The following is a 62,395-nucleotide window of genomic DNA, read 5'->3' as shown; positions in this document are numbered from 1 at the left end:
TATTAAGAATGGCAGCACGGAAGCCAAGGCGGGAGGTATTAGCATCCCCATTCCCTCCGCCACTGCTGCCCCCCCTCCCCCTCCTGAGATAGAGGAGATTTGTCTGGATTAAACCCCCATCTTCCAGGAGAATCTGAATACATGCTATATATTATATTTTCATGATCATGATATAAACTGTTATATTTACATGCTATGGCAAACTGGCATACTTTCATGATACAAACTGTCATATTTACATGCTGTGGCAAACTGGCATATTTTCATCATACAAACTGGCATAATATGTCAAAAAATGTTATATTCATGTGAGGCAGTCAGCGGTGATAGCACGTTGAGGTTACCAGTTCCCCATGGACCACTGAAGTTGAGCAACGTTGCGCGTGGTTCGTATCCGGATGGGTGACCATCTGGGTAATCGTGTACTGCTGGATTTTCCCATCCCCCCTCGGGCTGGGTGAGGTTAATGTGAGTAGGCAGGTCTGTTATTAAGAATGGCAGCACGGAAGCCAAGGCGGGAGGTATTAGCATCCCCATTCCCTCCGCCACTGCTGCCCCCCCTCCCCCTCCCGAGATAGAGGAGATTTGTCTGGATTAAACCCCCATCTTCCAGGAGAATCTGAATACATGCTGTATATATTTTCATGATATAAACTGTCATATTTACATGCTATGGCAAACTGGCATATTTTCATGATACAAACTGTCATATTTACATGCTGTGGCAAACTGGCATATTTTCATCATACATACTGGCATAATATGTCAAAAAATGTTATTTTCATGTGAGGCGGTCAGCGGCGATAGCACGTTGAGGTCACCAGTTCCCCATGGATCACTGAAGATCAGCAACGTTACGCGTGGTTCGTAACCGGATGGGTGACCATCTGGGTAATCGTGTACTGCTGGATTTTCCCATCCCCCCTCGCCCCTCAGGCTGGGTGAGGTTAATGTGAGTAGGCAGGTAGCTTAACGCTGAATGCTGGGTAAAACCCACGTCACTAAAGACTTTTGGAGTTAGTATATTAAACACTTAAAAATAAAAAAACGCCAGCCTAGTTAGCTTAGTTGGTAGTGCTTCTGCATTGTAAGCGCTAGGCCGCGGGTTCGATTCCCGCCCGGGGCGGATTTTATCCTGATGGGATAATGTTCGTTCTCGGAACGGCTGGCTTTCTCCTATTCTATCTTCCTTCTCTCTTCCATTTCGGGACGATAAGACCATAGCAGTTACAGTTCCCTCTGTCAAACCTCTTAAAATACCTAATAATAAAAAAAACTACAAACCCCGAAATACTCGTAGCCACCTGCACTTGTCACCCGTCCAGATACCAACCACGCTCATCTTTGAACTTGGGTGATCTGTTTAGAATTAGAAGATTCAACGTGCTATAACTGCTGACTGTAATATCATTCTTGATATGTTGTTTTATTTGAAGTGTTATTTTATTTACCTCAAAAGTTAAATCAAAGATTTAATTAAATTATTACCTGGGCCTTTTTCATCCTTACTTGTTATTCAAAAAACGAGGGTGCACCATACCTATAGAAGATTGTTGAACTGAAGGGTTTTACAAAAACTCGAGTATTTTGATACATAATGGAGAAATGATTCTTTTTGGAACTGATTCTTAACAACATTCCATAAAATCCTTCAATTAAGAATTATTTGTCATTGCTGTTCAATAGAACAATTTAATAATGAAGTTATTTTAAAAGAAACATTTTCGTTTAAAAAGTTTTCCCCAGGCTTAAAAAGCGTTTACGAAATTTAAGCTTACTCTGAACCAGAGATCCAAAGGTAAAACCACCACAAAGAAAAGAAAATTATTGATAGACAAAAAAAATAATAAATATTAACAAAAATAAATTAATATGTAATTTAAATGAAAACCTATCTTGTACCTAGGAAAAGATCTTCTTCCTTTCTGCCTTGAAGAATGTGTTTTGTCTGAATCTGTTTTGTAAAATAAAATATTCTTCTTTTTGTACTAATTAAATGTGGCTCCTCGTTTTCCCTTTCAACCCAATCAGATGTGGATTTTATCCAAAGTCTTGGAGAACCTCAATCGCATGATGCTTAAGCTGATTGTTCCTGTGGATAACAGAGGAAATTTTCTGTAACCCTTTTTTCATGAAATCCAGATTTCTTTTTTTTTCTTTCTCTCATTAACTTTCCCGGTTCGCCCATGTAGGTACATTCCTGTGTATAGCTCCTACTAACGAGTAAATATCTATTCAAAATGGACAAAGTTTACTCTTGGGGACAGGTGAGATCCTTTCTGCCTTGAAGAATGTGTTTTGTCTGAATCTGTTTTGTAAAATAAAATATTCTTCTTTTTGTACTAATTAAATGTGGCTCCTTGTTTTCCCTTTCAACCCAATCAGATGTGGATTTTATCCGAAGTCTTGGAGAACCTCAATCGCATGATGCTTAAGCTGATTGTTCCTGTGGATAACAGAGGAAATTTTCTGTAACCCTTTTTTCAAGAAATCCAGATTTCTTTTTTTTTTTTCTCTCTCTCATTAAATTTCCCGGTTCGCCCATGTAGGTACATTCCTGTGTATAGCTCCTACTAACGAGTAAATATCCCTTCAAAATGGGCAAAGTTTACCCTTGGGGACAGGTGAGACAAGATGATAAGACAAAAGACTTTTTGGTGTTAAGTAATTTTCATATATTTTTTGTTAGAAAAATGGTTAAACTCATTTAAAAAACAATTGTAAAAAATAAACGCAAAAATTCACTGTAAGCAGTAATAATAAACATTGATCATCAAATCCGATTACCACAAATCTTTCCCAGCAGAATTGTGGTTGAGTTACTCGACTTCTAAGCAGGAGATTGCCGGTTCAATCTCAGTTGTGGCTTTATCCTTAAAAAAATAGAACATAGACGCTTTAAGAACCCTACACGCTTTTTCAATGAAGTTGTAGTGGGACCAAGTTTACATTATTTCAGTGCACAATGCACAGATCTATATTGCCTATCCGGGGAAAAATCTCACGCCCTGGCTGAGATTCGAACCCAGTACCTTCGGGCCAAGTCAGTGCTCTTAACCACTGAGCTACAGTTGCCGACAAGAGAATAAAAGTTGTTTCAAGTAGGTATAAGAAATGTTTTTCAAGCTCTAACTTGACAGAAAACTAGTTTAGCTTCGCTATAACTGTAGTAATAGAAAGTAAAAACTTGTTTCAAACATAACAAAATTCTTGAAGATACGAGTATAACTTGATAGAAAAACGCTAAGTAGATACTTCAAGTACCAAGAAATAACTCGATAGACAGAACAATTGCAATGATGATAAGACGTTGGTGAGGGTGGGTGTGGTGTGAAAATTGAATACAGACAGGAGAGAAGAACTTAATTCAGAGTGTTCACCTGAAAACAGATAATCAAAATCATGGATTAGTTTTGTTCTGGCTAAGAGCCTTTCCATTGTGCTAAATCTATCAAACGAAACAAAATTGTGGCCCACATCGGAGTTTTGGGCTCCAACAGCCCAAAACTTTGATGCTCACTAGAAAATTAGTTTCCGTATGTTCAAAGTTAGACTGCTAGTCCAAATATAACCTTTCTAACTAGGGCCTCACTAGAACTAGAAACTCTAGAAAGGTTGGGCTAGAATTGGAGTCCAGACTGATATTCAAAACTTCAGCTTTTTATCTAAACCGGACAGCATCAGAAAAGAACCATCCATAAGGCAATTCCCTTTTTGACTAGTGCTAGACCTTCTGCTTGGTGCTGTCCAATTATCTAAAGTTATTAAAAATGTATCCTGGACCCTTTCCTTAACTCTGTATGAAAGTATAGTAGGTATGAAGGTACTTACAATGTCATCAATCTTGAGAATACTGCGAACTGTTTCCGTGGATAGCGTGATAGCACTGGTAGATACTAGGAGGGGTTGAACCACATTCTCTTCTAGGATATTGGTGATAGCTCCCTGGAAATGAAATAAGTACAACAGAATGACATTGTATATCATGGCAAAATCTCATGAGTTGACTAGCCGATGATTGGCTCATTCCAAAAAGGAAATCAGCTAACAAAATAAGTACAGTTATTCTTACCTTGCGTACATTGATCCCGGTAGTAGTTTCACCCTGGGCATGTCGATTCCTCAGTTCGGTCACTGTAGAGATCGGATTCAGACCAGCATTCTCAGCCAGAGTCAGTGGGATCACTTCTAGAGCCTGGGCGAATGCTCTGTACAACACAACAAATAGGTTAAGATTCAGTTAAAGTTGAGATGAATAGGAAACAGTACCTACAGCCTAGATTCGGAGTCGATAATAATACCTTGATAAATAAGTTTCGACACAGACAGACACACACACGGACCAATGGCTGAAACCCCAGAGTCAGTGGGATCACTTCTAGAGCCTGGGCGAATGCTCTGTACAACACAACAAATAGGTTAAGATTCAGTTAAAGTTGAGATGATATTGTAACTTTTGATTGTAATATGTAATGTAAAGAATAACGTCGCCAAACTATTGTAACTTTTAATTGTAATTATTGTACTATGTAATAATGTAATGTAAGGATTGAATACAGGGATAGGATTTGGAATAGGAAGATGTACGAGTATGTTTTATTCTAAGCAGAGAACAGACTATAGAATGAAGAAATTGAACTGGAGAGTATTTTCCCAATTGTTGATCTGGTTGCTAAGCAACATTGTTACTGGGTGGTGGTTGTTGTTTTCAATACTGTGTGTATAAAAAGACACCACAGATGAATAGGAAACAGTACCTACAGCCTAGATTCGGAGTCGATAATAATACCTTGGTAAATAAGTTTCGACACAGACAGACACACACACGGACCAATGGCTGAAACTTTGGATTTAGGCTCTAGGGACCTCAAAACGTGTTTGGTACTAAAATCTGACCATCGAAAATTTGACCCGATTACATTACTTTCCTTCCTAAAGGATAAGGAAAGTAAAAATATATCTAAACAGTAGGAGAGGGTATTCATGGTAAATTTTAGGTGTTGGTTGCATTTACCTGAAGCAGTAGGCATCAATTCCGGACACAGTATCAGCGTATTTGGTCAACTTCAAGCTAAGTTCTATCTCAGGAGCACCACCTCCAGCGATCAAAGCTCTGAAAATACATGAGAGAAGAAGATACAATTCCAGCCTACATGGCTGCGTTGGTAGCGCGCCTGCCTTGTAAGCGCTAGGTCATTTTAGGTGTTGGTTGCATTTACCTGAAGCAGTAGGCATCAATTCCGGACACAGTATCAGCGTATTTGGTCAACTTCAAGCTAAGTTCAATCTCAGGAGCACCGCCTCCAGCAATCAAAGCTCTGAAAATACATGAGATAAGAAGATACAATTCCAGCCTACATGGCTGCGTTGGTAGCGCGCCTGCCTTGTAAGCGCTAGGTCGCGGGTTCGATTCACGCCCGGGCGGATTTTATCCTAACCAGATAAGGTTCGTTCTCGGAACGCCTGGCTTTCTCCTATCCTGTCTTCCTTCTCTCTTCGAATTCGGGACGATAAGACCTTGCAGTTACACTTCCTTCTTCCTTCTAAAACTCTTGGGGGGGATGTTTGTTCAAACCAAAGCTGAATTATTCAGACAAAAAAAAGTTCCAATCTTACCTCTGTTTGACAAGACAGCGCACCACACACAGTGCATCATGGAGGGAGCGTGCGGCTTCATCCAGCACCAGTTTGTTGCTTCCCCTCACCACAACAGTGAGAGTTCGGCCCGGATTCTGTATGCCAGAGATCTTGACAAATCGGGAATTGCCCGCGGGAATTTCTTCAACCAGATCAGCGCTAGACAGATGTTCAGGCAGGAAATGATCGAGCGATGCGATGGGACGAGTGTTGAGTGTCTGAGAGGGGGGGGGGAATAAAATAAAAATTTCGTGTTATTAATGACTTAACACCTGGTTAGCGCGTGGACTAATGGACTTCAGATCTGAAAGTTAGTGGTTCGAGTCAAATCATAAAAGATACATTAGGTTTAGGTATGTGGTACATTAAGTAAAAATTTTAGATCGCTAATCTTACCAACTTACTCAAAGTTACAAAAAATGAATGCTTACAGGAACTTGGCCTATCGCACTGCCGTGTGCGCTCAAATTATTATCAAAGTATATATTTGTATCTAATACATTTTGCAAGAGCAGTACTCGTACAATAAGTACATTATTTAGTTCATCAAGTACACTTTTTTGTACATTTCGTAAGTAGGATATTTCGCTCTTCAAATGTAACAAACCTTTTTTTGTAGAGCTTTTTTGAAAGGCTTTAATGACAGGATTCTCACATAGTAAGCTCTAGCTCTTCCACCTAATCAGATATTGCTGACTTTGAAGCCGACATTGAGGTAGTAGTCGATATCAAAAGGGAATAGAAAAACCATCTTTCCTTGTACACATTGGGACATATGACATCAAAAGAAAAATTTGTAAAAATGGCTTGATGGTCAATCATCTTGACGTTTGCAACATACATACATACCTTGCACACAAACTCAATATCTTCCCGTTCAATATCCTTGACCACAAGGACTTTGATCTTGTCCAAGAAGTGGATGGCCAGGTCTGAAATAGCATCTCTCAGAATAGACTTCTGTACCAGAAGAACGTTGCAGCCGGCTTTCTTGATCTGTTTCACGATGTTCAGAATGTATGCTCTCTCTTCCTTGAGGACACGGTCCATAGCAGAGTAGTCTGACACAACCACTTTGTGATCCATCTGAGAAAGAAGATAGCGTTACTTAATGTCTACAAGTAAAGGGAAGTTACAGTCCTATGGGCCACTTAAAGGCTGCTAGGGCCTTTAAGTGAGTAGCAACCAGTGGCGGCATCACATGGTATTCTGCATTGTTTTAAAACAATGCAAGATTTTTTTTTTAAGCAAATACTCTCATAATATTTAAGATGATTTTAATTGTCACCATAAATGGAATAAAATGTTAAGGGTTGGGTAATTTGGAACAAGTGCAATTCTGAGACAAGCTAAATGACAACTGAGGTAGTCAGATTTCAATAGAACCTAGAGAAGAGTCTTAACTTTTATTAGAATGCTTAGGTATAGGTACTTTGTTAACATGTCATTTGAGACCATTGAAGTTGGTGTTTCAAAATTGCCCCAACCCATCCTATGATAATATATGTTCTTCTTTGTAATTACATTGCTTATTTCGTACTATTAATAGCAGTCAGAAGTGATCCATTTCATACTCACGTCAGTCTTGGGCGGTGAAATACAGAACTGAATGAGTCCAATCTTTGCCTTCTCCACTCGCTTGGGTCCATTGACATTGGCTGACTTCTGTGTAAACACAAGTCCATCAACAAGCTCGGTATCTTCTACAGTACCACCTAGCTTTCTAATCACTTTGATGTCCTGGAAGCAGATGAACAGCAAAATGAAATATTGACTGTTATTGACCTACCTCTCTCCATTACTTAAACACAGGTAGAATATTTAGAATTTTAGAATTGATCATGTTAGTAAAAAATTTCATATTTATCTGAAATATTTTTCCCAAGAGATACTGGCCTATCTTCTTCTTTTTTTCATGGGTTTCTTTTGAGTGAAAGGGTTCTGAAGGGCTCTTGAGGGGGGTCATTACTTAAACACAGGTAGAATATTTAGAATTTTAGAATTGATCATGTTAGTAAAAAATTTCATATTTATCTGAAATATTTTTCCCATGATAATGGGACTACATGTCCTAATTCGACAGTCTAAATAAATAAAGCACTTCTTTTTTTCATGGGTTTCTTTTGAGTGAAAGGGTTCTGAAGGGCTCTTGAGGAGGGAAGGGACTTGAGAAATTACAGAATATCTTTTATCTTCTGTCCTACATTTTGTAGGACCTATCCTACATTTCCTCTTGTTGTGGTTGAAAACCCATTTTTTTTTTTTTTTTTAAATTACAATTCTGTATTTTCTGACTGTCCTTCTTACCAGGAAGTAATATTCTTACCTTCAAATCAACATTGGTATCTCTCTGGGGATTAACAACTTTGAGCACAGCGTCCACAGCAATCGGAGCCAACAGAGAAGCCTGCTGTGACACAACCTTGGAGTTCAGTGATGTTGCTGCACTCTTGATCAGGTTCTCCCGATCAGCTAGAGTAATTGGAGTGGACATTTCAGTCAGGATTTCCACACACTTGGCAGCTGCCTTTTGGAAGGCATCTGAGATGGTGGTTGGGTGGATGCCCTTGTGGAGTAACTTCTCTGCAGCTTCCAGCAAACTCCCGGCAACAATTACAACACTGGTGGTACCATCTCCTGCCTCAATGTCTTGGGCCTTTGAGAGTTCTACCAACTGAAATTAAGACTTGGCTATCAAGGTGAACCAGAGAGCTGTCCAACTGCCTAATCCTATCCCTAGCCGCGTACAGAACAAGGAACCAATCAGACCTTCTCGGTAAGTAAACACGTCTCTCTTGTTGGAGTCCTGGGTTCGAATCCCGAGAACGACTCTTACCATTTGTGAAACGCGTTTTTTTGTGTGAAGGGTTCCATTTACTCCATTAATTAACTAATTTATACAACTAATGGAAAAATATTACGAAAAATATATTTTAATATTAAATATTATAAAACAACTAATGAAAAAATATTACGAATTTGGGAAAGAATTATAGATGGCATTTTTGGACATTAAAAAAGCATTTGATGTGGTGAGAAGAGAGAAAGTTTGGCAGAGTTTAAGAAACATAGGAATCAACGAAACAATAGTTGACAGAATAGCAAGATTGTATGCAAGAACAAAGAGTAAGATTAAAACAAAACTGGGAATGACAGAGAGCTTCATCATCGAGTCAGGTTTACGCCAAGGAGGAGTGCTATCGCCGTTGCTATTCATAACAGTCATGAATGAAATTCAGAAGAGAGTAGAACATCAACACTGGGAAAGGAAAATATGAAACTCATGCTGTTTGCAGACGATATCTTCATTTGGGGTAAAAACAAACGAGAAGTACAGGATCAAATAAACGAGTGGGCAAAAGTAGCAAAAGAGTACAGATTAAACTTCAGTGCAGAGAAAAGAGAGATGGAAAGAAATAACAGTGAGAGCAGTGTAACAATGGACGGTCAACATCTAAAGAAGGTAGATCAATTCAAATATTTGGGTAGGATGATATCGAAGGATGGAGCGATGGACAAAGACATCAATAAAAGGATAGAGTTGAGCAGTGGATTTTACAATACGGTAAAAGACCTCATATGGAACACCCATGTCCCCCTAAAATGCAAGAAAACAATATATCAGACCTATTTTGTTCCCACACTTACGTATGGGTGATAACAGGTGAGAGACAAGATGATAAGACAAAAGGCTTTTTGGTGTTAAGTAATTTTCATATATTTTTTGTTAGAAAAATGGTTAAACTCAGTTAAAAAACAATTGTAAAAAATAAACGCAAAAATTCACTGTAAGCAGTAATAATAAAACATTGATCATCAAATCCAATTACCACAAATCCTTCCCAGCAAAATTGTGGTTGAGTTACTCGACTTCTAAGCAGGAGATTGCCGGTTCAATCTCAGTTGTGGGGTGGAACTTTATCCTTAAATAAATAGAACATAAATAACCCTACACGCTTTTTTCGATGAAGTTGTAGTGGGACCACGTTTACATTACTTCAGTGCACAATGCACATCTATGCCCATATTGCCTATCCGGGGAAAAATCTCACGCCCTGGCTGAGATTCGAACCCAGTACCTTCGGGCCAAGTCATTGCTCTTAACCACTCAGCTACAGTTACCGACAGGAGAATAAAAGTTGTTTCAAGTAGGTATAAGAAATGTTTTTTAAGCTCTAACTTGACAGAAAACCAGTATAGCTTCGCTATAACTGTAAGTAGTAATGGAAAGTAAAAACTTGTTTCAAACATAACAATATTCTTGAAGATACGAGTATAACTTGATAGAAAAAAGCTGGTTCAAGTAGATACTTCAAGTACCAAGAAATAACTCGATAGGCAGAACAATTGCATTGATGATAAGACGTTGGTGAGGGTGGGTGTGGTGTGAAAATTGAATACAGACAGGAGAGAAGAACTTAATTCAGAGTGTTCACCTGAAAACAGATAATCAAAATCATGGATTAGTTTTGTTCAGGCTAAGAGCCTTTCCATTGTGCTAAATCTATCAAACGAAACAAAATTGTGGCCCACCTCGGAGTTTTGGGCTCCAACAGCCCAAAACTTTGATGCTCACTAGAAAATTAGTTTCCGTATGTTCAAAGTTAGACTGCTAGTCCAAATATAACCTTTCTAACTAGGGCCTCACTAGAACTAGAAACTCTAGAAAGGTTGGGCTAGAATTGGAGTCCAGACTGATATTCAAAACTTCAGCTTTTTATCTAAACCGGACAGCATCAGAAAAGAACCATCCATAAGGTAATTCCCCTTTTGACTAGTGCTAGACCTTCTGCTTAGTGCTGTCCAATTATCTAAAGTTATTCAAAATGTATCCTGGATCTTTTCCTTAACTCTGTGTATGATAGTAGGTATGAAGGTACTTACAATGTCATCAATCTTGAGAATACTGCGAACTGTTTCAGTAGATAGCGTAATCGCACTGGTAGATACTAGGAGGGGTTGAACCACATTCTCTTCTAGGATATTGGTGATAGCTCCCTGGAAATGAAACAAGTACAATAGAATGACATTGTATAATATGTCATGACAAAAATAATGGCAAAATCTCATGGCAAAATGGCATAAGTTGACTCCCCCCCCCCCCCAAGAGGTTGGATAAAGGGAGCTGTAACTGCTTAGACATTTATTTATACAAATAAAGGAGTTTTAACAGTAAAGTCCTACCTCAGAAAATCCTCCCCCTCTAAAAGCGCTTTAACTCTACGGACAGTAGGTTGTTCGCGCTACAGAGAAAGGGAAGAATAGTGGTTGGCTGGAAGAGCTCCTTTAGGAGCACGCTGGCACTCAAAACACTGACCCAAACTTCTAACTTTGGCACAATATGATTGGCTCATTCCAAAAAGGAAATCAGCTAACAAGAAAATAAGTACAGTAGTTATTCTTACCTTGCGTACATTGATCCCCAAAAAGGAAATCAGCTAAAAAGAAAATAAGTACAGTTCTTCTTACCTTGCGTACATTGATCCCCAAAAAGGAAATCAGCTAAAAAATAAGTACAGTTATTCTTACCTTGCGTACATTGATACCAGTAGTAGTTTCACCCTGGGCATGTCGATTCCTCAGTTCGGTCACTGTAGAGATCGGATTCAGACCAGCATTCTCAGCCAGAGTCAGTGGGATCACTTCTAGAGCCTGGGCGAATGCTCTGTACAACACAACAAATAGGTTAAGATTCAGTTAAAGTTGAGATGAATAGGAAACAGTACCTACAGCCTAGATTCGGAGTCGATAATAATACCTTGGTAAATAAGTTTCGACACAGACAGACACACACACGGACCAATGGCTGAAACCTTGGATTTAGGCTCTAGGGACCTCAAAACGTGTTTTGGTACTAAAATCTGACCATCGAAAATTTGACCCGATTACATTACTTTCCTTCCTAAAGGATAAGGAAAGTAAAAATATATCTAAACAGTAGGAGAGGGTATTCATGGTAAATTTTAGGTGTTGGTTGCATTTACCTGAAGCAGTAGGCATCAATTCCGGACACAGTATCAGCGTATTTGGTCAACTTCAAGCTAAGTTCAATCTCAGGAGCACCGCCTCCAGCAATCAAAGCTCTGAAAATACATGAGATAAGAAGATACAATTCCAGCCTACATGGCTGCGTTGGTAGCGCGCCTGCCTTGTAAGCGCTAGGGCGCGGGTTCGATTCACGCCCGGGCGGATTTTATCCTAACCAGATAAGGTTCGTTCTCGGAACGCCTGGCTTTCTCCTATCCTGTCTTCCTTCTCTCTTCGAATTCGGGACGATAAGACCTTGCAGTTACACTTCCTTCTTCCTTCTAAAACTCTTGGGGGGGATGTTTGTTCAAACCAAAGCTGAATTATTCAGACAAAAAAAAGTTCCAATCTTACCTCTGTTTGACAAGACAGCGCACCACACACAGTGCATCATGGAGGGAGCGTGCGGCTTCATCCAGCACCAGTTTGTTGCTTCCCCTCACCACAACAGTGAGAGTTCGGCCCGGATTCTGTATGCCAGAGATCTTGACAAATCGGGAATTGCCCGCGGGAATTTCTTCAACCAGATCAGCGCTAGACAGATGTTCAGGCAGGAAATGATCGAGCGATGCGATGGGACGAGTGTTGAGTGTCTGAGAGGGGGGGGGGAATAAAATAAAAATTTCGTGTTATTAATGACTTAACACCTGGTTAGCGCGTGGACTAATGGACTTCAGATCTGAAAGTTAGTGGTTCGAGTCAAATCATAAAAGATACATTAGGTATGTGGTACATTAAGTAAAAATTTTAGATCGCTAATCTTACCAACTTACTCAAAGTTACAAAAAATGAAAGCTTACAGGAACTTGGCCTATCGCACTGCCGTGTGCGCTCAGGTTATTATCAAAGTACACATATGTATCTAATACATTTTGCAAGAGCAGTACCTGTACAATAAGTACATTATTTAGTTCATCAAGTACACTTTTTTGTACATTTCGTAAGTAGGTATATTTCGCTCTTCAAATGTAACAAACCTTTTTTTGTAGAGCTATTTTGAAAGGCTTTAATGACAGGATTTTCATATAGTAAGCTCTAGCTCTTCCACCTAATCAGATATCAGATATTGCTGACTTTGAAGCCGACATGGAGGTATTAGTCGATATCAAAAGGGAATAGAAAAACCCATCTTTCCTTGTACACATTGGGACATATGACATCAAAAGAAAAATTTGTAAAAATGGCTTGATGGTCAATCATCTTGACGTTTGCAACATACATACATACCTTGCACACAAACTCTATATCTTCCCGTTCAATATCCTTGACCACGAGGACTTTGATCTTGTCCAAGAAGTGGATGGCCAGGTCTGAAATAGCATCTCTCAGAATAGACTTCTGTACCAGAAGAACGTTGCAGCCGGCTTTCTTGATCTGTTTCACGATGTTCAGAATGTATGCTCTCTCTTCCTTGAGGACACGGTCCATAGCAGAGTAGTCTGACACAACCACTTTGTGATCCATCTGAGAAAGAAGATAGCGTTAATTTCTACAAGTAAAGGGAAGTTACAGTCCTATGGGCCACTTAAAGGCTGCTAGGGCCTTTAAGTGAGTAGCGACCAGTGGCGGCATCACATGGTATTCTGCATTGTTTGAAAACAATGCAAGATGATTTTAATTGCCACCATAAATGGAATAAAATGTTAAGGGTTGGGTAATTTGGAACAAGTGCAATTCTGAGACAAGCTAAATGACAACTGAGGTAGTCAGATTTCAATAGAACCTAGAGAAGAGTCTTAACTTTTATTAGAATGCTTAGGTATAGGTACTTTGTTAACATGTCATTTGAGACCATTGAAGTTGGTGTTTCAAAATTGCCCCAACCCATCCTATGATATGTTCTTCTTTGTAATTACATTGTTTATTTTGTCCTATTAATAGCAGTCAGAAGTGATCCATTTCATACTCAGTAATAGAAAGTAAAAAATCTGGTGTGAACATCACACGACTTTCTATTACATTAAGTCGGACAGTTCTAAAAGTTTCACCATTCGATTCCGCGTGAAAAATCACATGGGATTAACTATTCACTTGCTTATTTGGTAACGGTTCACGAATAAAAGGGAAATTTGTCGACACAGGGAAGTATCGAACCCGCAACTTCTCAACCGTAAGTCAGACAGTACTGAAAGTAGCACCATTCGATTCCGCGTGAAAAATCACATTGGGATTACCTATTCACTTGCTTATTTGGTAACGGTTCACGAATAAAAGGGAAATTTGTCGACACATGGAAGTATCGAACCCGCAACTTCTCAACCGTAAGTCAGACAGTACTGAAAGTAGCACCATTCGATTCCGCGTGAAAAATCACATTGGGATTACCTATTCACTTGCTTATTTGGTAACGGTTCACGAATAAAAGGGAAATTTGTCGACACATGGAAGTATCGAACCCGCAACTTCTCAACCGTAAGTCAGACAGTACTACAAGTAGCACCATTCGATTCGGCGTGAAAAATCACATTGATTAGAATATTCACATCCGAATGACCAAAGGTTTTCTATGTCTCTTACCGTTTTTACGAAATAAGGGTTAAGCAACAGTGACTTTGGTTAATATCAGGATGGGTGACTATCTGATTTTTACCAAATTGTTACAGTCGCGTCCTTGTACCATACCGGGATAGCATACCAAATTTCATTGCTTTACGACAAACTGTTCTTGAGATATTTTGTTCACAACCTTTTCAACATTTTCCACGAAATGAGGGTTAAGTAACAATTACTTTGGTTAATATCTGGATGGGTGACTGTCCGATTTTTACCAAATTGTTACAGTCGCGTCCTTGGACCATGCCGGGATAGCATACCAAATTTCATTTCTCTACGATAAACCGTTCTTGAGATATTTTGTTCACAACTATTTACTTTTTCCCATTTAAACCTGTAGTACGTACGTACGTACGTTCGTACGTACGTACGTTACGTACGTACGTACGTTACGTACAGACCATGGGCTAAAAACCACTTTTTTGGAATCAGGGGACCCCAAAACGGATATTTCCACCCATTTCCCGATTTTGAAAATTTGGACCGATTGCAATACTTTCATTACTAGTATAGCTCCGCTATACTGTAGTAATAGAAAGTAAAAAATCTGGTGTGAACATCACACGACTTTCTATTACATTTGCGGAATACGTATTTGGAAAAAAAAAATGAAAATTTTTCCCGAGCCTGAGCCGCCGACGGCGGCCAATTTTCGACCAAAAATTTCCTATCTTAAAATAGTACGTACGTTACGTACGTACGTACGTTACGTACGTACGTACGTTACGTACGTACGTACGTTACGTACGTACGTACGTTACGTACGTACGTACGTTACGTACGTACGTACGTTACGTACGTACGTACGTTACGTACGTACGTACGTTACGTACAGACCATGGGCTAAAAATCACTTTTTTGACATCAGGGGATCCCAAAACGGATATTTCCAACCATTTCCCGATTTTGAAAATTTGGACCGATTGCAATACTTTCATTACTAGTATAGCTCCGCTATACTGTAGTAATAGAAAGTAAAAATAGCTATATTGACATAAAGTAAATAAGGCTGTGTGTATTGCTAACACATACTTATTAGAACACTGACTTTTTGTATACAGTCAATAGTAAAATGTGTGGGGATTAGGTTTGCTTGCCTGGTACACAAGAGATCATTCCAGCTAAGGTATGACATAGTATAAGTACAATTAGATTTTGACCGCCTAGCGGTCTAGTAAAGGTTAGTTCAATAGTAAAATGTGTGGGGATTAGGTTTGCTTGCCTGGTACACAAGAGATCATTCCAGCTAAGGTATGACATAGTATAAGTACAATAATTAGATTTTGACCACCTAGCGGTCTAGTAAAGGTTAGTTACTACTAAAGTTTTAGGCAATAAATTATTATTACTATTTTTTACCATTTTAGCAGCTGGGTGAATGACATTCATCTGTTTTAGAATTGTGGCTCCATCATTTGTGATTGTAACTTCTCCATTGCTGGCTTGAATCTGTAAGAAGGGAGAATTAAATTAATTATTTAAAAATTATTAAATAATCATGTGTATTTGAGACACAAGAACTAACTCAAGTAAGAAGAACTAAATTCTATGTGAAATACCCAATTCATTATTGAGAGCTTGTTATGTGAACTAGTAAAGGGTTAATTTTTGGACTGATTTTACCAAACAATAAGACTAGACCACTACGAGTCAATAATTTCTTACCATTTTGTCCATGCCCCTAGGTCCCAAACTGGTTCTGATTGCATCAGCTACAGCTGGAAAGAAAAGGAAAATACATTTTATTATTACTAACAAAAGAAGATTTTGACAACAATTTCAATCTGAAATTGGTGTCAAAATTCAATTTATTATTACTAACAAAAGAAGATTTTGACACCAATTTCATTCTTGAAAGGTATAGTCACAAAATGTACCCAACAAAATGAGCTAAAAGGAATATCAGTACCCCTTTCAGGAATGACCAAAAGGGAACTCCTCCTGAATCATGAATCTCACACATTGATGTCTTGCATCTGTACTTTTCGATCCAAATTTAACAAAATCTGTGGAAGCCTGGGCTGTTTAGGCACTTTGTTTCGACGCTCAATACTGAAAATCTCTGGTATGAAATAGGATTTGGTACTTTCTATGACTCAATCCAGGGAAAAAACAAATTTCGGGATCTTACCTTTGGCAGCACCGATGTTACTGTTTCTGATATCAGTGGCTTTACTCTTATCTTTGAAAGCTGAGGATTTTGAGTTTTTGGAATCACCCGACGCGTTGACAGTCATTTTGGCAAGATAAACTCCTTACAAGTTGCACAATAAGACAGGGATATGGGGAAAACTGAAGAATTTTCAGACGAAAAGTAGCCGAAATCACGAGGTAGAGCGGGCGTACAAAAGATTTTTTGAATGGATTTGTTGACATGTGAGAAGTCAGCCCTTGTTCTGTGCTCATGTGTGTGAACGCGGTCATGCTTTCTATCGATATTGTTTTTTCGATTAATCGTTTACTGAAAAAATGGAAAACGAGTTCGATTAATCGGTTCTCAATTTTAAATTTTATAATTTTATTTTATTTTTTATTACCTATTATTATTTTTTTTTTTAAGATTGCAGTATTGCAGTATTGCAGATCTGCAGATTGCAATATTGCATTGCATGATTGCAGGCAAATTGGCCAAGTTTAGATTGATCTGTTGCAGTTATCTCAACTTTCCCCTGTTATCTGTGTCTTGTAGCTTGTTATTTGAACAACAGATGCACTTGGATTGGGAATTCCAGACCTCTGATTTGGCAGAATAGAAACCACAGTTTCACGTAAGTTGAAATAGTTTTGAACCAAGTGACAAAAGGGAAAGGAGAGTGCAATTACTATGTCAGCTGCTACATTGTCAATGTGAACTCTAAATAATGCACTTGTCATGAAATGAAAGGTTTCAACACTTTGTCTAGTGACTCATGCATACAATATCTAATACACGAGGAGATAGCAAATAGTGAACGCTGAAATTCTGTTTCGTGTTAATATAGGCCGGGCGGTGCTGCGAACTCTTGACGTTCGCGCGCCTCCCGGCGCGCTTGATTTATTCAATGAAAAATACCTACTAGAATAAAAGAAGCCCTTTGAAACCAGTCTATAGTTAGCTTGGACTTGGACGGTAATGCACTTGCCTTGTAAGAGCAACCTTCATCCCAATAAGATACACACTCGGGGCGTCCGGCTTTCTTTTATCCTGTCCTCCTTCTCTCGATTTCGGGATCTTCTTTGTTAGTCCTCTCTGTCAAACCTCTTGAAAATGCAAAGCTCTTAGTACAAAGCCCTTTGCTTGGCCTCATTGTCCGACAAAGCACAGAGCGTCAGTAATAATATTGATAGTGATAATGATGAGTTGATAACCAAGAAGATAATCCTATTTGAAAAAGCTGACTCAGTACTACTATCAGTACTGAGTCATTAAAGGCAACCGAAAAACAAATTCTGTCTGCCAAAGCATTTTTTTCCATCTCTCACCTATACGTAGGTATATTACTCACCTATACTTACATTAGTTGGGAGGAAGAGCTCACCGTGTGAGAATCCTACCATAAATCCTAAAAAATTACTTGATCACATACCTAATTACTAATTACTTATGCTATTAATGTCATACAATATCCAAGTGGCATGACTTGTTTGCCATGCAGAAGGAGTCTTTTTTTATCCATTCACACTTTGGGGTGGCCATTCTTTGACACAGACCAACAAACTTAATTTTGGTAAGTGCAATACCTATACAATGTAGGTACTTGCTTTTTCTCTTGGGTACCAACCTACCATCTAGCAGGTGGCAACTACATACCTACTGAGGTAAGCAGGTTGGTAGCTTACTTATTTATCAATCTTTGACATTCTTTGAATGAACAGTTTATTTTGGACTGATAAGGGATTCCCAATCAAAAATCAACTGTAGTTACTTATATAGGTACCTACTAATTACTTTGGTAAGATAGGTAAGGTTCCTAGAAAAACACAAGCACAAAACTAGGAAGGTACCTAAGTACTTAATCTACTCAACAGGGTAAATAGCTACTTGCTTGTAGATAGCTTGTTAACTGGTCAGTAGGTACTGGGTATCTCCTCGCATCTAGTACTATAGGTACCTATCTTGCCAATAAGTACTTGCTTGGGTATCTCCTCAGATCTGGTACTGGACATTGCATAAGAGCCATTGGCAGTGGCCAACAGACGTCTTGGTCCTGCATACAGCATGATCTGTTAGTTACATAGGAGTCTGCCACTAGGAAAAACTTGAAATATAATTTATTTATGACGTAGGTAGGTACTTAGTTTGAATTATTTATTAAATAAAAACTTTGGTGTGCTTTTTTTTTCAACCGACAAAACTGGTGAGTTTCAGAGCTTTTTTTTCGCTTCTATGAACACGTAGATATAATAGGTTAATACCTATGTATGTATCTACAGAGAGTCATCTGAATGATTAATGCAATAAAATTGTAGGTAGGTACCTACCTATCTATTCTTTTGGCGAAATAAATAGCTAAATAAAAATGTATTATCACTTTTGAATGAATGAAATAAATATTCTAAAATAACAAACCTATCACCCTAATAATGAAGTGAGCTACATAGGTATTCTACCAAGCTCCTTCTCAAATGAGGAAGCACAGGAATCGTAATACTAAGTTCACTGGAAACTTTAGACCGTGCTTATTTTTTAGTCCGTCCTTCCTTTATCATTACAATAGTAATAAAAAGGTATAAGGGACGGACTATTGTATTCGCTTCGGTGTCGTCTGTCACTGAAATATACAAGATATTCCGGAGGTTGTAGTCACAGTCACAGCACACTAGGCCAACACTCAGGAGGAAAAAAACCGCTTTTGCATTAGGCGCATTCTAAATATCCGGGAACGCAAAAGTTTAGTCAGAAAATTTTCGTCCTGACCGATATTCGAACCCAGCACCTCCTTAAAAGTCAGTAATCTCGACCACAGAGATATTACATCACTTTCCTTTTTATAGGATAACGAGAGTAAAACAGGCACTTTCTCGGAACCTTGAATACCTTGATAGTAGAAAAGTAAATAAGCAATTTGATAGTAAATAAACATGCAGTAGCAGTTGTAGCGAGAACTTTAGTAGAAAACCTCTCACATGTCTATGACATATCCCCAATGTGAATGCAAAGTAATACTTGTTATAAATAAAGTGTGACGCAAGGGTATGTCTATTTGCCTAGATGAAAACTGGCCAGGTAGGGGGTTTTTTGATATCGAGTTTTCATGGTTTTTCTACCTACACATTCTAATAGGTACATAACTACTAACTACACATTCTAATACATAACTACACATTCTAATACATAAGTACTTATTCAATTAGAGAGTTGATTGACGCCGCGCCGATAAAGTGGTACTTATCCACACAAAAATAGTACTTACGTATTTTTAGTTTTTACATATTTAATATTGTATGTTTTTGTCGATGCAGATAAAATTGCATTTATGGACGTAGATAAAATCGTTCTTATAGACACAGATAAAATCGCACACGCTTATTGATACAGATAAAATCGTTCTCACTCTCGCAGATAAAATCGTACTCATCGACGTAGATAAAATCGTACTTATCGACGTTTAAATCATACTTATCGACGCAGATAATATCGCATTTATGGACTCGGATAAAATCGTACTTATCGTCGCAGATAAAATCGTACCACGTATCGACGCATATAAAATTGTACATTTATTAAGGCAGATAAAATCCTACTCGTTGGTGCAGATAAAATTGTCGCTTATTGACGCCGATAAAATCGTTCTTATTATCGCTTATCGCAGATAAAATCGTACTTATTGGTGCAGATAAAATCACTGAAGTTGAGCCCGGGGCGGATTTTATTCTGAACAGATAAGGCTCGTTCTCGGAACTGCTGGCTTTCTCCTATCCTGTCTTCCCTCTTTGATTTCGGGACGACGAGTTTAAATAGTTTCACTTTAAGTTAAATATTGAACATCAACGTGTTTCGCTCATAAAAGACAGATTATTCACAAGTAAATATTTGTTGCGTTGAATCCACTAGTTCCCAGTGGATCACTGAAGTTAAGCAACGTTTGGCGTGGTTTGTATCCAGGTGGGTGAAGTTTCACTTTTAATTGTATACCAACGTGTTTTGATAATAAAAGACAGATTATTCACAAGTTGTTTGTCTTTCTCCACAGAAGAGATATCGTGCAATGCATTGGACTGTTCATTTGACGGGCGGCCCCCGTAGGGTTAACCATGCCGCCGTTCTCAATGACAACAAGATCTTCACGTTTGGCGGCTATTGTTCTGGTGAAGATTATGTGAAGCGGCGGCCCATGGATGTGTATATTCTCAATACAGGTAAGATGTCTTAGGACAGCGATTTCCTAGAGGCCCGCGGGTCACATTTGGCCCGCGAAACTTTTAGGGTGGCCCCCCTCGGGCTTGATTTTTGCTCTTTTACTATGGACTGGACTCCGAAAATGGAGCTTCTACCCCCCATCCCCTCAAAATCCTGGATGCGGGCCTGCTCCCCTGTGTATGTGACCCGCGAAGTACCTGCCAATGTAGCATGTGGCCCGCGTACACATGGAAGTTGGAAATCCCTGTCTTTGGAGATAGTTATGTTTTATGGTGGAAAAATACAATGGGAATGACACAAATTAAAAAAAAAAATAAAATTATGAGTCGTGAAAACCGTGTGGGTTTTACCCTGGGGATCAATGATTGGTCTTGGGTTTTACCATGCACTGTATAATTAGTTGGGTTTTATCGTAGCTTTTATCATTGGAATAATCGTGGAAAAATTTCTTCTAGCAAATAAGCTCAAGTTTTCTAGAAGCTAAAGTTTGTATTGAATTTTGCAGATCCGTGATCCTTGCCTTAAAAAAAGAGTTCACACGCTATTTCGTATTCATCACGTGCCACGAACATATTTTTTAAGGCACTGCTAAAACTATTTCATACCTCATATCTTACTACCACAACAAAGTAGCCCGTAGTATGCCGAGTTCTTCTCGTTACTCCGGCATCAGAAAACTATTTCGCCAGTAAACGCTAGGTCGCGAGTTACTCTAAATCTAAACAGAAAGATTCATTCTCTTAACAGCTGGCTTTCTCGTATTCTGTCCTCCTTCTCTCCCATTTCGGACCTTAGTTGTTACAGTTTCCTCTATCAATATTGAGAAGAAGAATAACCTATTGATTTATTTCATAATATGATAATATTGATGAATAAAAGTAAGATTGGAAATGGAAGGTACAAGACCCAAGGGAAGACCAAGATATCGTTATGAAGACACTATCAAGTTTGATGTTGGGAAGAAACAAGGAAACTGGGAAGATATAAAGGCTAACCCAAGGTATAGCAATAGAGTCTGGTGGAGGGGCTTTGTTCATCGACCTATCCTATAGGATAGAACGATAATGGTTATGTATGTAAAAGTAAGATTATTACCATTACCATTATCTCCTAATGTTTTCAGAATCTCTACGCTGGTCTGCAGTGCCCGTAGCATCCAAGGGCCACCCTTCGGTACTTGTGCAGAAGTCACGTCCGTGGAATATTGCTACCAAAGGAACTGGCACAAACAAGCAGTGACCAGTGTTATTGTAGGGTTAGGTTAAATGCAAGAAGGAGTTTTCACAATTAGAGCAGTGATTATTGTTCTTATAGGGTTAGATTAAATACAAAAAGGAGCTTTTCTTTTTCATGGACGTGACTTCGTAATTACCATAGTGTTCTACTATTAAGATAAAGAGTATTAAAATAAACTGTAACTGTACTATTGTTCTAACATTGATTAGTCTGCCAGCATTAGACTAGAAAGTGTATCTACAATTCTACTTTAAAATCTACAAGTTTTTATCTAGCCTATAGAATGCAGATTTTAATTCAGGGTACATTTTAACAAAAGCAATTTTTTTACAGGAGTGTAGTTGTTTATGTGGTAACACACTTATTGATTTAGAAGGTATGTACCTATATGTAACAAAGTGATATGCAACTTTGGTACCAGTTCAAAATCTATGACAATGAAAGATTGCCCCAAAAAGGAGCTGTCACAAATGGGCAATGACCAGTTTTACTATAGGGTTCAGTTAAACACATAAATTAGCTTTTTTTTCTGATGGGTGTTCCACCGCCGTTTTTATTATATTAGTTGCATGTGTCTGTGTCGTAGCATGCTCATCCCGTAGTAGGTATGCCTCTCATTGTAGTGGTTTCATAGTTTTGATGGTATTTTTGTCATACAGAAGTTCCATCTTTATCAATCATTCAGCATGTTTGTCCTAATTTTCTTCACAACTTAAGCAATTCATCATGACAGTAGAGTTTGTGTGAGGTGTTCTCTTTAAATTTCATCCTCTGGGTTTATCAATTGTATTTATGTTGAAATTCACAATTTAATTTTTGGGCTAAAGCTAAGTGCACTCCAAAGAGTTCAAGTCAGGTCATAAAATTTAGTGTTGTCTGTGTTGTATTGTGATCAAGAAAAGACATTTGTGATATGCTTAACATAATTAAAATTCTCCCACATGTTGAAAACATAGGCACCTATTAGAGTAGGTATAGGTAGGTAGGTAATATTTCTCTCCAACTAAAAGGTTAAAAAATCCATGCTACACATGGCTCACAGAACATGTGTTTTAGAATGGGAAAATACATCCTATTTACTCTAAACTGTATTATTATTATTATTATTATTATTATTTTATTATCATCAAAGTAATTTTTGTTGATTCTGATATTATCATGTAAGTTTATCTACAACCCATGCTCTGGGAGCATGCAAGGATATTTGCATCTGGCAAAGGAAATAAAATCTAAGAGAATTTTTCCATAGAAGAGAAAATTCAGATTACAAATTACCATAGAGGAAAAAATTCTCTTCTATGACAGTTTGTAATCTGTTTTATTACAATTTTTCAAAGACATTTTGTGGCAATGAAAAAGAAGAAAAAATAATAGAAAGTAAAAAAAAAAAATAAAATACTTATTTACCTATCCACCTTAATTAACTTTCCATCTTCAACATCATCCATATTTTTGTCAGAGTGGCAGGTTCCCAAGATGCTGGCTACTGGGAGCATCTGTATAGCCCTTTTCTAGTTCTAAGTTCTCCATTTCTGGAACAATGATTGGCAATCGCCCTGACGCCCCTGACTGATTGAAAATTCCCCAAGTCCCTGTTGGAATTAAGATCCTTATAATTGAACCAAACCCCACATGACTATGGGTACCTAACCCAAATAGTTGGGCGGTTTGTCAATTGAATGTTTTTCCCTCTACATTGTCCTCAGTGCCTCAACATATTGTAATGCTTAATTTGTATTGCCTGGTATGAGTTTTTATTGAGGGATGAGTGCAAGGCCCTCCACACACGTTACGGTCACTAAGAGATTTCCTTGGAAAGAATTAGACTACATAGACCCGCCCTCTTCGTGACGTGTGGCAGATAGGTATTTGTCTCACTAACCCTCTGTTGACCATAACGTGTGTGGCGGGCCTAAGTATAACTAACTCGTATTGACTCAATGAGTCACATGTTAGCTGGTGTGCTTCTATTATTAGTGTTATTGCTATTCACTGATAATATTGATTGTTAGTGTGATTGCTATTCATTGATAATATTGATAATGATGATTGTTGATGAAAATTGATTTTTATTGATGAACCTGGTCATGCTTCCAAAGCGTGATGATTGATACAGGCTGGTATGCACATAGATGAAGTCACATGCTTTTTCTAACCTATCCTCTAGCTACTCTAGTAGTTGCGATTTCCATGCATAAAACTCGGAAAAAAATAACAATATGAAATATACAAGATATTCCGGAGGTTGTAGTCACAGTCACAGCACACTAGGCCAACACTCAGGAGGAAAAAAACCGCTTTTGCATTAAGCACTTCATCTTTTCATTTCTCTTCCACCAGGGTGAGCCACCATCGTATCGTGACTTCCACACGGCCAACATTATTGACGGTAGAATGTACATCTGGGGTGGAAGAGGCGATGAGAGTTCCCTATACCATAGCGGTAGTGAAGTGTACTGTCCTGATCTGGTGTATTTGGATCTCAAGTATTTCACCTGGATACGACCTAATACAACAGGTGAGTTCTCACAATTAACCTTTTTATAGACAAGATAACTAAGCTATACGTATTTTGTAGCAAAAAAAAAAAAAAAAAGAAAACAGCAAATAGCCCCGTAAAGGTGTGTCCACACATAGTCAACCGGCCATCCATCAGTGTTGACTGAACCGTCCACACTGCCTCGATAACATAGATTGACTTCGTCGATCAACGGCCGGTCGACTATGTTTGGACATAGCTTAAAAGTGACACGCAATATTGGTGCCTAATTTTACCTCATCAACTCATCACTTATGACTTAGGCAGTCTATAGAAGGCATAGACCCATCTAAAATCTGTAACAGGTTCTAGGAAAACGATAAAAAAAAATCAGTGGTTGGTATTTAAGAAGTGTTTGGTATTTGGATGGAAGAGCTCCTTTAGGAGAACCCTGCCACTATAAATGAAGCCTTAAAAAAAAAAAAAAATAATAAAATAAATTGTTTCCATTTCACCACATCAGTCTCTCAATCTGATGTCCGCAGGTTCGGTTCCGGTGGGCCGCCGATCACACTCAGCATTCGTCTACGGGGACGGCCTGTACATATTTGGCGGCTATAACGGCTTGGTGGAAGAGCACTACAATGATATCTACCGGTATTGTACGCGGCGGCAAGAATGGGCGCGCGTTATTCCGCATGGGGCCCCTCCTACCAAGCGGCGCCGCCAGTCATGTATTATCAAGGGAGATACGCTTATTATGTTTGGCGGCAGCAGGTGAGTAGATTTGAAATACTTGATTTAACCTACATATTTGGAATGCACAGCCCATTTTATATTGAAAAAATAAAGAAGGTTATTAAAATTAAGAATATTATTATTATTTTACCATACTCGTACATACTTGCATTACATACCCAAGGTATCCTTCCTATTTATTGGGGAATGTCAGTTGTAACAAGCATTCAAGCATGCTTTCTTTTTCAAAAACTATCGTGTCCTAAATTATTAGTATGTCATATTCTTCCCTTAGAAAAACGGAAAATTCAGTACAATAAATTTCATTTTGAAAAACTTAAACTACACAGAGATTTAATATAAATATACGTACAGTAATGCAATGAGCTATAGTAAAACTTACATGGTATAAATACATATAGGGTGTACTCTAAATTTCGGCACTCCGTCTCGTTCTGACTGATCATAAATCACCCAGGATAGTTGTATTTTTGAAATTTTTAAATATTAAGCAATAATTCATCCTGGAACAGGTTTCTATATTGAAGGCATTGTCTCAGTTTTCTTTGTCAACTGTCTCTAAATATTGGGAAAAAAATGTGCTAAAAGAAGTAGAAAATGGGCCTTTAAAAGATTTCTCAGTATTATTTGAGCTGTAGAAACTGAGTTACGGAGTGCCCAAATTGGAAGTACTTTATGCGTAAGTAGTAGAGTAGGGAGGTGTTTTTGCAATACAACTGACAATTTAGAAGTTGTAACTAAATAATCTTGTCACCTATTTCCCAAACAAAACTGCCTATCAACCATTTTATAAATTTTATAGAGAGACAAGTTTTAAAATGTGGCGTTCTCTCTTAAGCGTTTTTATAAACATGTCATTTTGTGGCATTATCATTAGAAGTAAGCGAGTTGTAGCTACATCATGGTCTGAAACTTGGAGGAAGAAATCAGGAATTCAAATCAAACACTGAAAATGTTTACGTTGTATTACAAAAGCCGTCCTCTTTCATTCACGATACAGCAATATTATTATTCTAAAATGAAAAATAAATCAAGTCTATGATGAAAAAACAATAAAAACAAATCATAAAATAGATACAAAAACAATTTATCTAAAAACAATGTAACAAAAACAAAATTACATACAAAATTAAGTCTGAACAACCAAGGAATAGGTAATGTGCTTTTCTTGGGCCTAGTTTTTTTTTTTTTTTTTAGAAAGTACACTAGAAATACATACTAGAATGTATCAACTGAGATATTGAGTAACTCGGGTTTGTGCGTTTTCACAATATTTTGGTGACTTCACCAAATGCTTTTTTTCATAAGGCCCATTTCATCCCAGATTTTTTTTTCTCTCATATCTATGTTTTAGCTTCATCTATTTTCATTACCTAGATATTATCGTGAAAGAGGGGGAGGAAAAAAAAAAAAAAAAAAAAAAAAAAAAAAAAATGTCCACCAAGATTGCAGAGGATAATTAGGATTACTGGATTGAGATTGAAAAAGATTCGAGAAAAAGTTGTCAGCGATAAATAAAAGGTTGTATTGAGTGATAATAAATTGTCTGTAAAGATTTGAGATAAAAGTGTATAGATTTTAGAGAACATTTCTACAGAGATTTCAGAGGAAAATTGTGTACTTGGAGAGATAAAAGAAGGGTTGCATTGTGTTTATAGGGGAAGGTTGTATTGAGACTTGAGAGATAAAATTAGTTATAAAGTTTCGAGATTGTATAAAGATTTGAGAGAAGTGTAGAGAAAGTTCTACTTATCTGAGGGATACATATTTTCTAAGAGATTTGAGAGAACATTTGTGTAGAGATAAGAAAAGTTGTCAATGTCAACAAAGATTTGAAAGTTTGTAATGGAGCACGAATGAAGACAGCTTACAAACCCGTTCGCAGGTAAATTGAAAATAATCCTTTATAACTCTATAGCCTAGTGAACTATTTTTAAGTCTTGGATATCCCATTATCCCACTTATGGCGGGGTTCACAAAGTTTAAACTCCGTTTAATTTAATCTCTTGGATCTAGCAATTTGATTGACTGAAATTTTTTGAATCAACTAATGAGATTGCTTAATGCAAAAGTCAAACTGAGTTTAAACTGACATTGTGACCCCGGCTATTACTCCCACTAGCCTAAAATATAGTGGATAGATAAAATATTATTAGATATCCCACTAGAGGAAAAAAGTGGGTATTAGTTTACACTAATTTACTTTATACTTTACACTAGTATCTATGAAGCCTGGGTTCAAGTACCGATGACGACTGAAAAATCACTTTGCCTGGATGCCTTTTACTCGGGGAGCAATGAACCTTATAAAAACAAGAATCTCGATGTTAACTTCTAGAACCAAATTGCCAAAATTATTGCTCTAAAAATCTAAACTAAAGAGTTTTTGCAAATTATGTACATGAAAATTTAATCATAGACCATCATCCCGATGTATGGCTGATAAAAAAAAGACTCTTCCCCTTAATCCTGCCATCAGCATTTGGCTAAAGCTAAAGCCGCTACAACAACAACAACAACAACAACAACTCTTTAACACTTGGAATACATTCTGTCTAACATATGGAATACAAAAAGAAGAAGATAAAGATAACATATGTTACAAAACAGACACAAGACACACTTGAGATCAGATGCTCTCACTTGCGTTATTTGATAACATTTGGCGTTGACTAGGAGAATTCGTTGGAAATGAGCTGCACCACGTGGCTAACATGTGACTAACACGCGACGCCAAACACATGGTGTAAAAACATATGTTTCGTACATGTTGTAAAACACATATTTCGTACTCTTTTTAAATGCATGTTTTGCAATAGGTAATGTTTCTTACATGTTATAAAAAAATATGTTAAGATATAGGTATTTGTTTCTTATAATTTTTGCGAACACACATGTTTCATATGTGTTATAAAACATTTGTTATAATCTCTTTGTTTCTTACATATTGTGAGACATGTTTCTAACATGTTGTAAATAAACATATATTCCTTGCGCTTTGTAAAACATACATGTTGCTTACGTGTCACAACACATGTGTTTCTGACATGGTTACGAAACATATGTTTTCACCATGTGGTGTTTCATACTGTTTTACACGTACTCGTTGGTACCTGGACTGTTGAGCGGCTCGTGCGTCTGTAACATACGAAAACATAAATTGATATGGAATAAATTAAATAAAACAGGTGTTACGACTTGAGATTGCACCCCTGGTTTTTCAAGCCAAAATTCAGCAGTTTTTTACCTACGAAAATTTTCATTTGTATAATTCCCCATTGCCCATTTTTACTGTACAAATTCGATATCGTTAAAAATAAAATAATAATAATAATAATAATAAAAATCAATTCCCCATAATATTGTTTCCAGGCTTTAAATTCCAGCCTGAATAGCTTGGAAGGTTAGGACCTTAATGAGATTGGTTGAATTTCGCCGAAACAACAGGGTTTTGATGTGTATATGTATACTTACGTAAGGACTGATCAACATGTCGTTCAAAAACTGTCCAATGCAAGCGGGCAAGAAAAAACGAAGAGGGATAAGCTACAAGTTGAGCAGAATGTTTTTAAAAATGGGAATTTTCTTTTAAATTGATTATGCAGTCCTGAATTCGATTCTTAAAGCACCTACAGGTCATACACCTACTAAAAAATTGGTTCTTATCTCAATCGACTTCTTTTTTCATACCCCTGTAAAGTGCACCTAGATCCCTCTTAAAGAAATGTGAAATCAGAGAAAAAGAAATGAGACACGTCCACTAATTTTTCTGATGGATATGGACCTAGTCACAAGTCACAATTCGTTAATATAAATATGTAATACAAATTGTTCACTACTGTCCCACGTGTGTTGCACACGAGTCCCTAAACACTAAGGTTAACAAACGTTGACCGTGGTACATATTTGGATAATCATTTTTTTAATAGTCGAGGAAGAAGATTTTTTTTTTTTTTTTAGTATCAATCTATCTTGAAAGAATAAGCACAATCCCTCACTATGCGATGGTTTTCTGCGGTTCAGGACGAGCCAATAAATTACATACACATGACTACTGACTAGTTGCTAGAGACCATCATCCCGATGTATGACTGATAAAAAAAGACTTTTCCCCTTAATCCTGCCATCAGCAATTGGCTAAAGCTAAAGCCGCTACAACAACTCTTTAACACTTGGAATACATTCTGACTAACATATGGAATACAAAAAGAAGAAGATAAATAAAAACTTGAAATATAATTTATTTATGACGTAGGTAGGTACTTAGTTTGAATTATTTATTAAATAAAAACTTTGGTGTGCTTTTTTTTCAACCGACAAAACTGGTGAGTTTCAGAGCTTTTTTTTCGCTTCTATAAACACGTAGATATAATAGGTTAATACCTATGTATATACCTACAGAGAGTCATCTGAATGATTAATGCAATAAAATTGTAGGTGGGTACCTACGTAGGTACTTATCTATTCTTTTGGCGAAATAAATCAACAAACCTATCACCATAATAATGAAGTGAGCTACATAGGTATCCTACCAAGCTCCTCCTCAAATGAGGAACCACAGGAATCGTAATACTAAGTTCACTGGAAACTTTAGACCGTGCTTATTTTTTATTCATGTGAAAGAAAAGAAGTAGAACAGCACAAACTCGTGAACTTTCCACTTGACGTTAAATGCATGTTTTGCAATAGGTAATGTTTCTTACATGTTATAAAAAAATATGTTAAGATATAGGTATTTGTTTCTTATAATTTTTGTGAACACACATGTTTCATATGTGTTATAAAAGTATAAAACATTATTTGTTATAATCTCTTTGTTTCTTACATATTGTGAAACATGTTTCTAACATCTTGTAAATAAACATATATTCCTTGCGCTTTACAAAACGTGTGTTTCTCACGTGTTGTAAAACATACATGTTGCTTACGTGTTGAATATTAAATAAAATAGGTAGGTACATAGATACTGATTTTCTTTAACCAAGATCAAAAAATTCCCGGAGGGACGGGCCCCGCTTGTTATTCATGTGAAAGAAAAGAAGTAGAACAGCACAAACTCGTGAACTTTCTACTTGACGACTGTAAATGTTACGTGAGATGGAACTAAAAGCTCGGGTGACATTGTACAGGAAGAATTGTTGTGTAAGGTACTTGGGTTAATACCTGTGAAAGGACAAATTAAGGTTCGTTCCCACCTGTCGTGAGTTTCATCCGACTTTTTCCCGAATGTCCTGTAAGGAATGTACTTTTAACGAGAGTGTTAACACTTCATACGACACGATTTTTTTCCCGGACACAAAATGGCCTTGTAGGCAATGTAATTTAAACAAGAGTGTTCCCACTACACACGACACGATTATTTCCCGGACGACAAGTGAATGTCCTGTAAGGAATGTACTTTTAACGAGAGTGTTAACACTTCATACGACACGATTTTTTTCCCGGACACAAAATGGCCTTGTAGGTAATGTAATTTAAACGAGAGTGTTCCCACTACAGACGACACGATTATTTCCCGGACAAGTAGGAACGGGCCGAGTTATCCTCCCCTAATTCCAGTCATGTCAAAAGCCTTACCTGATGAACTCCAGTGATAGCGGTCAAGTTGTCCCCAGTGAACTTGTTCGCCTTATAGATCGCCTTCTGTTGCCAGTCGGACCAGTACAGCCAATCCTCAAACGTACTGATTGAGAACGGATGAGACAGGGTTTGCGGTGAGTACAGGACCAGCCGCCTATTGCCGCCGTTGTAATCACACGAGGAGATTTCGTTCAACTTGGCGTCCACCCAATAGAGACGCCGCTGGACGAGGTCCAGGGTCAGACCGTTCGGCCACTTGATGTCACTGACGATGACCATGTTCCGATGAGAACCGTCCATGCCTGCCCGCTCTATCTTGGCGTTCTGACCCCAGTCTGACCAGTACATCCACCTGAGCGGAAATTAAAAGTAATTTCAATTGTTTTCAGCGTAAATTCTTGTCACAAATGTCGTTTCCTAAATCCCTACTTAATGCACTACTCTAAATTTCATGACTTGTCTTGGACTTGAACCACCAACCTCCAGAATTCCACCGTGCTAACCACTCACCACTGAGATTGGTTGAGAGACTTCTTGGAGGAGCCTTACTACTTCAGAACCTTCGGACATTGCGGGGAGATCCCCACAGAAACTTCAATTTCATACGTCTTTTCAAACTATTGAATTGAGTTTATTAATTTGGCGCTTTTCAACAGGAAAGGTTGTTAACAATATTCTCATTGGTTGACTTTGGCCCGATCTTTTTCTTCTTCCTAGTCTTTTCTTACATAATAGGGTCGGCGTACTTTGACCCGATTTTGTTTTATTTATTTATTTATTTTAATAGCACAAATATTGCACAAGGGTTGTTTTGTGTACTACAATATAATTATATTATTATGTAGATATACATATAAACATAAAGAACATGAGGGGAAAACCAAACAACACCAGTACATCAATAGAACCCCCTCGGTGAAGCTAAAACACCAACAACAACCCAACTGAAGCATCCACCAAATTTTCTTTCCTTGCATATTGCATATACAAATAGTTACAAGGCGTTCATATAAATTTTATGTGATAAGCTAGAGGAAATAGCACATTGCCACGTTGAAGGCACAAGTTCCTATCAAATCACACAAATTAAGCAACCTTGTGTATGGTTGGTTTCTGGACGGGTGACCGGGTGAGACAACCACGTACTAAGGTCGGTCAGACATTAGAGGATCTTTTTTTCTCTCTAAATATTGTCAAAGAGACTTCTATTTGTTAATACAATCTAATTTAGGTATCTTACAAACTAATAAGCTTTTTTTTATTTTAATCTTACACCTATAAGTAGGACTGAAGCATCAATTCCAAACATATGATTGGCCCAAACCCAAATTAACCTTAGTCTGACTTAAGAGCAACAATTTTTGTTAATAAACGGGTAGGTATTAGGTAGAAAATAGCTACTTACCAGACCTGACAGAAGGAGTATGATGGTACAGACTAGGATGACCACAAACGCCACCATACCTCCTTCCTCTGGTTCCACAGTAGGTATAATGTGGTTGTTCATGGATTGATCATCTGCCGAAATCAAACCAAAACATAACAGTGTCAATTTTATCTAGCTTTTAAATCGAGTCAGAGTAAAGAAACGAAGAATAAGAAGAAGGGAAGCACAACGAAAAGTAGGAGGAGGAGAAAAGAAGAAAGAAGAGGAAAAGTCAAGAAAAAAATTCTGCATTAGGTGTGGTTTCCCTTCGGGAAATGGTTATATCCGAAAAAGGTTCCGTTTTGGAAACGACTCTTTAGTTCTTAGAATTTTTCCATGAAACAAATAGCAAAATTTTATTTTACACAGAGGCACCTCTTTCAGATAATTATTTAAAACGGTTCCGTTTTGAAAACGACTCTTTAGTTCTTGAAATTTTTCCATGAAATAAATAGCAAAATTTCACTCAGAGCTCAGAGGCACCCCTTTCAGATAACCATTTAAAATACAGGACAGCCAATGTGGTCGCTCTATCACCCCAAAAGAGGGGAAATAGGGAAGGAAAAATACGGCTACTCTTGAGAATGTTGAGATCGGTGTTTCTGATGACCAACAACCACAACCTATAGAACTTACCCATCTATCGGGTTGAGGGCAAGGGACCGCGGTTCATCCAAATAGGACCGCACCAGGACCTTCCTCATGGTACCCTCAAAGTTAGCCAGCTCTATCGTGTTCTTGTGTGCGTCTGTCCAGTAGATATGCGAGTAGATCCAGTCTACTGCCAGACCGTCTGCTATCGTCTTGTCTTCTTCAATAACCACGGTGCGTTCCGAGCCTTCGTCTATAGGCGCCCTGGAAATGAGATATATTAAGTTTTTTCGGTTAGGCGCTTTAGCTAGTTAAAACATGTGGTTTGCTCCGAGATATTTATTATTAAGTTAATTCAGTGAAAAGTTGTGTTTTCCTTTCGACATTCCCCGTTTCTAAAGCTCGTTCCCCTCTTTTGGTGTGATAGCGCCTAAATTATAGGAAAGCCAATATGTCGTGCCAAGATTGCTATCGTCTTGTCTTCTTCAATAACCACGGTGCGTTCCGAGCCTTCGTCTATAGGCGCCCTGGAAATGAGATATATTAAGTTTTTTTCGGTTAGGCGCTTTAACTAGTTAAAACATGTGGTTTGCTCCGAGATATATTACGTTAATTCAGTGAAAAGTTGTGTTTTCCGTTCGACATTCCCCGTTTTTAAAGCTCGTTCCCCTCTTTTGGTGTGATAGCGCCTAAATTATAGGAAAGCCAATATGGCGTTCCAAGATCGGAATTGGTTCCGTCTTCGAAAGGATAATACAACTAAAGTAATTTCTTAAATATCCACAAACCGATCAGTGAAAGTCGAATATTACTAATGTTCTTAGGACGGTTGCCACGGAACCTTCTGGGAGGAGCCATCCGATTCTGAAACTTTGAAGGAGGAGTACCAAGAACATTCCATGTAAGACCGTCTGACAGGCCCATTTCTGAAGCTTTTCCGGCCACACATTAGGTCTGAGCGTGAGTGGGTCGCATTAGGTATCCACAAGGGCTACCCATTTGTTTATCACCAATCAACCCTACACACTCAATAAAGAGATGCTCTATTAATCTGTTAGTATTAATAATAGAACAACTTGTTCTAAGCTGACAGTCTAAATAGAGCACTACTTATACTTGTACTTATACTTATACTTGTACTTATACTTATACTCACTTGTAAATCTTCTTCTCCGATATGTCACTCCAGAATATCATGCCCGTTCGGAACACAAAGTCAATGGCAGTCGCTGACTTGGTGCTGTTCACTATGACGAGTACAAATTTTTGTCGATGGTGGGATTCGAACCCGGGACCTTCTGCATGGCAAGCAAGCGCGTTACCACTGGACTAACCGTGCCATTTCTGAAGCTTTTCCTGCCACACATTAGGTCTGAGCGTGAGTGGGTCACATTAGGTATCCATAAGGGCTACCCATTTGTTTATCACCAATCAACCCTACACACTCAATAAAGGGGTGAGCTATTAAACTGTTAGTATAAATAATAGAACAACTTCTAATCTGACAGTCTAAATAAAGCACTAGGTACTTATACTTATACTTATACTCACTTGTAAATCTTCTTCTCCGAAATGTCACTCCAGAATATCATGCCCGTTCGGAACACAAAGTCAATGGCAGTCGCTGACTTGGTGCTGTTCACTATAGCCGTCATTTCGTGATGGTCCAGCGAGATCTTCCTGATGTCATGCTTCCTGGCAAACAGGAGTGAGGCGTGACCCTCAGCAGCTTTGCATTGGGTAGGATGATGTGGGTCCTTGATATAACCAGCCACACATTCACACTTGAAGCCGCCCTTCTCGTTCAGACAGATCTGAGAGCAGGACCCGGGCGTTTCACACTCGTCAATGTCTGGAATAGAATGGAATATGAATATAATAGATTAGAATATGAATAGAATACATTATAAATAGAATGGTATAGAATACAAACATAAGAATAGAATGAAATGGAATAGAATATAATTCTAACCTTAGTCTGATATGGTTCCCTCTTTGTCGTTACAATCTCAATTCATTTGGATGTAATATGTATTGAGGTTCAGACAAGGGGTAATTCATCCTTATTTCTTTGATAGCAAAATCATTATACACCTCTAAAATATTAAATTTAACTCTCACGATCAGTTATTTTACCCATAGACATTTACTCGTTGTACCTACCCATAGACATTTACTCGTTATACCCATCCATAGACATTTATTTACCCATTAGACATTTTACCACTTTGTTCTTTTTTGTGAACATTGGACATACCCATCGTTTGATCCAGAAATGTTACTTACCAATACACGTATGTCTATTGGATGACAACTTGTATCCTTCGTTACACTCGCACATATATCCGACAGGGAGGTCTACACATTTGTGCAGACACCCTCCATTGTCCTTGGCACACTCATCCACTCCGCACTTGGTAGGGTCTTCATCTTGCATGAGAGGGCAGTCGGGATGTTTGTCACACACTTTGGACAGGGGGAGACAAATGTTGTTCAGACCTCCGCAGTCGAAATGTGTACGCAGGTCACATATGAGCAGTAAAATGTAAACACACGCGTTGACTCCACATTACGAAAATGGTGTTTTCGGTTTGAAAAAATCACTAGTCGGTTTAAAAAAATCTTTAACTAGGTATGACCAATACTTGGTACTCAGGTAGTAAAAATAAGGTCCCTGATTTAACAAGACAGAAAAACAAAACTTACCTTCTTTGAAATACCCAAGGTAAGTAAATAGGTACCTAGAGTATTCTTTCACCTTAATTAGGTTTTAAGAAGGGACCTGCCTACTTTATGGACCATTTCTAAAATGTAGGTTTTCTTTCTTTTTTTTTTTTTTTTCAAAATAAAACACTTGAAATCCATGCACAGTGATGCACGACGCACACTTGCACAATCCACAGACCCACAAACAATTAGAAAAAAATACCTATGACGTAAACCTTTAAAAAACTTGCATAACCATACCTAGTAAAAATAATATTAATAATAATAAAATTTCGTAAAGTAAAATGTAGTAAATTTGGTCTCCGGAATGCAACAACCCATGTCACCTCAAAATGCAGAAGGATAAAAAGTGCAGCAAAATACATACCTACTTATTTTATTGGTGTTGTCTAACATTAATGACAGCATGTAGTCATGTAGCTCTCAATGTCCTTTATAAAAGACAATATCCTAGTTAGCTTGGAAGGTAGCACGTCTGCCTTGTAAGCGCTAGGTCGCGGGTTCGATTCCCACTCAGAGTGAACTTTATCCTAAAGTCCTAAACAGATAAGATTCGTTCTTCCTGAACACAGCAGGAATCCAGGAATACATTCACCGTTCTTACATTGGAACTGATCTGCCCGACATGTCTTGTTCTTGCAGCTCCTCTCGTCACTGGAAACAAAGGAAACGATTTAGCAGACCATCATTTGACTATTAATAGTTGCGGTTATGTCATTTCGACGTTCAAATATTTATCAAATGCGAAGTGTTTTCAATCGCCAGTCCAATTAGATAACACGATCACCAGCCTGCTTAGCTTGGAAGGTAGTGTGCCTGCTAGGTCGCGGGTTCGATTACCGCTCCGGCCGGATTTTATCCTGAACGGATTGTTCTCAAAACGGCTAACTCTCTCCTATCCTGTTACAATACTATCTTCGATTTCGGGACGATAACACACCCGTTGTTCCCTCTTTTTGTTCATGTAACTATTTCCGCTACAACTTGCCAGGGCCGTAAGTATTTAGTGGAAGGAACCAAGGGTCCCGGCTGCAACTTGCCCATCTTACCTGCCGTCCGAACAATCTTCATGGCCATCGCAAACCCAGGAGGAATGAATGCAACTGCCCCCTCTATCCTGACACTGGAATTCATTGGCGTTGCATTTGGACAGGTTGAGTCCTTTTCTACAGTGCTGTGGAAGGAAAAGACAGGAATTGGATTACAAGGGGTGACTAGATGACTAGCATAGTTAGGTGGTTTAGGTATTGATATCACGAGATGACCACCCCAAACGCTTGTAAGAATGGGACATGTCCTCGATAATCTAACGCTGGGTTCTACAAATTTCTGAACCCCGGATTCTGTCTTAGTTCCAAAAGGACTCGTCAATTTTCAGACCCACAGTGCTAGTGTGCCATCCACTTTGTGTAGTATATGTAGAAGTAGAACGTACAACTCGTGAATTCATGAACGCACAATTCGCTAGAATAAGTCAAACTGTCAAACCAAGTTCGCTTCAGACCTCAGCCTAAATAAATAAGTCCTATACTATAGCCTCTATTGGGGAGGTAGAAATTACCATTCTATTCTATTTCATGTATTCTATTCTATTCTACTCACCGCCTCGTCTGACTTATCCAGACAATCATACTCTCCATCACACACCCACTTGTCCGGTATACAAGCAGTTAGATTCTGACACGTGAATTGCCCAGCAGTACATTTCACCGGCTGACAGGATTTCTCGTCTGAGCCATCTTTACAATCGTCGTCCCCATCACATAGCCAAATCCGCTGAATACAGTTGCCATTGGCGCAGGTGAATTCGTCCGACCGACAGGTTTCGTCTGGAAAGAAGAACAAGAATGGGTTGAAGCGGATTTTTTTTTTTTTTATATATATATATACACAACATATTTTCATATAATCACTGTAAAATTTTTTACAGCTTTCTTCTACTACAATATTTTTGTGAATAAAATGAAAAGTCTGAAATTTTGAGGTAGGCGTGCTCCGATCATTTTGAACAGGAGTGTCCCTATGACCCAAATGCACCAGGAAAATGAAAAAGTCCATAGTTTTACCAACTTCTGAAAATTCAATACTTTATGCTATAATACCTTAATTTTCGATAAATAAAAAATAATAATAATGAAATGAAAGAAATTCAAACAAAATAAAAGAATGAAATGATCCGTCAATTCCCGACATTTGGTACCACATTCCATAAAACCTCAATACAGGATGGTGCCCACCACATTTCCCAATCTCCTCATACACCGTGCCCCCTCCCTAATACAGGGTGAATCATGCCTCCCACTGTGGTGGCACTTACGACATTTCTTTTCGTCGACCCCATCCGGGCAATCGTTTTGGCCATCGCATACCCAGGTGGAGGGTATGCACATACCCCCTGTACAGCGAAACATGGTCGAGTTTCTACACGGCTTACTGCCTGTGGAAAACGCGATAGGGGAGGGTATGCACATACCCCCTGTACAGCGAAACATGGTCGAGTTTCTACACGGCTTACTGCCTGTGGAAAACGCGATAGGGTAATTATAATTATTCAGAAGCCACGACAATGTGAAAGAAAGCTCCTTTTTGTGTTTAACCTAACGCTATAATAACACTGGTCACTGTTCATTTGTGATGATAGCTCCTTTTTGTAGCAATTTTACATTGACGTGACTTCTGAACAAGTATTAGGTACCGTGAGCACGTTGATTTCTTACATAATTATTTTAATTTCTGTACTGAACTAAGTATTGGCAGGTCAGGTGCATTGATACACGGCTCAACATTATTGCTAGATAAAGAGTCAACCTGACTAGAATACTAGATAATGATGAGCTACATGTCTATTTGATGATAACAATGCTGATTTGCTGACAGTATACTAGAAGTTGATTCTATTTTTGAAACCTTTACAACCTTTGTTATCGCCTATACTGATAAGATAACCTACAACTTGTGTGTACGTGTACTTGACTTCGGTGAGTGAGGAATTCAAATGATTTTACACTTGGGTGTAACAAAGCTTTTAACAAATAAATTAATATAATTCTTTGAAGTTCTGCAAAATATATCTGCCTTTTTGGTTCTCCTTATCAAGTTGACCCACAGATCTTATACCTATATAATGACTGCTGAAACCCTCCAAGAGATATACACAACACTTCTGCCAATTTGGTCTTTCGATTTCGAGAGAAATTTCCGCAAATTCCACTCGATTTTTTTTCTATTCTAAAATCATTGTGGTAAAATCATTTTAAAACCTACAAAACTATGAAATATGCAGTACATATTACCTACATAGGTACGTGTTTTCAGCTAACAAAAAAGTTTCCACAAGCTTCATTCCTACCATTTGTCGTCAAAGGTAGTTACGTAGGTGATGTAACTACAGGGACCTACCTATAAATAAATACAGGTCAAAAAGTTAAAACTCCCCGAAGGCTGACGCAAAAGGGCCGACCATTTCTGATACGAAATAATGGGCATTGGAAAAATATACAGGTAGGTACCTTATAACTTTTAACCTTGCAGACCTTTGTCACATTAAAAATAATAATAATAAATCTGATCTCGAAATTTGTCGCGACGACCTATGAACTCAAAGCGAGAAAGTTTTAGATAACACTTCAGTCGTTATTTTAATTCAACACTACAAAGTCCGTAAGGTCATTCGCGCCGATAAAATCCTATCACCCCCATGAATTCCATGTTATTTAAAAGCCTAAACGGAATTAACATATAAATAGATAAAAATATCAATTAAACCTTTATCTTTTGTCTAAACAAATATACTACACAGGAATCAAAGAAACCTACAAAGAAAGAACAAGTTTTCCACATTTCCAAATCTGAGATGGACTTCAAAAGCACCAGAATTTAGCACCCCAGGATTTTGCCAACTTGAAAAATTCTGCTTTTATTTATTTTTACCGTCTCAAACACAAATTTATTGAAACTGTAAAGTTGTAAACATTTATTTGTTAGCTATTCGTCTGATTTTATATTGAAGAAATCAAATGCAAAATAATTAAAATAAATTAATATTTAAAGTTTAGGAATGAACTAATTATGTTACACAAGATATACGTATAATTTTTGGCACACTAGTCTCTGCTTGGATTAAATAATAAAAAGTAAGAAAGGTTTTATTTTCTTTCATGTGCATTACTGTGCCAAATCTAGGTAGATGCGAAAGTGTTGTTGATGCGACTTTAAGAACTCTCTGGTTAGGGGACGTTAAACAGGAGCAGAACAGCTAATCCTAACTCCTAACCAGCCAAGCTAGCTGACAGCTTTTTCAAATAATTCAACTCTACAATTTTTAGTAGGTACTATCATTTTTCGTTTTTCGATTGCAAATATTTCAACGGGTTACTTTCTGGTGTTCTCGTGTTGACCCAGCACCTAAATGGGAAGTATTGTGTCTTCTCGCCCATCTGATGAGAGGCATACTACGACACAGACCACATGCCTCTAAGGTAGCAGTTGTTTCATTGCTACGAAATAAAAACGGCGGTGAAACACTCATCTTTTAAAAATTTTAAAGCAAATGTTTCTGATGAAAATATCCCTGGTACCTAAGAGCAACTCTACTCACATTGTTCATTTCCGACGTCTTCCGACTCTTCTGCTGTCGTCGACGGCGACGTCCTATTGACGTCGTGACTGTTAGGATTCGCCGTCGGCACATGTATCGTGCCCGTGCTAACGGTTGTTGTACTTTTGTCAGTGGCATGACTTGATTTATTGCCTGAATGGGGGAGGGGGCAGAAATTATAAAAAAATGAAAAAATTAACAACATGCAAAATGATAAAAATCAACATGAAAAATAAAATGAAAAAAAATGAAGGGATACAAAATTATAATAAATGTAGGAATAAATAAAATCAAAATTATAATTAAAGTATTCTACTTGTGTGGATGTTGTCGGAAGAGCCTCTTCAAATTTTCTCCTATCCTGTCTTCCTTCTCTCTTCGATTTGGGGACGACAAGACCATAGCAGTTACAGTTCCCTCTGTCAAACCTCTTTAAAAAAATATATATATAAATTAAAAAATAATAAAAATTCATAATATTATAATACCTATTTGATTAATCTCGTAAATAGAGTAGGTAGACAAGACAGAGGTGAAGAGGGGGATAAATAAAATAATAACATGCATAGAAATAATTAAAGTAAAAAAAAAAAAACGATTAATATAAAATTCTTACCGGCCTCAGCGCACATGAGTAGGTCAGGTAGAAGCTTGAGACCCTCAGGGCAGGCGCAAGATATTTTGGGCGAATGTGCGTTAATTTGGGGCGCCGGTAAACATAGATGAGAACAGTGGCCATTAACTGCGGCACAGTGGTTGACACCGTCTGGCTGTCGGTAGGGGTGATAGACGTGAAGTACCATGGGGTTTTCCAGCTGTGGAGGATGGAGGCCAGAAGGTGAGGGTTACCATCAGAGTTATGTAAATGGATTCAATTTTCAATGGCTTTTTCATTCACACTTGAAGCCGCCCTTCTCGTTCAGACAGATCTGAGAGCAGGACCCGGGCGTTTCACACTCGTCAATGTCTGGAATAGAATAGAATATGAATAGAATAGATTAGAATATGAATAGAATACATTATAAATAGAATGGTATAGAATACATAAGAATAGAATGAAATGGAATAGAATAGAATTCTAACCTTAGTCTACTATGGTTCCCTCTTTGTCGTCACAATCTCAATTCATTTGGATGTAATTCATTCTTATTTCTTTGATAGCAAAATCATTATACACCTCTAAAATATTAAATTTAACTCTCACTATCAGTTATTTTACCCATAGACATTAAATTTACTCGTTGTACCTACCTATAGACATTTACTCGTTATACCCATCCATAGACATTTATTTACCCATTAGCCTGATTAGACATTTTACCACTTTGTTCTTTTTTGTGAACCTTGGACCTCCCCATCGTTTGATCCGTGACCCCCCCCCCCCTCCTTTCCTTCAGGGGCTTAAGGCCCGGGAATTTTTGTCCCCGTGCGTAGGTATAGGATTTTTTTTTGACATTTTCATCTCAAATTTTTTTAAACTAAGTATCTAGGTAAACAAAATATTGAAAACCGAAAACCCCCTTTTTTTTGCAATTTTCATCCCTGTACAAAACTCTTTGCAATTTTATGCAAAATTTGTTGCCAATATAAAGAGCCCTTGGCCTTGGTGGTATATTGTTCATCTTGAGTTAGAGTGAGAGTGAGAGAAAGAAAGAAAGAGAGAGAGAGAAAGAACTCAGAGAGAGGGGGAGAGACAGAGAGGGAGAGAGAAAGAGAGGGAGAGAGGACAGAAAGAGAGCGAGAGGGAGAGAAAGAGAGGACAGAAAGAGAGCGAGAGAGAGCGGGAGAGAAAGAGAGAGAGAGAGAGAGAAAAAGAAGGAGAGGGAGAGATACAAAAAGATACCTTCTCTTTTATCTGCCAACACCATTGGGCGAAAGCTAAAGCCGCTACAACAACAACAACAACAACAACAACAACAACAACAGAGGAAGAGGGAGAGAGAGATAGAGAGAGAGAGAGGGAGAGATAGAGAAAGAGAGAGAGAGAGAGAGAGAGAGAGAGAGAGAGAGAGAGAGAGAAAGAGAGCGAGCGAGAGAGGGAACAGATTTCAAATGTAATTAAAAAAGTTGGGTGGATATGTGATAGGTGGGGGGTAGATATGCGGTAAAGGGGGGGGGGGTCTTCAGGTTGGAACTTAGAACTCAATGTCACCCTTTATCAAACTTGGAAAACTTAACAAGATATATTGTGTATTGGCGTGAAAGGTTGAGCTGAGAATGGAGGGGAGGAAGAGGGGGTAAGAACTGGAGAGAGGGAGGGGTAAGGAGGAGATAGGGAGGGGTACATTACATTGAAATCTTTTCTGACGAAATTCCTGTGTGCGGAGTCCAGTATGTAGGACTATTACACCCAGATGGAGAGGTAAGGAGGAGGAGGAGAGAGAGAGAGAGAGAGAGAGAGAGAGGGTAGAAGGGTGAAGGAGAGAGAGGGTAGAAGGGTGAAGGAGAGAGAGGGTAGAAGGGAGAAGGAGAGAGGGGGTAAGTGGAGGAACAGGAGAGAGGGAGGGTAGAAGGGAGGAGAGAGGGAGGAGGGAAAGGAGAGGATCGAGGACAAGTTAGTGTAGAGAAGGTAGAACAAAATAGAATAACGCTTGTTTATCTTGCCCGAATAGGACTGGAAAGTCCCTTTACCCCAGCAGTCTAAACAAGGTCTCGTACCTGTATTAATGGGATAGTGATGTCCCTTTTTTGGGCTGAAGCGAGGGCGGGGGAGGAAAGATATGAAGAAGGGGAGAAGAGAAAGAAAAGGAGGGGAAGGAAAGGTATCTCTACATTTTTTTTTTTACCTACATAGGTACATAGATTTTTTCCAGACATTTATTTTTCATTATGTACCTACATTAGGTAACTACCTACCAAGGTAAATCCCCTAGGATAGGAAACTTTTCCTGGTAAAACTTTTAAGCTACGCGTTCTTATACCTCTAGGTAGGTATGCTACTTTTTATTGTGCTAATAGGTATGTACATATGAGCCTGTGCCTTGTAATTTTTTACAGTAAAAAATTCAATTAGAGGAAACAATAATATAAAAAAAAACATTAGTTTTTTTTCTTATTTTCACACTTTTTAATTTGTACTTGTTAGGAATACCTACGTTTTAGAGAGAGGGTGGGAAAAAATTTCGTCCGAGTTTTATGAATTAGCATTTTTATTAAAATTTATTCCGACGTTTCTTTTGCAAATAATACTAATTTTTAAAAATGAAAAATGGAAGCAAGGACCTAGGTAGGTAAGTAATACGATTTTTCCCTCGACGTTTGTGTATTTTATAATCTCTCTTTTTTCCCCTCAGAGAACGTATTAATTTCCCTGGCATTTATTTTTACCACAGTGAAGAAAGCTGACCAGAATTTCTAATGGTGTTAACAGACAGAACTCCGGGGTCCGTAATGTTATTATGTGTAATATTTGTGTCACTAGTCGTACACGGAATACTGAGAGAGTTCCAGACAAGACGGCGACTCTGCAGAAAATTTAGAGGATTTCAGAAACGAATGAAGAGATTTCAAGAAAATTCAAACGAAAGAGGTTGTAATAAAATCGAGAAAGGCACGAGCATTGTAGATATTTGAAGATATGGATAAATATAGGGTAAGGAAAGTACAGTGGAGATTTCAACATGGATTTCTAGAAGTAGAAGATATTCAATATTTCCAGAAAGTTTACAAAACAACAAACTCTCAGAGCTCAAAACTCTAAACTGCCAAGTTCAGCCATATTGAATATTCCGATATACCTACCTCGCTAGAACCCGGATTTTAGCAACGAAAAATGTGATTTTTTTCTTCGTATAATATGCTTAGTTCGAAGCAAAAAAAAAGAACTTTCCAAAGCAGAAAGTTTTTCCCATTTTTCCACCGGTAAGAAGATTTACCATACATATATCACATTAGCATTCCCAAACAAGAGTTCGGTTCAAATTACTTTCCCTCCCCTCACCCCCTCCCCTCCCAATATTTCCCACAGAGTATGACGACTTTTGGTACTTAGACCGAAAAACTTTCTTCCACACCGTCACCCCCTCTTCGTGAGATAAAAACTTGGAATTTTGACACGAATTTCTTTTCGAACATTGATTTTATAATTTGGAAAAAGGGAAACGTCTCGAAAGACGGGAAGGAAAAAAGTTATCCCATTAAATTTCGCCGGGGAAGACTCGTAAAAATGAGACTTGGGAACGTCGAGAGGAATTCGGGATGAGACTCGGAAGACTAGAGATGAATCTGGAATACTAAATCAAGAGTATCAGCATGGTAAACAGTTTTCTGGGAGAACAGAGAAGATGCAATGCTGAGGAAAGTATCTACTTAGGTATCTTGAAGTACCTATCTTGCACAACTTACACACGTAAATGACTTGGTTACTTGGTATTGGTACAAACAACCCACATAACTAGGCGTTATCCCATTAAATTTCGCCGGGGAAGACTCGTAAAAATGAGACTTGGGAACGTCGAGAGGAATTCGGGATGAGACTCGGAAGACTAGGGATGAATCTGGAATACTAAATCAAGAGTATTACATGCATCAGCATGGTAAACAGCTTTCTGGGAGAACAGAGAAGATGCAATGCTGAGGAAAGTATCTACTTAGGTATCTTGAAGTATCTTGCATAACTTACACACGTAAATGACTTGGTTACTTGGTATTGGTACAAACAACCCAACACATAACTAGGTACACAACATAACAAAGTAACAATCTAACTCCCGAGTTACATCCAGTGTACGTATAACTCAATGTCCAAAGGAGGGTTGATGGTTTTGCGCAAGCGCAGATACCTACATGAATAATGTTCAACACCAGAATAATCAGGTGACTGTTTGTAGTTTGTAGACCTGAGCAGAAAAGGGATGTAAATTGACTAAATAAAGAATAATTAATAATGGAATTTTAAAAATAATAGGTATAATAAACTGAATAAATAATAATATGTAGTAAAATAATAGAAAGTAAAAAAATGGAATTTTAAATTTTAATATTTTTAGTCCAGTCTCAAGATTTATTATTTAATTTAATAGATATTCTTAGTCCAGTAACTTACTGCACATTTCGGGGTCCTCATCGGATTTGTCACTACAGTCAAACTCGCCATCACACTGCCAATGGTTGGGAATACAGCGGTTGTTTCCACACCTGAACTCCGACGCCTGACAGGTTCGATTCTCTGAAATCACAAGAAAATCAAAAGGACAAGTGAAAATCAAAAGGATAAGTTAAACAATCAAGGATAAGTTAAACAATCAAGGATATGTTAAACAATCAAGCCTTTTCTTTTTCTCTTCTTCTTGCCATTCTACTGTGTGATATAGGTATGTCTTCAAGGAAAAGTAATTTCTTACAAAACAATAAAATTGCGAACGACCTACTATTTCTTTTTTGTTTTTTTTTTTTTTTTTTTTTTTTTTTTTTTTTTTTTTCTGTGACGCGAGGTCCTGATTTCCTTCTCTCTTTGATTCCGAGACCATAAGACCTCAGTTTATATGTTTTTATACCTAGAATTCCATCTATCAAACTTAAAAAAAAATCTGTAAAGGACACTGGCGGCTCAGTGACTACATAACTGCAAGCTAAGGTGCGGCTTACTGCAAGATTTCTCGTCCGACCCATCCGAACAGTCTGGGTTGTCGTCACACATCCATGTTAGCGGCACACACTCGCCTGGTGAACTGCGGCACGTAAACTCCTCCTGGCCGCAAATCCGCTTCTCTGAAACAGAATACACATGCGGCGTTCCTCAAACCCGGCAAAAATGACATGCGGAATTCGGATCATGGTTGTCAAACCCTTGGTTACATGCTTTTATTTAACTTGAGATCTCTGTTTAAGTGTACGAGTTAAATCTTGAAATTACTTCAAAATTTGGTACCACATGCCATAAAACCTCAATACAGGATGGTCCCCACCACATTTCCCAATCTCCTCATACACCGTGCCCCCTCCCTAATACAGGAAGCGCAGATACCTACATGAATAATGTTCAACACCAGAATAATCAGGTGACTGTTTGTAGTTTGTAGACCTGAGCAGAAAAGGGATGTTTTTGTATTGCACATTGCATACTTAAATAGTAAAACGGCGTTCATACAATCCTACTACATCCCATAATTAACTTTACTACAGTTGAGGAATAAAAATAAATTGACTAAATCACAATATTTTTGTGAATAAAATGAAAAGTCTGAAATTTTGAGGTAGGCGTGCTCCGATCATTTTGAACAGGAGTGTCCCTATGACCCAAATGCACCAGGAAAATGAAAAAGTCCATAGTTTTACCAACTTCTGAAAATTCAATACTTTATGCTATAATACCTTAATTTTCGATAAATAAAAAATAATAATAATGAAATGAAAGAAATTCAAACAAAATAAAAGAATGAAATGATCCGTCAATTCCCGACATTTGGTACCACATTCCATAAAACCTCAATACAGGATGGTGCCCACCACATTTCCCAATCTCCTCATACACCGTGCCCCCTCCCTAATACAGGGTGAATCATGCCTCCCACTGTGGTGGCACTTACGACATTTCTTTTCGTCGACCCCATCCGGGCAATCGTTTTGGCCATCGCATACCCAGGTGGAGGGTATGCACATACCCCCTGTACAGCGAAACATGGTCGAGTTTCTACACGGCTTACTGCCTGTGGAAAACGCGATAGGGTAATTATAATTATTCAGAAGCCACGACAATGTGAAAGAAAGCTCCTTTTTGTGTTTAACCTAACGCTATAATAACACTGGTCACTGTTCATTTGTGATGATAGCTCCTTTTTGTAGCAATTTTACATTGACGTGACTTCTGAACAAGTATTAGGTACCGTGAGCACGTTGATTTCTTACATAATTATTTTAATTTCTGTACTGAACTAAGTATTGGCAGGTCAGGTGCATTGATACACGGCTCAACATTATTGCTAGATAAAGAGTCAACCTGACTAGAATACTAGATAATGATGAGCTACATGTCTATTTGATGATAACAATGCTGATTTGCTGACAGTACTAGAAGTTGATTCTATTTTTGAAACCTTTACAACCTTTGTTATCGCCTATACTGATAAGATAACCTGTAACTTGTGTGTACATGTACCTGACTTTGGTGAGTTAGGAATTCAAATGATTTTACACTTGGGTGTAACAAATTCGAGACAATTTTAACTTTTATTTCTGTAGGTACTTCTTTCACCCTAGTTAGGGCTGATTGAGAGGCTGACGAAAAGCACTGACCCCGTCTGAATTCGGGAACAGGCGAAGAAGAAGATTCCTTTACTCCTTTGATGAGTAGTAAAGACATGGACCGAGAGTTACCAGCAAGAGTAGGTAACCTACCTATTGAAGGAATGGTTGAAGGCAAAAACACAAGAGGAACACCACTACTGGACTACATCAAACAAGTAGGTAATGGAGGATATGAACGTCACAAACTAATTTGACCTCAAAAGGAAGGCAGAAGACATGGAAACATGGCGTACTGCAGCAAAACAGGCTCTCATGGCTGTTAACCTAACGATAAATCGGCTGTTTTATAACAATTTGGAATTTTATAACGATAAATCTAGTGGAATCAGTCGATGGTTTTGTGCCCGTGGATTTATTGGCTGAGGAAACCAAGCGGAAGAGGTATCTGTTTGTTTCCAGGGTATTTCCAATTTTCCTCGGGTAGTTTTCAATTTTCTTGGATTGCCAGAGAAGAAAGAGACAAATAACAGGGGCGGCTCAAGAAAATACAATGAAATTAAGTAAATAAAATAATATAAAATAAAATCTGCAGGGGAAAACATATCTTTTCGCGGGCTTTCCAACGATATATAATACTAAAAAAAGTCGATTTTACCACTTAGTCCACTCTGCTTCTTGGTGCCTCAAATAAAATCTGCAGGGGAAAACATAAATGTGACAGTGTTAACCCTTTGGTGACCGGTTAAAGGGTTGATAAACAATCCGAGTCCGAAGTCTGAAACAATATTCTCCTCTGAAACAAAAGGAAGACGAAGCGAAGGTCAAAAACACTTTCAAACTCTATGAATCCCTCCGAAACAAAGAATACATACGAGTACTTGAAGATATAAACAATTATTTTGACTGATTATAATCAGTCAAATTGTATTTTAGTTTCGGAAACGGAACCGAATCCGATGGCGCCATCTTGGATTCCCTATAATTATGTTTTAGTACAGGCGATATCACAACAAAAGAAGGAAAACGAGCATCTTAAGAAAGGAAATTCCGAAAGGAAAATAAGACTTAACTGATCTTTCCGAAGATATATCAAATCTTCTTCAATCTTTGTGGTAAAGCAGAGCTTTTTCACAACTTTTGTGGATATCACAGCAATACGAAGTGCCTCCTTTGCAATCAATTTCCATATTTCAATGATCTTTTTACACTTTTTTTCCAATCTTTCTTTTTCCTAAGATATGCATAAGGGAATGTTGCCACAAAGCCAAGAGCCACAAAATGGAAAAATGGAGAGAAAAAGGTGAATAAAATATTCACATGGCAATCCATTGAATACCGGAGAACACATACGACGAATCCCAAAACCCTTTGTCTGGGATGGGGAAAAAAAGCGAAACTATATTTCAACCTGAAACTGGTACTGCATACCTACCAGCAAATACAAATGTGGAAAAGAACGAGGAGGGAGACGAAAGAGTAGTAGAAGAGGAAGAAGAGCAGGAGGAGAAGAAGAAGTAGGAGAAGAGGAGAATGAGAAAAGAAGAAGGACAGGAAGAGGAAAAATAAGAAAAAAAGAGAAGAAGGAAGAGAGGAGAAGAAGGGGTATGGAAGAAGGAGAAGAAATATAGAAGAAGAAGATGAAGAAGGCGAAGCAGAAACAGGAAACAAGAAGAACAAGAAAAGAAGTTCACTATTAAAAAGAAGATATATCCCTACTAACAAAGTTAGGAAAGAAATGAAAGGAAAGAGAACGATAAATAAATGGGTAATGTATAATAATAGGTAAAAAAAAGGTGTTATCAAGGACTTTAGGTAGGTACCTACAAGGAGAAAAAGGTGAATAAAATATTCACATGGCAATCCATTGAATACCGGAGAACACATACGACGAATCCCAAAACCCTTTGTCTGGGATAGAGGAAAAAGCGAAACTATATTTCAACCTGAAACTGGTACTGCATACCAGCAAATACAAATGTGGAAAATAACGAGGAGGGAGACGAAAGAGTAGTAGAAGAGGAAGAAGAGCAGGAGGAGAAGAAGAAGTAGGAGAAGAGGAGAATGAGAAAAGAAGAAGGACAGGAAGAGGAAAAAAAAGAGAAGAAGGAGGAGAGGAGAAGAAGGGGTAGGGAAGAAGGAGAAGAAATATAGAAGAAGATGATGAAGAAGGCGAAGCAGAAACAGGAAACAAGAAGAACAAGAAAAGAAGTTCACTATTAGAAAGAAGATATATCCCTACTAACAAAGTTAGGAAAGAAATGAAAGGAAAGAGAACGATGAATAAATGGGTAATGTATAATAATAGGTAAAAAAAAAGGTGTTATCAAGGACTTTAGGTATTAGGTACCTACAATGAATTCTTCACTGGAATGCTTTAAAATTTCAATGTGGTATTATTTCATTAAATTTGAAATAAATAAAATCTTTCGTTTAAATGTCCATTAATAGGTATAGTTTGTATGTATTTAAGGGAATACCACACACCTTCCAGGGTTTCAGAGAAATTCTATTTTGGGGTTTGGTTCCTAAAACTTCAAGATAGAATACCAGACTGTCCAGAAAGAAAATAAGAGAAAGCAAGGTACCCAGTATTCACATAAAACACCTAACACAAAGATCCCAAGATTTATAAATGTAGAATTGAGATATATTATACGTACCTACCTAAATCTGCACAACTAACACATAGCTCTAATATAATAAGATCGAAACAAGATGGATAAAGGGAGTGGAAGGGAGGGACAGACATACAGATAAAAATGGGAGGGAGACAAAGAGGAAGGAAAAATGGAATAGTATGAAAGAGGTAGGGGAAAAGAGAGGTGTGAAAATGAGTAAAAGGAATTATTTGGAAAAACAAACGGCGGACCTGACCAGAATTTCTAATGGTGTTAACAGACAGAACTCCGGGGTCCGTAATGTTATTATGTGTAATATTTGTGTCACTAGTCGTACACAGAATAGGTACTGAGAGAGTTCCAGACAAGACGGCGACTTTGCAGAAAATTTAGAGGATTTCAGAAACGAATGAAGAGATTTGGAGAAAATTCAAACGAAAGAGTTTGTAACATAATCGAGAAAGGCACGAGCATTGCAGATATTTGAAGATATGGATAAATATATATGTATAGGATAAGGAAAGTACAGTGGAGATTTCAACATGGATTTCTAGAAGTAGAAGATATTCAATATTTCCAGAAAGTTTACAAAACAACAAACTCTCAGAGCTCAAAACTCTAAACTGCCAAGTTCAGCCATATTGAATATTCCGATATACATACCTACCTCGCTAGAACCCGGATTTTAGCAACGAAAAATGTGATTTTTTTTTCTTCGTATAATATGCTTCGTTCGAAGAAAAAAAGAACTTTCCAAAGCAGAAAGTTTTCCCCATTTTTTCCACCGGTAAGAAGATTTACCATATATCACATTAGCATTCCCAAACAAGAGTTCGGTTCAAATTACTTTCCCTCCCCTCACCCCCCTCCCTCCCAATATTTCCCACGGTTTTGCTCCGTTATTGCTGGGGTAAACTGCCAAAGATATTGCTTCCTAAGCACGAGAAATCTCAGGTATGTACGGATAGAGATTTTCCCTTGCTCGTGTAGAAATAAAGGAAACATTTTAAATACGAGTAAGGTACTTCTTTGCCTTTTCTTGTGTTCAGAAGGTGATTTCATTGGGCTGACATTTGATTTTGGTTACAAAAAATTTACGACTGGATGCCCTTCGCACTCAACTTTTGCTATTTATTTAGCAAGAGAAATTTCAGGCTGGTATCCTCCCTTTTTTAAGTCCCCCAACCCAGACTAAGCTGGTCTACTCCCTATTTAACGTGTCCCAGCCAGACTGAAAACTTTTCACTCATTAAAATCTGATAGATATGTTATCTACCTATTTAAAAAAAAATCTCCCATTCAGTGAGGACAACGACCATTTTGTGACGTGACTTTAGAATAATAAAATTCTAAAGTCACTTTAAAAAAAAAAAAGAGTTTGACAGAGGGAACTGTAACTGCTATGGTCTTATCGTCCAGAAATCGAAGAGAGAAGGAAGACAGGATAGGAGAAAGCCAGCCGTTCCGAGAACGAACATTATCCCAACAGGATAAAATCCGCCCCGGGCGGGAATCGAACCCGCGGCCTAGCGCTTACAAGGCAGACGCACTACCAACTAAGCTAACTAGGCTGGCTATAAAATTCTAAAGTCACGTCACAAAAGTGTTGAGGGAAATTCTTCCTCTCACCACACAGCTACAAAACTTTGGATGATGCCTACTGGTGTGAAATATTTGACAAAAAGCTGTTCGCACGTCCTTCTCCCTTATTTTTATTATTCAAAAGTTCCTTCAGATCCGACAAGTTGTCCTGAAAGTTTTTTTTTATTGTATTTCCCCTAAAAAGTTATATTATCATGCCGGAAATTTTCCAACTTTTGTCCAAAAAACTTTTTAGGTAGGTACCTACTTCTATAAGTCGAGGCAAGGCCCTTTTTTTCCGACATCTCTTGTTTTATTAATACTATACTTTTTTATTTAGATCCTTTTTTTTCGACACCTCTATTTTTTTACCCAGTTTATACACTGATGATGCCCAGTGGGCGAAACATGTCTGTTTTTCTATAAATAAAAATACCCTACCAACCCAGTGAAGAGTATTAAGTTATTTCTTTTACATTTATTGTCCTAGAGTGTCCTAGTCTGTCTGTAAAATAAGTGACTATCTCAAAAAGGTATGCCTCCACTACAGTCGACTGTAATAATTATTATTCATGATGTACCTTTTTAGATTTAATTTGCATTTTCTTAGTAGGCTCTTCCACCTTATCTCCATATACAAAAAGCCCACTCCGAGGCTTAGGTGTTGGGGCCAACTGCCCCAAAAGATCGGTTAAGCTTATACGAATGGGTAATATGAAAATTTCGATGAAAAATTGGAAAGCAGTGATTAATATTTGTAGTTTTAGTCCTACGATGTCGTTCAAGAGCGCAATCCGGAGAAAGTGGGGAAGGACGATTTCTTAAGACGTGTTTCTTTGAATTCTTTGTGTGAAAATCTAGAATGGAGGAAGCTCTCAAGTTCTGAAGCTGTTATGAAGTTGACTGTTGACTGGGGTAAGTTCTACGGAAAAAGGAGACTGTCCAACTGTGAACAGCGAAAATGCATTTCCTTAATGGAACCAAAAAAAATCTGGTGTGAACATCACACGACTTTCCTTATCCTATTGAATGATGCTTATTTGGGTGTTCTTCTAAAGTAACTTTTACAATATCTCTAGTCAGTTCAGCTGAAAACCGCCAAAAAACGGTTGAAAACCCGATTGACCTTTGACTCGATTACATTACTTTCCTTCCTATAGGATAAGGAAAGTAAAAATGTGGGTAAATAAAAACAACAGAATAACTAGATAATAATAAATAATAAGTAACTACCTATTAATAAAAAGTGGAGAGTAGATAAATAAAGATTAGTAATATCGTAGGTACACAAAAAGCCCATTCTGAGGCTTATGTAAAGGGGCTAACAGCCTTAAAAGTTGGGTTAACCTTATAAAATTTTACGAAGATCAGTAAAATATGAGTCCAAAGTTCCAAACTCATCATTAGGAACGCTCTCTCTGAGTGAGTTCCACCTTTCACAAACTCACTAGGCCGGCCACTCACAATTAGGTAGACCTGACAGGCGGACCGGTCAGGTCTACCTGATAGTGGCCGGCCCTAGTAATATTGCATACATACCCGCAGGTAAACTCCATTTACGCCAGTAAACCGTCGGGCTAGTAAACGTATCATAATCGACACCAATCTTATCATCGATAACCGATCGCTCCAATCGGTACAGAGCGTCGACCGATCTAATAACTACCAGCACACCGATATACAGCCCGATATAACACTTGCTAGTCATGTTGCTCACGAAACCACAGCCTAGCTACTAACGAAACCACAGCCTAGCTACTAACGAAACCACAGCCTAGCTACTAACGTACAGCCCGATATAACACTTGCTAGTCATGTTGCTCACGAAACCACAGCCTAGCTACTAACGAAACCACAGCCTAGCTACTAACGAAACAACAGCCTAGCTACTAACGAAACCACAGCCTAGCTACTAACGAAACCACAGCCTAGCTACTAACGAAATCACAGCCTAGCTACTAACGAAACCACAGCCTAGCTACTAACGAAACCACAGCCTAGCTACTAACGAAACCACAGCCTAGCTACTAACGAAACCACAGCCTAGCTACTGACGAAACCACAGCCTAGCTACTGACGAAACCACAGCCTAGTAGCACCCGAACTCTTTAGGAACGGCTTTCTCCGATCCTGTCCACGCCTCTTCAATTTCGGGACTTCAGTAGTTACAGTTCTCTCTATTAAACCTCTTTGGAAAAACGGATGAAAAATAAATATAAAGGATTATGTCTTAAGCTAATAACTACGTAATCTACGTATTAACTGTGATCCCTGCGCGAACATTCGAACGTCTGTTAAAGATTCTAATAGAAAAGGAAAAATAAATGAAAAACTCGCAACAACTTTGATAAACAGTGTCTACTGATAAGCAGTTGGGGATCTTAACTTTCAAACGAGGGGAACAAACTCATCCTGGAGACCTTATACTTCGATTTCCGCACAGAGCAGACTGTTCGTTCTCGGAATGGCTGGTTTCCTTCTATCTTGTACTCCTGCTCTCTTCGATTTCGGGACGATAAGTCCTCAGTTGTTACAGCTCCTTTTTAAATAAATATGAGTAAACGATATGTAAAACGATGGCCAAGAAAAACTCGTAGCTCCGGCACTGATTAATTACTCTAACCAATAAATTTATGCACGTAGGTTCTACGAAAGCGATAACCTCCTCCATTCCAGGTCGATTAGGGGGGAAGGGGGGTCAGGTAACAAAGAGAACTGATCTAGACACAGAATAACAGGTATAGGGACGTTTTTCTGAGTTTAAAATCCACATTCAAGAAGTTGATTGGTCAAAAACTTCTTTTTAAAAAAAAAATCATTTAGCTCACGATACAAACATATTGACATAAGTTATATTTTAATTTTGCAAACCATTCCGACGCCATCTTGGATTTGCCTTTGTGAACATTCGAACGTCTGTTAAAGATTCTAATAGAAAAGGAAAAATAAATGAAAAACTCGCAACAACTTTGATAAACAGTGTCTACTGAATATATGCACGTAGGTTCTACGAAGCGATAACCTCCTCCATTCCAGGTCGATTAGGGGGAAGGGGGGTCAGGTAATAAAGAGAACTGATCTAGACACAGAATAATAGGTATAGGGGCGTTTTTCTGAGTTTAAAATCCACATTCAAGAAGTTGATTGGCCAAAAACTTCTTTTTTTAATCATTTAGCTCACGATACAAACATATTGACATAAGTTATATTTTAATTTCGCAAACCATTCCGACGCCATCTTGGATTTGCCTTTGTTAATACAAACGCTATCACACCAAAGGCGGGGAAACGAGCTTCAGAAGAAGGGGAATTCCGGAAGGAAATAAACTTTCGTCTGCCATGGTCTTTTGTAAAAAAAAAATAAATCACAACCTTAAGGTTAATGTTTGTAATGTCTAACAGCAGGCGTGAACCCAGGCCCTCTTGTACAGACAAGGCATTGACCTCTTACCTATACAGAGAAGGAGACTGATTTTCCTGGTACGATAAGGCCAGCCACTCACTATCAGGTGTACCTGTCAGGTCGACCTGATAATGGAGAGACTGGGCGTAAGAAAAACCTGCAATAGTTTGAAAATCAGTTCAGATGGAAGCAGGGAGTCGCGCGATTTTGATGCCACTGGATCCATACTTGTGAAAATGATAGAGACCTCTTACACTGGAGTAGCGCTACTCAGGTCTCCTAGAGAGTAAAGGGCCGTTTAGACGCTCAGTCCCGGACTGCAGTCCAGTGTGACAGAAATCAGCTCGCGTTTTTTTTTATGATCTGATATTTTCCAATTTTTCTCACAAAATATGATCTTAGGGCCTTTTGAGAGACTGTCAGACCTCAGACGGTCTGATGTATATCAGACTTAAGGGAAGAGGAGAAGAGTGTACCTTACCTACCTATTCTCATTAATTTTTCGACATTTGGGATGTTCTTCCCCTATTTCTTACTAGGTTAACATGTTTTTCATCCCATCCCATACTAACAAGCGTCAAACAGATTTCTCGTTTATAAATAGAAATCACCCTCTCCATTGATTGGTGCAGGATAACGCGAAGTAGGGGAAAGGGGCTCAATCTCTTTCCCGGGTCATCCTAAGGAGCTTATCTTCCAAAACCAGAACCTTCCCCATCTAGGGTCCCCGAACTGTGATAAAATAAAAAAAGGCCGAGTATGTTGGCCCGTTGTATTTCAACGGGTTACTTTCTGGCGTTCTCGTGTTGACCCAGCACTTAAATGGGAAAAGGGTCCCCGGGTCATTTTACCCTCCCACGGGGGTTTTATTTTCCAAAGCTTTTCTTCCTCTCACTAATCTTGGAGTAAACAAATTTACCTGCACAGTGCTCCCACCTCTTTTACTCGACCTTTCATTGAAACTACACGGTTAATTTATGAGCAAATAAAGAGAATGACGAATGGAGACACAATGATGATTGAAACCAAAGGTTTATGATTGCAGGTTTGCCCCATGTTCCCCTAACACCTAACAGTTATAATGCAGGTAGGAGAATTTCCCCACTCCACCTCTAGCTTTGTGATAAGGAACCCTGCATTGGTTCATGTGTACAATAACAATAATACCACACACACAACTTTCAAAGGCATGAACTGTGATAAAATAAAAAAAGGCCGAGTATGTTGGCCCGTTGTATTTCAACGGGTTACTTTCTGGCGTTCTCGTGTTGACCCAGCACCTAAATGGGAAGTATTGTGCCTCTTATCGCCCATCTGATGAGGGACATAATTACGGGAAATATGTATTTCAATGGGTTACTTCTGGTGTTCTCGTGTTGACCCAGCACCTAAATGGGAAGTATTGTCTCTTCTCGCCCAGCTAATAAGGGGCATACTACGGTATGGGCATGCTACGACACAGACCACATGCTTCTAATGTAGCAGTTGTTTCATTGCTACGAAATAAAAACGGCGGTGAAACACTAATCTTCTTTAAAAAAAGTAGGTTAGGTACACTGCTCTTAATAATTTTCTTTATAATAGTGTTGAAATGGCCGTATGACTCGAAATATAAGTAGGTACAAGACATGGACCCTGGGTGAGATAAGTAATCAGGGAATTCCCTAACAAAAGCTTTGTACCTGTCACGTACGCAGAAGGGCCCGGGTTTGAATCCCAGCTGTGGCAGAGAGTTTCCTTCAATATCACATCCCTTCACAACAGCTGTCCTAGAGTGTATATGTATATCTTGATGGAAGACTCAGTAACTTTGTGAAGTTCCATAACAATAAATGGTGGACCCTGGGTGAGATAAGTAATCAGGGAATTCCCTAACAAAAGCTTTGTACCTGTCACGTACGCAGAAGGGCCCGGGTTTGAATCCAAGCTGTGGCACAGATTTTCCTTCAATATCACATCTATTCACAACAGCTGTCCTAGAGTGTATATATCTTGATGGAAGACTAAGTAACTTTGTGAAGTTCCATAACAATAAATGTAAAAGAAATAACTTATACTCTTCATTATCTTTGAACTAAATTCTTATCTTTGAACTTTATTTTTTGGTGCAATGTCTTCAAAAGTTTATATGGACATTTTTCTTTTTTATAATCACCCATGTTTATACACTGATGATGCCCAGGGGGGCGAAACATGTCTGTTTTTCTATAAATAAAAATACCCTACCAACCCAGTGAAGAGTATAAGTTATTTCTTTTACATTTATTGTGCTAGAGTGTCCTAGTCTGTCTGTAATATAAGTGACTATCTCAAAAAGGTACGCCTCCACTACAGTCGACTGTAATAATTATTCATGATGTACCTTTTTAGATTTAATTTTTTAATTTGCATTATCTTAGTAGGTTCTTCCACCTTAACTCCATATACAAAAAGCCCACACTGAGACCTAGGTGTAGGGGCCAACTGCCCCAAAAGATCGGTTAAGCTTATACGAATATGCGAATGGGTATAATATGAAAATGTCGATGAAAAATTGGAAAGCAGTGATTAATATTAATTTGTAGTTTTAGTCCTACGATGTTGTTCAAGACTTTCAAGAGTGCAATCCGGATTCAGTGTAACCGCAGCCTTTGACAACAAACTCACCTGCAGGTCCGGTATAGTTAACACCCGGATATTCATACTGGCCCAAACCCGACGGCCCCACATGATGGTTGCGGCCCAAATGATGTCGGCCGAAGTGATGGTGCATGTGATCATGAATCTGATCATAACGCATGCCGTGGCTAAGCGTTCCAAGAACAGAGTCCAGGACCAGCACACTGATAGCGCCCAATAGAAAACAATGCACTAGTACAGTCATTGCGAACTTGGTTCAATATAAATCTTGGTTTAGAATGTTTAGAGCTTTAGATACAAGTCTTAGGTAGATTACAAAAGTTTTTTGCTAGTACACAATGTAACTCTTGGTTAGACACACGTGTTGTGTAATTCAAAAATAAGAAGAGATAAATATAAAGACAAAGAAAGTACACAAAGTAAACAGTTTTTTTTTGACACAGTCGCACAACGCCTGCAGTTATTCAAGAGTTTCGCGACAAAGAATAAAAAAACAGTTAATTTTCCGGAACGTTTAGCAATGCATAAAACCCCCTCAGCGTGGGCCATAGGGTGACAAAGTGTCCCGCTTCGAGGGCGATACTTTGGCCACCCCTGACGGAGACAAATCACGTTTGAGATGAATGAGGTTGTCACTGTACAGCAGAGATAAGGCTGAGAGTTTTTAGGGATTTTTCTTCTTGAGTTTGACAAATGTAGGGAAGATGTTGTGAAACTGCGTTTCTGTCAACTGATCGCAAGATAGGTGCCCCAGAGAGAAAATGAATAAAGAAATGAAAAGTATACGTATAGGTGTAAAGAAAAAAAATAATATTAGTTAGGTACAGCTGTCAGGCATCCTGATTTTAAAAATGCCACTAGCATTAAAAGTTACATAAACATAACAATAAATTGACTTTGATTTTAAATCATAAACGCATTAGACAGAAAACTTTTCAACTTATAAAAATATAAGCAGTGCCACTTTTAGAATGAATAACAGAAAGTAAAAAGACACTGCTAAAAATGACCATATTTATTGACACAAAGAAATGAAATGTCATAAAACCAACATGCAAAATAATACCATACTAAAAAATTCATGATAAACACAAACAGAATCTGAATATTGGCAACATTTCGCCGCTCTCTTCCTTTCTTCTACGTCCTCCTCCTTCTTCTTTTCACCCCTCAAGTCCATCCTAAATCCTCTTTTCTTTTATCTTCGTCTTTTTACACGAAATTTATTCCAGAGAACATGTACCTCTACATTTTCAGAATGCAAAAAGAAATAAGAAGGAAACATGAAAGAGGAAGAAGACAAAGAAAAAATCGAAACAGGTAAAAGAAAAAAGGGGGGAAACACCAACTCAAAAAAGGAGAAAAAAAGGGTAGGTTGAAATCATAGAGATGTTCTCTTTCCTAAATTAGGTTGTTGGTAGTCTTGTTTCTTATTCAGCCCCCCCTCCCCTCCCACATCCGCCATTGTTATGTCCTACTTTAAAATTGGATTTCAGTATGGAGCTCGCCTTTACTCGTGGGATTTAGAACAAGAAACTCAAATGGTGACATCTCATTGCACAAAAGTTTAGCTCCCCGGCGTATTAGAAAGACCTTTCACAACCTTATAAGTACTGGGATGGCACAATTACTTATACCTACATAATGGAGCAGTTGCAAATGGGGAAAAATTACATATAAATAAATGGTCGATTCTTATGTAAAAAGTTGGGAAAAATACAAATATGAGGTCAAAACTCCGAAAAAATAACTGTAAAAAGTCGGAAATTCTATTCTTATTTTCCGTTCTAATGAAAGAGTTCAAATACATAAGCGCGCTAGCGGAGGAGCAGAAAGAACTGCGCAGAAACGATGACGTCATCGCCTACGGGAGCGTATGCCGTGACGTCAAAGTTCACGATTTACCGGTTTTTTTTTTAAATCAATTTATCTCGGGAAAAGTCGTAAGAAAAGAAAAATTCCGTTGGTCCTCATTTTTCCTGCTCTATGACTTTGAAACATCACCTAAGTAAGCGCAACTGATCTATTCACAACAATACTGGAATACATATATAATCTTATAAAGGTTCCCGTAGCTTGTCACAGATTGGAGGGTAGAACCTGCGTTACTAAAGACCTTGGAAGTTAAACAGTGACGTTATTTCCAAATACCTACATAAATAATATCAAGGGTGTATATATAATACACATAAAAGGATATCATAAACGTAGAGAGGTTCAAATTGAAAACTTCTTGGTTCTGACTATGAAAGTTTTCATCCAAAAGTGCATGTGCTGTGTTCCATTGCATAGTAAGGGTTATTGAATTTGAACAAAAGTGAAAACTAAAACTCCATTCTTTTTTTCTTTCTCCTCTTCTATTTTCTCTCTTTTTCTTCTTCTTCTTCTTCTTCTTCTTCTCCTTCTTCTTATCCTTTCTCACATTTCTCACTCCTCTCCTCTTCTTCTTCATGATTATTTTTCTTTTTCTCTCCTTTATTTAGGTATCTACCTACTTCTTCTCAATTTTTCTATTTTCTTTCTTCTTCATCATCTTCTTGTTCGTTCTTGTTCTTCTTTTTCTCACTTTTCTTCTTCTACTTTATCACAACAGCCGTACCTACTTTCTTTCTCGACCTCAATTGTAAACTTATTTTCTAATAATAAACCACTTGAAATAAAAGCAAGATAGAAGAAACAATGGGAAATCTGAAGTTGAGACGATAAAGGAGAAGAAGAAGTTTGTGAACTGTAGAACTTGTACGGGCGGGTTCGATTCCCGTCCGGGGCGAATTTCTTTCTTCGTTTTCTGGACGATAAGATCTAACAGTTATAGTTCCCTCTATTGAACCTCTAAAAAATGAACTGGATTGGAAAAAGGCCCCCACCAGGGGTCCTATGTGGTAATGTGGTGAGCATTTTTACCAAATTTCATCATGTCATGTGGCATGACCCCGATGGACCTCTGGGAGAACCCAATGCAAGCTGCCACCTTTCTTGATTTCATTCCAACCCTGGAACCTGTTGGAGATGTTGACTGATCTGCAGTCACTGCAACAACAACAACAACAACAACAACAACAACAACAACAACAACAACAACAACAACAACAACAACAACAACAACAACCAAATTTCATCAAAATCAGACAGAATATTCCCATTATTTGATTAGAGCTTTGGACTTTGGATCTGGAGTTTGGTGGTTTGGGCACAAGTCAAGTCCCAATTTATGAAATTTGGTGTTTTTCCCAAGATCAATCCGTCCCAAATGGGAACTTTCTAAAAGCAGGAAGACAAAAAAAAAAAAATTTTTTTTTTGCGGCTTTTTTTTTTTTTTTTTTTTTTTTTTTTTTTTTTTTTTTTTTAATTAAATTTAAAAAAGTGACATTTAGAATATGTACCTACCTATATTTTTGTACACAATAAAAAAATACCTAGCTAGGTAGGTATACCTTCTATCATCATTATTAATTGCTGGAACGAAAATACTGTTACTATTCAGTACCCATTGTTTTGTTGGGAAAGAAATGGTCCACATTGCTATCTAGAATTCATACAGTTTCTAATTAAGATTCCATCATAGTCCTGGATTAAGAAAAAAACTGACAGCAAAGTTAAGCGAATAAAATAATAAAATTATTCAAAAAAACATAATATAATTAGCGGTGACAATACTATTTAATTAAGAGTGTTCCGGGGGATAAAATAATCCAATAATATAACTCGGAATTTTACAAACAGTAATGAAGATATTCTAGAGGAAAAAATAATAATAGGGAGAGAAAAGTTTCTTGCACTAATTATTATTAAAAAAAAGAAAGAAAAAAATGAAGAAGAACCAAAAAAGTTGGAAAATTTCCCTTTTTTACAGATAAGAAAATTAAAATTATGAGCGCAAACTTTTTTCCGACGCTTTCAGGCGTATTTCACCAAAAAAAAGAAGAAAAACCGAGGCAATTTTTTCGAAGTTGTTATCAGTCTCAGCCACTGGAGGTCAGGCTAAACTTTACTGATGAAGGAGATGGGGGCGGGGCAGGTTTAAAGTAATACATACTAATAATAATGATCATCAGCCTACTTGGAGTATTCAGCCAGATGTCCTGATTCTATCCCAGAAAAACCGAACCTAGACCTAGAATAGGTACTGAGAGCAGATCGATGAGCAAACATTTTTATTTCTCATTTTATTTTTTCGTTAGAATAGGAAAAATAAAATAAAACCCCCTCAGCGTGGGCCATAGGGTGACAAAGTGTCCCGCTTCGAGGGCGATACTTTGGCCACCCCTGACGGAGACAAATCACATTTGAGATGAATGAGGTTGTCACTGTACAGCAGAGATAAGGCTGAGAGTTTGTAGGGATTTTTCTTCTTGAATTTGACAAATGTAAGGAAGATGTTGTGAAACTGCGTTTCTGTCAACTGATCGCGAGAAGGTACTGATTTTCTCTAATCACGATCGAATAAACTACGGGCTAAAAAATTCCCGGAGGGACGGACCCAGCTTGTTTACTTTCTATTAAGGTGTGTCCACACATAGCCGATCCATGTCGACAGAACCGTCCACACTGCCTCGACAACATAGATTCACCTCGTCGATCGACGACCGGTCGACTATGTTGGGATTGGGACGCTCTTTTACAACAAGTATAGCAAAGCTGTACTATGTAATGGTAATGAGAAAGTGGGTAGGTACATATTGCGATCGGTCCAATTTATCAAAATCGGGAACTGGGCGGAAATGTTCGTTTTAGGATCCCCTGAGTTTAACTAGGACCGGAACTAGCAACATCCAGGTCTGAAGTTCACCGCGGTAACCACTACAGCCTACACCACTGAGGTTGGTGCTATAATACGGGGCACCCTCCTACGTCCTCTTCGCCACTGATGACACGTCTCGAGAATGGTGAGAGCTAGAGACTTGAAATTTGGTATACAGTTGACAAACATGAAAAGGATGCAACACGAAACTTTTAGTTAAGATAAGAGCTGCGGTTGGCGGTATTTTGACCGCTTTTTGGCGGTTTTCAGATTTCAAGTATACTGACTAAACGGTT

At 38.1% G+C, this 62,395-nt stretch overlaps 3 protein-coding genes and 3 long non-coding RNA genes across 7 annotated transcripts; 1 reads left to right on the top strand and 5 right to left on the bottom strand.

Moving 5' to 3' along the window:
* Nucleotides 1-2,651: 2,651 nt before the first annotated feature.
* LOC103509713 (T-complex protein 1 subunit delta) lies at nt 2,652-16,601 on the bottom strand. Of its 2 annotated transcripts, none has more exons than XM_008474340.3 (11): nt 16,349-16,601; nt 15,883-15,935; nt 15,577-15,666; nt 7,964-8,311; nt 7,216-7,377; nt 6,487-6,723; nt 5,617-5,855; nt 5,015-5,113; nt 4,073-4,208; nt 3,832-3,945; nt 2,652-3,380 (listed from the first exon to the last, which is right to left on the bottom strand). In XM_008474340.3, the coding sequence occupies exons 1-11, from the start codon at nt 16,452-16,454 to the stop codon at nt 3,363-3,365; spliced, it is 1,602 nt and encodes a 533-aa protein (XP_008472562.1). In that variant the 5' UTR covers nt 16,455-16,601; the 3' UTR covers nt 2,652-3,362. The 2 variants fall into 2 exon arrangements, with proteins under 2 accessions (XP_008472562.1, XP_008472561.1); XM_008474339.3 differs by lacking the exon at nt 5,015-5,113 and adding an exon at nt 5,220-5,318 and having other exon boundaries at nt 16,349-16,600.
* On the bottom strand, nt 10,053-11,070 carry LOC103509712. The gene is made up of 3 exons (XR_003391663.1): nt 11,043-11,070; nt 10,522-10,635; nt 10,053-10,073 (listed from the first exon to the last, which is right to left on the bottom strand). It is a non-coding gene; the product is annotated as an uncharacterized LOC103509712 (long non-coding RNA).
* Nucleotides 16,602-16,766: 165 nt separating the features above from the next.
* Nucleotides 16,767-25,068, top strand: LOC103509715 (kelch domain-containing protein 3-like). Its single transcript, XM_026823994.1, has 5 exons — nt 16,767-16,985; nt 20,391-20,556; nt 21,681-21,730; nt 24,104-24,311; nt 24,818-25,068. The coding sequence occupies exons 2-5, from the start codon at nt 20,406-20,408 to the stop codon at nt 25,051-25,053; spliced, it is 645 nt and encodes a 214-aa protein (XP_026679795.1). The 5' UTR covers nt 16,767-16,985; nt 20,391-20,405; the 3' UTR covers nt 25,054-25,068.
* Nucleotides 25,069-27,550: 2,482 nt separating this feature from the next.
* Nucleotides 27,551-28,901, bottom strand: LOC113467677. The gene is made up of 2 exons (XR_003391661.1): nt 28,506-28,901; nt 27,551-28,169 (listed from the first exon to the last, which is right to left on the bottom strand). It is a non-coding gene; the product is annotated as an uncharacterized LOC113467677 (long non-coding RNA).
* A 1,655-nt stretch (nt 28,902-30,556) lies between these two features.
* On the bottom strand, nt 30,557-46,595 carry LOC103509714 (very low-density lipoprotein receptor-like). Its single transcript, XM_026824003.1, is given in 11 exon segments — nt 30,557-30,963; nt 32,674-32,892; nt 34,180-34,480; nt 34,915-35,238; nt 35,909-36,009; nt 36,405-36,529; nt 36,958-37,184; nt 37,673-37,788; nt 44,993-45,119; nt 45,539-45,661; nt 46,480-46,595. Coding segments are annotated over 11 exon segments (2,130 nt in total). The 5' UTR covers nt 46,574-46,595; the 3' UTR covers nt 30,557-30,590.
* On the bottom strand, nt 33,105-33,885 carry LOC113467678. Its single transcript, XR_003391662.1, has 2 exons — nt 33,785-33,885; nt 33,105-33,155 (listed from the first exon to the last, which is right to left on the bottom strand). It is a non-coding gene; the product is annotated as an uncharacterized LOC113467678 (long non-coding RNA).
* Nucleotides 46,596-62,395: the final 15,800 nt, after the last annotated feature.

The sequence above is a fragment of the Diaphorina citri genome, unplaced genomic scaffold (genome assembly GCF_000475195.1).
Source record: "Diaphorina citri unplaced genomic scaffold, Diaci psyllid genome assembly version 1.1 scaffold522, whole genome shotgun sequence".
NCBI classification, from domain to species: Eukaryota; Metazoa; Arthropoda; class Insecta; order Hemiptera; family Psyllidae; genus Diaphorina; species Diaphorina citri.
Note: the sequence above shows the minus strand (reverse complement) of the source record. Positions and strands in the feature narration are given on the sequence as shown.

What these genes read in the sequence shown, in the direction of transcription:
- LOC103509713 (XM_008474340.3), bottom strand. Translation starts at nt 16,454, where the DNA reads ATGACTGTCAACGCGTCGGGTGATTCCAAAAACTCAAAATCCTCAGCT. An exon ending in ATACCAATGTTGATTTGAAG is followed by an intron (nt 7,378 to 7,963) that starts GTAAGAATATTA and finishes ATCTGCTTCCAG; the next exon opens with GACATCAAAGTGATTAGAAA. An exon ending in CCGGGATCAATGTACGCAAG is followed by an intron (nt 3,946 to 4,072) that starts GTAAGAATAACT and finishes TTTCATTTCCAG; the next exon opens with GGAGCTATCACCAATATCCT.
- LOC103509715 (XM_026823994.1), top strand. Translation starts at nt 20,406, where the DNA reads ATGCATTGGACTGTTCATTTGACGGGCGGCCCCCGTAGGGTTAACCAT. An exon ending in TGTGTATATTCTCAATACAG is followed by an intron (nt 20,557 to 21,680) that starts GTAAGATGTCTT and finishes TAATGTTTTCAG; the next exon opens with AATCTCTACGCTGGTCTGCA. An exon ending in GATACGACCTAATACAACAG is followed by an intron (nt 24,312 to 24,817) that starts GTGAGTTCTCAC and finishes TGATGTCCGCAG; the next exon opens with GTTCGGTTCCGGTGGGCCGC.